Genomic DNA, 71729 nt, shown 5'->3' with positions numbered 1-71729 from the left:
GGGTATCCGGTGCAAGTACGGCGCGGCCGACTTCTGCTGCAAGTACGGCGCTGAGGGCCTCTGCCCACTCCTAGCAAGGAATGGGGGTACTGACGGGACATGTACCCAGCCGTGACGCCGTGTCGACAGCAGTCAAGCACCGATGGATCCGCTCTTGCTGTGCAGCGCGCCGTGCCTCTCGCTCTGCGGCGCTCCAACGGTCTTGTCGTGCGGCGAGCCGCAGCCTATCGGTGAGGCCGCGCCTAGCTTGCTCTGCGGCATGCCATCGATCATGTTGTGCAGCGAGCTGCAGCCTGTCGGCGCTGACATGCCTATCTTGATCCGCGGTGCTCAAACGCCATGCGCCAAAAGTCTGCTCAACCCTGGCGATGACGCGCATCACGGCGTCGCCCATCGCGTTGCCGGGGAGCGCCTCGGCCTTGACGGGCCGTGGCGCCTGCTCGTTTTCCTCTCGACGAGGTTGATGGCAGAGGCGGTGCTTTGGTGGGTTGGCATGCTTGGAAAAGGTGGATGTGCTACAGGCTGCGCTTGTCGCCTCCGTGCGTCGCGCGCCCCCTATGCGCAATATAGCAGGGTGGCGGGAAACAGGTGAGGAAATGGCGGGAAACGGTGGCGTGTTCATAAAACGCCATCAATTAATGGAAACTTAGCATAGAAGGAACATCGAGCTAGCACAAGAAGTAGATGATGATCAGATGAACACGGACCACACTAGGGAACCCGTCGGTGATGAATTTTCATCAATCCCAAACGGTTGAATACTAGCAAGCGTTTGCCCACAACACACACGGCCTATTCCATCCCAAACAGGTCGGATGGATCAACTTTATGCCACGTATCGCACATTGTCAAAAAGTAATGCGGTAGACCTTGTTTAACATGTGTTAAAAAATAAAAAAATAAAACAAGGACCTCGAGGTTAAATTAGTTGAGGGAATGGGTCATTTTGGTCTATTTAGTTAGTTTTTCAAATGACCGAAATGACCCATCCTATCAGTTAATTTAACATCAACATAACTTCCCATCCAGTCAACCATCTGATGGCTGCTCTAGCCTGAGCACACTTAACTTGATAGTTTTCTTACATGAGCTACTGGTGGAACAGCTAGTCCTTGCTGATAGGAATGCCTCTGTGCATCCTTATGGCGTATCCGGATGACCGCCCGTCCCACAATGGCCAATAGATGTTGTGTAGACAGAGCATATCACATACGTCTTATTAGAAGCAGTCGTCTGTGTTATTATCGGTCTTCGCACACATTTCTGATTACAGACCTGTTTGCCGCGTATCACACACATCTTGTTATATTCAACCATTTCTGTTCTCTTGCCTAATCACAGACAGTTCATCCGAGTGAACCGTATGTTGTACATCGCACACAACTTGATCAGTCTGACCATTTCTTCTGTGTTGCCTAATCACAAACAGTTCATCCAAGTGAACCGTATGTTGTACATCGCACACACCTTCATCTGGCTGCCCGTTTCTTTTGTTCCTCCTCATCGCAAACGGTTAATTGAGCTGAACCGTATGCCCTGCATCGCACACGCAACTAAAATCTGAACCATGTTTGATGCATCCTCCATCGCAAACGTTTTGCACCTTTTTGACAGTTATTTTACACCACCGTTTTTGATTATTGCATTGCACATAGTTTCGTTGAAAGGTCTCTGATCGTAGTGTCGCATTAGCAGCATCCTGCAGTAGTGAATATGTCATATTTGCAATCTCATCGTAGTGACTATGCATATGCCATTAAAATTAATCCAATTTGCACGTATGGCATAGATGACAAGCCCATGGTTATTGGCATTTGTTTTTTTGTGATGATAGTGAATAGGCGATTTTTACAAATTCGTCGCTAAGGAATTTCAGGGTGAGGAAATTCCTAAGTCACGAACAACTAGCAGCAGAATAAGTACTCAGAAGTAAGCATAACAAAGCAGTAGCACAGTCAACATGATGAAATTAAAACAAGCAATGAGTACAGGAAGCATAAACACAGGATAAGCAGGCTGAAGACAAACTGACATAGGAAATTGAACTGAGGAAATTGAGAAAGTCTTCAGTCAAAGTCTTCAAACAGTAACGATCAGGTACACCAACACAGAATGAGGAAATGAAGGGGTTGAGGAAATAGAACCAGTTAGCTCGGTGAAGACAGTGATTTGGTAGCCCAGTTCCAACTGTTGTGATAGTCGTACGTCTGGTTGGAGTGGCTAGGTATTTAAACATGAGGACACACAGTCCCAGACACACAGTCCTCACCGTATTCTCCTTGAGCTAAGGTCACACAGACCTCGCCCAATCACTCGTAGTAAGTCTTCAGGTGACATCCAAACCTTCACAAACTCGGTCACTCGGTGATCCACAATTTCCTCTTGGATGCTCTAGACCATGACGCGTAACCGTTTGGAAGATGCACATTCTTCAAAGGTAACAAGCGTCACTTCCACACAGGAACAATCTCTTCAGTGATGCTCAATCACTTTGGGTTTGTAGGTGTTTGGGTTTGGGTTTTCCTCACTTGATGATTTTCGCTCAAAGTCCTCGGAGGATGGGATGCTCTCAATGACAAGTGTCAGTTTCTCTCGGAGCAGCCAACCAGCTAGTGGTTGTAGGGGGCGGCTATTTATAGCCTAGGGAGCAGTCCGACATGATAAGACATAAATGACCTTCAATGATATGACCGTTAGGTGGAAGATATTTTGGGACAGCTGGCGCATAGCACAGCAACGGTCGGAAATTTGAGGTTCAAATTCCTCAGGGCTATCATGTTCCTCACTAGTAGGCAATCCGCACTAGCGATTCCTAACTCCTCAGTCAGAACAAATTCCTCAGAGACCAGAAGATCTTTGTCTCTGTCACTTAAGAAATTGACTGAACTGTATGAGATTTCCAATGGCTTCACTCGAAGGGATTGGTAGGTGTAGGATTTTGAGATGAGCATCACTTGGAAACTTTTCCTTAGTTTTACCTCGACCCCCTTTACAGTACGGTGTTTCCTATGACTCAAGAAAGAGAAAAGGAAACTACGAAAACAAAAGTCTTCACGCTTCATGTTCCTTGCACGAATATCAAGTCTTCAAGGTCACACCAATTTCTTCACTTTCAAAGTCTTCAGAAAACCAAAGTCTTTAGGTGAAGACATTCATTTTTAGGGGTCAACTTCCACTATAAATATCAAACTCCTCATAGACTTATAGACCTGTGTACACTCACAAACGCATTAGTCCCTTAACCTATAAGTCTTCAATACACCAAAATCACTAAGGGGCACTAGATGCACTTACAATCTCCCCCTTTTTGGTGATTGATGACAATATAGGTTAAGTTTTCAACGGGGATAAACATATAAAGTGTAAATGCTGATATTGGGGAATTTGATTGCAAGATATAGAAGAACTCCCCTTGAAGATGTGCATATATGAGGAATTTTGCTTTTGAGAAGCAATGCACATTGAAGAGTAGAATCATGGAGATCACCCCCTATATCTTGTAATTCAAACACACATTTAACATATGATACGAAGAATTTGAAATGCATGATATAATATGGTGACTGATGTAATTCAGCATGCGTGCATTACCATATATGAGGAAATAGCATGCAGAAGAACTTAGCAGAAGTATCATACCACCATCGGGTTTAAGTTTACAACTCGATCCAACAAAGACTTCAGAAGAACGAGAGTTGTAACTTAGCAAAAACTGCCCATATATAGACCCGCTTGAAGACTAACTCAAATTTCTCCCCCTTTGTCATCGAATGACCAAAAGGGACGAAAAATGAGGATTAATGCCCCTAAAGAATATCACGAAGTCGATGTAGGAGCACCAGCGTTGTTGGGGTCGGTTGTTGAAGTAGGGCCTGCCGCAGTGTCGTCCAAGTCTTCATTTTCATCAGTCTCGCGCGATGAAGAATAAGAGCTGGCCACCAAGTGAGGAACTTTGACCTTCTTGAATTTCTTCGAAGGTGGCTGAGACTAGTCAAAGTCCTGCTTGAAGCCTATCTGCTTAAGATCTTCTTCACCGTAGAAGTGAGATAGTATAGCCCAGGTACGATCAAAGACTTCATGCAGATAGTAATGGTTCTTCTTCACTGAGTTTTGCGTGATTGTCATGTTCTGAAGAATTGAACCAAACTGTCTTTTGACCCATTTGTGGTTGCGATCGACCTTTTGGTGAAGACTGTGGAGAAGCTCACGATCAGTCAGCACCCTTGGAGCAGTATCTTGAGGATTTGGCTTTGAAGCATTAGCGGCAGAGTCATGAGTGGCATAGTCAACATTGGTGGAGTAGGATGCCGCTTTGCGAAACTGTCCATCCAATGGACGTGTGCCTTCATCAATAACAGTGGCCTTACCCTTCTCATCAGCTGAGGAAATGTTCCGTTTGAGGACTTCAATTGGGGGCAAGTAGCTGCCATGGTTAAGAGTATCAGCCTTGTAGTTGATTGAAGACCTTGATCTGATAAATCGCATGATCCAGGGAGCGTAAGGCTTCAATTCAAACGGTGAAAGAACGACATTTTCCATAGTTCTCATGAAGAAATCACGGTAGTTGATTGGAACTCCATGGAGATGTTGAATAGCAGATTCTTCATGATGCCAACGACCTATTCTTCATTAGAGTCGTGGCCCTTGATTGGACTAAGGGTCTTGGTCAATATTCTATATATGGTCCTTGGCACATAAAGCAATCCCTTCACGAGGAATTTGGTTCTTGGGGCTTGTCCAGGCTTCAGAGGCTTCATCAACACTTGCATGAAATGATCAGATAGCTCAGGTTCATGGTAGATGAGTCTTGCACCTTCAAGGGGAGGACTGACTGGGAGGGCATGAAGTAATTCAGAGGCCGGAGCTTTGAAGTGAGTGTTTTCAGTCATCCAGTCCAACACCCATGAATTCACATCTTCACCGTTGCTTGTGATGTGCTACGTAGCGTAGAACTGAAGAATTAGCTCTTCATTCCAGTCATAGATGTCGGTGCAGAAGTTGAGCAGCCCAGTGTCATGAAGAACACTGAGGACTGGGGTGAAGCAGGGCAGCGGCCATATCCACATGAGGAATATACTCATGGTCAAAGATCTTGTCTTTATCGAATAGCAGTGAAGAGTAGAACTTCATCTGACTTGTTGTCCGGAACCGCTTGCGTCGAAGACGAGCAGAATCATAGGGATTGTATTCCATGAAGAACACGTATTCATGGAAGAAATCATCAGCTTTGAACTTTTGTTTCTTTGAGAAGGGATTCTTGGGCTTGGGTTGAGGAGTGTCAGTCAAAGTCTTCATAGCCTCTTGAATCACAGTCTCTGGAGCCGCAGGCTGAGGAATTTCAGGTGCAATGTCATCAGTAGCAGCCTGAGTCTCCATTTCTTCAGCAGCATTTACATCAGCACTAGTGGCTGGAACTTCTTCAGGGATGGTAAGAAGAGAAGCTTGAGGTTCTTCAGAGCCCGTATGAATTTCTTCATTTTGGACCGGGGACTGAGGAATCTGTTGCAGAGGGGTGAACATTGGTGAATTGGGGTGATGACTTTCCCAATCGTCACCATTCAGAATTGGAGTGGTGCAGCCAATGTCCACGTCTTCATCTTCTTCATCAATTTCCTCAACGCCTGCCTCTTCAGCCGTGAACTGAGGCATGGGCGATGATACCAGAGGGGTTGAAGGGATGTTATCCACTTCAATTTCTTCATCCAACTGCTCTGTCAAAGCAGCAGAAGGATCTTCTTCATCTGATTCATTGGGAATTTCATAATCTTCACCAAAGGGTATAATCTCCTTTGATGGCATGCTTGAAATAGGAATAGCATCTATAGGATTGCCATAAGAGCTCGTCAAAGTCTTCATTTTCTTTGGTACTGAAGACTCTGAGGCGGCAGATGCTTTCCTTTTCTTCACAGCTGCTCGCTCCGCAGCTTTGTTTTTCTTCGCTTCTGGTGCAGAAGGAAGAATAGGACTTGGTGTTGGTGCAGGAGGAGCAAAGGTAATTGGTGCAGTTTCCTCAGGAGCAGCTGATGCAGTTGCCCTGGCTTGTTTAGTGTCCTCAGGCGCAGCAGCGGATGCTTCCGCTGGCCTGGCTTGATCTTCAGGCGCAACACTAGTGGTTGCCCTGGCATTTTCTTCAGTGGCTGGAACAGCTTCATCAGCCTGGTGCTCTCATTTTCTTCAGCAGCCTGATCTTCATCAGCGGTGCTCGCATGTTCTTCAGTAGGCTGTGCAGATGCTTCAGCCTGAGGAGATTCACGTTGCGTTGGGGCTGCAACGTTGGAGGTGAATCCCTTCGCCATCTTGACAAATCTGACTTTGGCTCCTAGCCAATCTACACGGTAAGCGTCAAATTCATCACTGAGTCCTTTGATCTCAGCTTGCATGGAAATAAGTTCATCAGTTGTCATTTTGACAACATGCTTCTTCAGAAAACGTTCCTTCTTGTACTGAGCTTTCTTCAGCTGCCTGGACTTCTCAAATTTCCATTTTTCTTCGCCTATGAAGGCGGTTAACATGTGACTTTGGCCAGGTGTGAGGTTGAAGTCAGGCATAGGCGTGTTGGGGTCCTTGTGCCAGAGATCAATGAAGTCCAGGATCAGCTTGGGATCCAACAGAAGAGGCACATCTGTGCCTTTGGCTCTAGCGGCCCGATGTTGTCTGTCTCTGATGATATCAGCAAGTTCATCATCATCAGCCTCGTCTTCACTTGCCGGCACGTGGAAGGCTACCTGCTTCTTGTGAGGACTTGGTCTAGTGCCTCGTCCAGCAGTGGCCTTTGTCTTCAGCAAAGTTGGGCCAGTTGAGGACTGTGGAGGAGCTGAAGAACTTGCAAATGCTCTTGAAGCAATAGAGATGCCTGTGGTCCATTGGTAAGAGGTGAGATGCACAGGTGCTCGGGACTTTGCAGGAGCAGGTGAAGATTTTGCAGCAGGAGGAACTGGAGCAGCTTGAGAAATTTGCTTTGATGGCACAGAAGAGCTTGGCCGTGAGGGCATTGCTGAGGAACTTGGCGGGTTGTGAGCTGGCTTCTTATGCATAGCCTTCTTGGGCTTGCTAACAGAGGCCTCAGCAGTGGCAGCAACAGAGTCTTCGTTCAATTTCCTCACTGCTTCCTTAGCCACTTTGGCTAGTTTTGCTTGCCGCTTGGCCCATTCATCAGGATAGCCCTCACCACGCTTGAGGCTAGTGGGATCAGCGTCTTGGCCAGGTGCCAGTGGAGGTCTTGGGCAAGGAGGGTGCAACGCGAATTTCTTCATGTACTGAGGAGTGACATATCGGTACTCCCTCCATTCCTGTGCCCATCTCCTCTCAATCCTCTGAATTCGCACCTTGCGCTCATTCTTCGTTTCCTTTCCATGAATTGCTTCATCAGGAGTGCAATACCATGCATAGATGTCATCAGGGATTTCAAAGGCAGTGTTCACTTCTAGTTTCTTGCCTCCCTTCTGAGGTTTCTTGCCATCTGCCATTTTCTTCAGCTGAGGATTTTGAACGATTGAGTTCTCTGAAGAGGTATGCAATTTTTCTTCGAGGAATGCTGCAAATGAGTTAAGTTGATGAGAACCTAGTGATTCAGCAGCGGACATGTGTACCTGTGAACAGAGTATAGGTGCGAAGAATTTGGAGAGGTCATATGCGTTCTTAGAAGTTTTTGCAAAATGAACAAGTTTGAGGAATTTGACCAGAGGTGTCTTGAGGAATTTCACTAAGCGTTCTTTGATTTAGGTTCCAAAGTTGTATAGATTGACAAATCCACACAATTGAGGAATCTTGAAGAAAAATGTTGCTTAGAGAAACAAATCAAGAACAAATGCTTATGAGAGGTGTTTAAAGTGTGGAAGTTGAAGAATAAACACCTTTTGAAGATTTTGTGGAAATCATCAGAATCAACAAGGGCAGTAAAAGTAACGTTTAATTACCCTTGACGAAGAACACGACGAACTGGGAGTTGTAGATTGGAAGTTCGTCAGTCCAGATCTTCCACGCCCTAACTTGGAAGAGGAAGATAGCTACGGCGGCGGCGGAGTGAAGATATCTACGGCCGCCGCGAGTACGACGGCGACGAGGTCGAGGCAGTGAAGCTCTTCCTCACCGGCAATGACGGAAGTAGCGGCGGCGCTAGGTCTTGAGAGCTTGAGCGAGGGGAGTGAGGTCGAGCGGGGTGAATGCAGTCTGAGGAGGGTGAGGGGTATATATAGCCGAGGTGAAAAACCGCTCGCCCGAGGAAAATGGACGAACATGCCCCTGACTCTTCTCATCCTAGCGACGTGCGTCACCCACGTACAGAGTGGTGGCGATCGCGTGAGATCGTGGGTGAATAGATAAATCCTATCGTGGGATGTGGAACGGCTTGAGCGCCAAAAGCCGAAAATTCAGATAAGAATATTTTAACGTTTCGTTTGCAAATTCTTCAGCTGACAAGGACACAGTGAAGATTTTGAACGGGTTTCAAATAGAACGCGCATGAAGAATTTGTGAACAGACTGGGTTGAGTTTAGCATAGAGGGGAAAGGGTCCGATCACATTCACTTAGCAGAAAAGGCAACTTGAAGAATTAGCAATAAGTGAATGTTGTAGAGGACTAAAAACTCAAATATATATAGTCAATGAAGAACAACGACGGAAAGAGTGAAGACATTGCAAAGTTGAAGAATTTGAACAACTGAGGAAATTTAGAACTAAAAAAACTCAAATTGAAGATTTTCAACTTTTGTTGGTGGCGTGTCCCACCGTATAAGAATGATGATTTCAGACGCCGCGTACAATTGTTGTAGGGCTCTGAGAATCAAACTCTTCGTTAATTTCTTCACACTTAGAGGGTTAGTCTTCATTGATTGAAGAAAAACGTTACTTCATGTGTTGCAAATCTAAGTCATCAACTTTGCATAAGTGTTAGGATTTGTGTCCTTTTCAAAGGACATTCAAAGATTCTAGGATATTTAGCTCACACCGCAACTTGCTAAATCTCTTCTCATCCAAGGGCTTTGTGAAGATATCGGCTAGCTGTTCTTCAGTCTTCACGTGCTCGATAGAGATGTCGCCCTTCGACACATGATCATGAAGAAAATGATGACGAATCTGAATGTGCTTTGTCTTCGAGCGTTGAACTGGGTTATGAGCAATCTTGATGGCACTCTCATTGTCACAGTAGAGAGGCACATTCTTCACGTTGATGTCGTAGTCCTTGAGGGTTTGCTTCATCCATAGCAATTGAGCACAACACGAACCAGCAGCAATGTACTCAGCTTCAGCAGTAGAGAGTGATACGCAGTTCTGTTTCTTCGAGGACCAACATACCAAGGATCGTCCAAGGAAATGGCATGTGCCTGATGTTGACTTGCGGTCCACACGATCACCAGCATAGTCAGAGTCTAAATATCCAATGAGATCAAAAGCCGAGCCCTTGGGATACCACAATCCAAGTGTTGGAGTGTGAGCTAGATATCGAAGAATATGCTTCACAGCCTTATGGTGTGATTCCTTAGGTGTAGCTTGAAAACGGGCATGCATGCAGACACTAAGCATAATATCTGGCCTAGATGCACATAGATACAATAAAGAACCAATCATGGAGCGGTATACCTTTTGATCGAAGTCAATACCATGTTCATCAGTGCATAGATGGCCATTCGTGGGCATAGGGATTTTAACACCTTTGTAGTCTTGCATGCCGAATTTCCTCAATACATCCTTGAGGTATTTCTCCTGAGATATGAAGATGTCATTGCGTCGTTGACGTATTTGAAGACATAAGAAGAATTTCAATTCTCCCATCATAGACATTTGATATTCTTCACTCATCATATAGGCAAATTCATCACTGTAACGTTGGTCAGGACAGCCAAAGATGATATCATCAACATATATTTGGCACATGAATAGTTCGTCATCATAGGTTTTGGTGAAAAGAGTTGGGTCAAGTGAACCGGGTTTGAAGCCTTTCTTCATGAGAAATTCCTTCAAAGTATCATACCACGCCCGAGGGGCCTGCTTGAGGCCATAGAGGGCCTTATTGAGTCTGAAGACTTTGTCAGGAAGCTTTGGATCTTCAAAACCTGGGGGTTGAGCAACATATACTTCTACCTCAAGCTTACCATTGAGGAATGCACTTTTCACATCCATTTGATATAAGATGATATTATGATGGTTAGCATAAGCAAGTAATATGCGAATAGCCTCAAGTCTAGCAACAGGTGCAAAAGTTTCGTCGAAATCAATTCCTTCAACCTGTGTGTAGCCTTGAGCTACAAGTCGTGCCTTATTCCTCACCACAAGGCCATTTTCATCTTGCTTGTTGCAGTAGATCCATTTGGTGCCGATGATATTGTGCTTGCGTGGGTCTGGTCGCTTGACAAGTTCCCACACATTGTTGAGCTCGAACTGATGTAATTCCTCTTACATAGCTTGAATCCCCTCAGGCTCCAGAAATGCCTCATCTACTTTGGTGGGCTCTGTGATAGAGACAAAAGCAAAGTGCCCACAAAAGTTAGACAAATGTGAAGCCTTTGAGCGTGTGAGAGGACCTGGTGCGTTGATGGCTCTGATGATTTTCCTGATCTGCACTTCATTAGCAACGCGAGCATGAGCGAGTTGGCGACGTTGAGTTGGCTCAGTATTTTCTTCAGAGCCATTTTCTTCAGGTGCGCCAGCTTGCTATTCTTCATGTTCTGGAATGACTTCTTTAGCAGATTCTTCAGTAGGAATGACATCCTCAGTAGCCTTGAACTTGATGGTTTCCTCAGGTGACTTTTCATCTAGCACAGGAGGTAGGTGGTCTCTTTGCGAGCCATTAGTTTCATCGAACCGCACATCGATCTACAGTTTCAACAACCTTATGGTGAACGGTGTTGAAGACTCTGCAGGTGTGCGAGTCCTTTCCGTAACCAAGCATAAAACCTTCATGTGCTTTCGGTGCAAATTTGGAATTGTGGTGAGGATCTCTAATCCAACATTTAGCACCGAAGACTTTGAAATAACTCACATTGGGTTTCTTGTCAGTGAGGATTTCATATGAGGTCTTTTTGAAGAATTTGTGAAGATATACCCTTTTGATGATGTGGCACGCAGTATCAATTGCCTCGGGACAGAAATGATGAGGCGTCTTGTATTCGTCAAGCGTAGTGCGAGCCATCTCAACAAGAGTCCTGTTCTTGCGCTCCACAATGCCATTTTGCTGAGGAGATAAGGAGCAGACTCGTGAGTAATACCAAGTTCATCAAGATAGTTATCAAGACCAGTATTCTTAAACTCGGTCCCATTGTCACTTCTGATGTGCTTGATCTTCACACCAAAGTTGGTTGAAGCCCTCGAGGAAAATCGTTTGAAGACTTCCTGCACTTCATATTTGTAAGTGACGATATGCACCCATGTGTAATGAGAATGGTCATCAACAATAACAAAGCCATATAATGATGCAGCATTGGTGAATGAGGCATAGTGAGTAGGGCCAAAGAGATCCATGTGAAGCAATTCAAATGGACGAGTGGTAGTCATGATGGTCTTTGAGGGATGCTTGTCCTTGGTCATCTTTCCAGCTTCACAAGCTCCACACAGGTGATCCTTGAGGAATTTGACATCCTCGATGCGAATGACATGCTTCTTCTTCGCGAGAGTGTGCGAGTTCCTCATGCCAGCATGACCAAGTCGTCGATGCCATAACCAGCCTTCTGAAGCTTTTGCAAGTAGACATGTAGCAGGTTGTGGTCCTATAGAGAAATCAACAATATACAAGTCTCCTCTCCTAAAGCCTTCGAAGACTTTTGAGTTGTCAGCTTCCATGATCACAACACAACGATACTTGCCAAAGACAACAACCATATCAAGATCACAAAGCATTGAGACAGACATGAGGTTGAATCCTAAGGACTCGACAAGCATGACTTTGTCCATGTGTCGATCCTTTGAGATCGCTACCTTACCTAGGCCCAATACCTTGCTTTTTCCTTTGTCAGCGTAAGTGATATGCTTCAGATGCGATGGAGATAAAGCAGTGCCCATCAATAGGTTCCGATCACCAGTCATGTGATTTGTACATCCACTGTCAAGGACCCACTCAGTGGCTTTGGGTTGATCATCCTGCAGATGAATTAGTACATCTTACGAACTCATATACTTCATCAGTGAAGAATATGACATCAGATTCATCAGACCAATTTCATCAAGCAATAGAACAGATAAAACAATATGAGGACGTGACAAATGAAAATTCATTTCTTCATGATTAGCTTGCGTCCTATCAAGCATATTCAAGTCTCCAGCAAATTCTTCAGACGTTTAAGTTCTTTTGGAGACCTGACCCTGCATAAGAGATTAGTTCTTTTTCTTCACCACCAACATTTGGAGGGGTGGCAAAGAGTTCATCATTCTGTGAGCTCCATAAGAGAAAGGTGTCATAGACGCCAATCCACTTCGTTTCACATAAGAGGGGTTAGAGTAAGCATATGAATGAGCAGAGAAATTCTTCGAGGACTTATGAACATAAGGGTTTGAAGAATAATGCACATATTCATAGCCCTTAGTCTTTCCCTGCGAAACAGAAGTGTTAGCACGATGATGTTCATATGAGGACTTTGATCCATATGAGGACTTTGATCCACGTGAGGAATGTGGTCCATATGCGGACTTGGATCCATATGAAGACTTTGGTCCATATGAAGAATTTGATCTGGGGTTCCTATTCTTCACAGGTGGTGTCATGATGATATTCACCGACTTTCAAGGCACCTTTTGGGAACCCAGATTTTCTTCATAGGGGGACCATTCCTGCAGTTAGTGCCAACATATCTAGCAAATACCTCACCATTCTATTTTTGAACAGTTTATAGTTGGAGTCAAATGACTCATCAGAAGAATATGAAGATTCACATGTAAAGCTAGATAAAGTGGATGGATCTACTGGAGGTCCTTTTGCAGCAACCCATGAGGTTTTGGGACACTACTCAGGTTTCCAGTAGGTCCCATCAGCATTGAGTTTCCTCTCAAAGGCAATACCCTCTTTCCTAGGGTTCCTGTTGAGGATCTGCCTTTTAAGCACATCACAAAGAGCCTGATGCCCTTTGAGGCTTTTGTACATGCCTGTCACATACAATTCCTTCAGCCCTGCATTGTTAGTGATACTAGTAGCATCCTCAGATGAGGAATTTGTGATAGCAGAGACAGTTGAAGAAATTGCAGCAATAAAAGCATTTGAACTTTCAGGTGAAGAATTAGCAGATTCACGTTCAATGCATTTCAAACATGGTGGAATGAATTCTTCCTGAGCGGCACTGATCTGTTGAGCAAGCAATGAATCACGCTCCTTCTGAAGATCTTCATAACTCACCCTTAGCTTCTCAAGATCTTGCTTTCTTTGAAGAAATTCATAAGAAAGCTTCTCATGATCAGATAAGAGAGTGTTATGGTGACTCTGAAGGTTATCAAACTTGGACTGAAGTCTCTGAAGATTTTCAGTCAAAGTTTTAGTGTGATCCATTTCATCACCCAACATATCATCGCTGAAAGTGCTAGTTATCGACTTGAGGGGGGTGAATAGGCGATTTTTATGAAAGTCTTCAAAACATGGGATTTTCAAAGACAGACAATTAGAAATGAACCTATTGATATGCAGCGGAAGGTAGACTACACTAGGCAAGCCATAGTCAAGTAAGCAATGAAGTGAAAGCACGAAGACTATTAGGAGCTAGGTAGAATGGATCAGGATGGAAGATAATATGAAGCCAAACAACAACAATCTTCACACAGTGAAGTCAATCAGATCATGCAAGCATGCAATGACTTCATGAAGATAAACTGTAAGTAAAGAGAGGAAAGTGATAGAACCAGTTGCTTGGAGAGGACAAGGATTTGTTGCACCAGTTCCAGTTGCTGTGACAGCTGTACGTCTGGTTAGGGAGGCTGAGATTCAACTCAGAAGACCGCGTCTTCACCTTATTCCCCTTGAGCTGAGAACACTTAGTCCTCGCCCAATCACTCAGGTAAGTCTTCAAGGTAGACTTCCAAACCTTCACAGACTTTGTTCACCGGCAATCCACAATGACTCTTGGATGCTTAGAACGCGACGCCTAACCGGCTGGAGGATTCACAGTCCTCAAGTGTGATAAGTCTTCAGATCACGCGGACAGAAAGACTTCGGTGATGCCTAACACTCTTTGGCTTTGGGTGTTTTGGGCTTTGTCCTCGCAAGGATCTTTCTCTCAAATGCTTCGGAGGTGGGTTGCTCTCAAACGACAAAAGCTGTGCACTAACTCTGAGCAGCCACCAATTTATGGTGTAGGGATGGGCTATTTATAGCCAGGAGGCAACCTGACCTGATTTGTCCGAAATGACCCTGGGTCACTAAGGAACTGACACGTGTCCAACGGTCAGATGTCAAACACACGCGGCAGCTTGACTTGGGCTACAAGTAAAGCTGACTCATCCAGCTCTGGATAAGATTTGCTCTCATTGTCTTCACTCGAAGACATAGGATTTGGTTGAGCATCACTTCAGTCACTCTGACTTTGTTCACTTGGACCCCACTTAACAGTGCAGTGGTTCCTATGACTCAACAAAGAAGAAAAGGAAACTACGAAAACAACTATGTCTTCGTACTCCATAGTCTTCACGTGAATGTCTTCTCGAGTCATAATCTTCGTTGTGAATATCTTCACATACCACCATTGTCTTCAATGTCTTCACACATTTTTAGGGGTCATCTCCGGTAGGTAAACCGAATCAATGAGGGACTACTACCTGTGTTATCCTGCAATTCTCACAAACACATTAGTCCTTCAACCAAGTTTGTCGTCAATACTCCAAAACCAACTAGGGGTGGCACTAGATGCACTTACAATCTCCCCCTTTTTGGTGATTGATGACAAACTGGTTGAAGTTTTCAACGGGGATAAAAGTAAGTGAAATTGTAAGGGTTGAGGCATTGTCTTCATAAGTAGCAAAAGGCTCCCCCTCAAGATGTGCATATAAGTAGTTTGCTCTTGAATGCAAATGCACATGGCAGGTTTTACTTGTGGAGATCCTCTTCAACCTATGAAGACAATTCATCATGCATATAGAGATATAACAAAGATAATGACATGCATAATGAAAAATGGACGTCTGCGGAATAACTTCGTCCAGAATTTATCATCGCATCACAGAGTAGCAGAAAACGTAGCAGACGACCATCCAGTTTAAGTGTTACAACCCAAAGAACCAAATGTATCAAAAACAAGAGTTGTAACCACTTAGAAAAAAAATAGCAACCACCCATATGGACCCGCTTGAAGACTATCAACTCATATGCTTCTCCCCCTTTTGTCAGTAAGGACCAAAAAGGTTTGAAGACATAGAGCATCTACTCGTTCCCATCAGGAGTAGATGAAGGTGTAGGGTCGACGTTGGAGTCCGGTGGCGCAGAGGGGCCTGGTGCAGTGTCAAGACGCGGCGAGGTCATGGTCGGTGAGGTGGCATCGTCTTCTTCATCGACGACTCTCGCAACAACAGTTGCAGCCGAAGATGAATACTCCGTGTCTTCTAAGGAAGGAGTTCGACGCAAGACGGCATTGCGAGGAGGCATGGAATCAAATTTGTAGCGCTCTGTGAAGCCATCTTCGCGAAGATCGTCTTTGGAGCTTAGCAATGTCAGACTCTTCCAGGACCTCCGACAGGCTTCATGTGATACGAATGCGTTCTTGGTGGCAAGATTGCGAATGCGATTAACATCCACCAAGAGGCTCCGCATCTGACGCTTTAGCCAGTCATGGTGCTTATCATGTTTCTGATGCAAGGCCACAAGAAGCTCTCGGTCATTGAGTACACGAGATCGCTTCTGAGGCCTTTGAGCTATGGTGCTTTCAGTGGCTTCAGTAGTTGCACAATGAGGTGCACGTGTATTTCCAGCCAGAGGATAAACACGAGTTGCAGCAAGAACTCCCTCAATTGGTTGCGAGAAGCTTTGGCGATCAACATTATGAAGATAAATTGGCTCCTTGGCAGGCTCAGGGTAGATGGCTTCGACAGACATATCAACCTCAGGCAAGAAGATAAGATGGTTGCGCGCAGAGGGCTGATAGTTGATAGAAGAGTGAAGCTTGATCAAGTGCATCACCCATGGAGCATAAAACTTCAGGCCAAATAGATCAACACCAGATGCTGCAAGTTGCCTGATGAAGAAATCTTGAGCATTGAAGCTGATGCCATTGAGAATATAGAACACCAATGTCTTCATCGTGCCTTCAAGCTTGGCTACAGGAGAATGTCCTTTGACGGGCCAGAGAGTTCGCCTTACAATGTGATAAATGGTACGGGGCAGATACTCGAGGTCTTCGACAAAGAATTCCTTAGGATATTCAGCATCTTGTGGCAGTGGCTTCATCATGTTGAGCATCTGACTCATGTTGGGCTCAGGCTTCTAAAATATGCTCTCCAATGCATTCCTGTGTAGCTGACAACCAGGTTCAAAGAGCTCACCTGGAGTGGGCAGGGAAGTAAGCTCAATGATATCTTGAGCTTTGGCTTCATGGTGCACATCACCTGTCATCCACTCAAGGACCCAAGTCTTCGGATCCCTGTTGTAGCCACGAATGTGAAGAGTGGCATAGAATTGCAGCAGGAGCTCTTCATTCCAATGCTCTTTGTCAGTGACGAACTGCAGAAGGCCAGCATCTCTGAAGCAGTCTAGAGCTTCTTCTAAGCAGGGCAGACCAGCAATGGCTTCACAATCCAGACGCATGTGAGAAAAGATGCGCCCTTGATTGTATAATACACAGGAGTAATAACTGCGCTGCTGATAGCTCCAGAAGCGATCCGATGAGATTCTTGGCTTCCAGTACGGGTTCTTGGCACTGTCAAAGAATGTGTTGTGTGCCCTGCAGCTATTGACATTGAACGATCCTGGTGATGTTGCAGCACCGGGAAATCTTGACAGTCTGGGCTTTGGCTTCTGGACCTGAGGCCTATGCTCCACATGGTATTCAAATTGTGGTCCGGGAGCAGGAGGAGGAACCAGAACAGGCCATCGGATAGTGACAAGTTGGCCACGATCATATGCCTGTTCAATAGTGTGAGGCCTTGGGGTGGTACAGCAGCTTCGACATTGACTGTGACTTCAGGTTGCACACTTGCTTCAGGCGCAACATTAGCTTCGGGCGCCACATTGTATTCAGCCATGACAATGTCATTGGCTTCAGTAGTGTTGTTTGTGGCCGCCTCAATGTTTTCAACCTCCGCTACAGTGGCAGGAGGGTCGGGGTAGACACGTTCTCATCGAGAACAACTTCTTGAGTGACAGGGGGTGTGGCAACTCTTTCTTCTTCTTCGCAAGGTTCTTGATGGTCATCGGCTGATGCAGCCGGAATGTCTTCAACAGCTTTTGCTTCGGACTCGGAGACATTTGCAGTGGGAGTGGCTTCAGGAAACACTTGGCGTGCTACTGAGCTTTGTTGCACTTCTCCCTCTGGAATGCTTGACATGGCGACCTATGGCCTAGGGCCTTTGCGAAGCCTGCGGAAAGCGGGCGATGCCTTTGGAGATGGAGTGGTATGCACCATATAATTGTCATCGTCAAGCACCGGAGTGGTGACTTGAGGTGGGGGAGTACTGGGTGTGTCATCTTGACTTAGTATTTCTTGTTGGGAGTGATCAGCCCACGATGCATCCTAAGCAATTGGCGTCAAGGGACGACCAATGCTGATGAGTTTGCTGGTCGTGAGAAACAGGCGACGATACCGGTTGGTGCTCGATCTGAGGAAGGACTTCATCATCTTCTACATTGTCATCATGACCAATGTCTTCAGCTGTGATGGGATCGCCAGCTAGAACTTCTTCATCTTCAGGAGCCTTTGTGGAAGCAGGCTCATGAACTACAAGTTGACGCTCTTGGTTTGTGGAGGCAGGACGAGCAACTGAGATGGGCTCGACAACAAGTGGCTCTGTGGCAGCAGCACGATCTTTTCGCGAAGACTTTGTCTTCGGCTTCTTCGTTGAGGGAGCACCATCAGAGGCATTCCTGTGCTTGCGCTTTCTGGCTTCGGCCTCTGCTGCCCTTGTCTTCTTTAGTTTTGAAGTTGTTGTGGGGACCTTAGGCTTTGAGCCTGTCATGCTAGCAGGGAAGACAATGCGAGGTGCTTCCTGCCCTGATGCTTCAGCTTGGGCCACAGCAGGCTTCTTCTTCTATTTGGCAGCCATCTTGGGGTCGATGCCTGGATGCCCAAGAGCCTTGCGCTTTTCTGCCTCATTATGTGCTTGAACACATTTTCCTGCGAAGTATTTCATCCACTCTCGTGAACCTTTTGCTTCATCACGCTTCTGGTGAAACTCTTCCTTGAGGTCATGCAGCATCAGCTTGACGCTTTGAACATCAGCCACACTGAGCTTGGCCATGTTCCTCTTGAATTGAGCTTTCTCATAGTCAGTCTTGTTTTTCAGCTCAACAATCTTCTGAGCCAGAGCCAGCTCATTGGCAATGGCTCTATGGAAGGTGACGCTTATGTCCACTGGGAGCTATAGATCATCAATACTGAGACTTGGGTTGTCAAACCACTCGTCGATGAAGTTATTCAAAATATCCACGTCAAAGAGGGGCAGATCGTTGAAGATATCCGCCTCTTTCTTGCTCTTGATCAGTAACTCAAGTGCATCATCACCAAGATCTTCATCACTCGACAAATCAATGGTGGCATCCTCATTGCGCGGAACGGCAGCTGGTGTCAGTTCTTGTGCAGAACTCTTGATGAGCTTTTTCTTCTTCTTGGCCTTCTCAGTCTTCTTGGAGATACGAGAAAGATCTTCAGATTGCACACTGGCTTCAGGCGGTGCAGTGGCCAATGGCTTCACACGCGAAGCACTCGGTGCGGCGGAGGGTTTTGAAGCCTTAGATTTCTTTTGCTTTTGAGGCTTCGGAGGAGCTAGCGCTTCATCAGAATTTGCGTCATCAGCTGAGTGATCCACGGCGGCCCCCTGTACTGCTATGTGAGTGATGAGGCCTTCGAGGTTATAGAAGGGACCGATGACATTTGGTTCGGCATCACGAGTGCCATCAGCCCTTGGAGCAGATGGACCAGGGTTGAAGTCGAGTCCAAATGCTTTCTTGTCCTTCACAGCAGAATCTTTTGCAAACTTATAGTTGCGCTTGAACAGATTTTCGTTGCGACACCATAACAGAGAAGATGGGTTTGCATTCTCTGGCTGTGGTCCTCGGACCATGCAAGGATAGAAGCCTTGAGCAATGGCTTCGGTCTTGGACTTCGGCTGAATATTTCGATAGAGAATATCTCCCCATGGTCGCTTGATTGCGTTCTTCTCAGCATACTTTGGGGTCACGAAGTTATACTTGAACCATTGTTCTGCTCAATATCGTCGAATCCATTGGATTCGAGTCTTGCGCTGGCCATAGCTTTCTTCAGGATCTGTCTTGTACAGTTCATACAGATCGGGAGGCAAATCCTTGGATGTATCCCCACGGCGCTGCCTGCCGCCCTTTCTAGCTGACTTCTCTGTTGCCATTATTTTCAAGCTGAGAGGCTTCAAAACTGTGAATGGCTTCTGTCTGCTGGTCAGACAGGAACTGGCTTCAGGAGAATTGATGTGACGCTGTAAGAATTTTGCAAATGAATGCAGACTATGAGAACCTAGGGATTCTCCCATGGACATGTACCTGTGACAGCATTAGAGGTGCGAGGGAAGGGAAGAGGTCATATGCATTCTCAGAAGATTTGAAGATAAATCAGTTTGAAGACATTGACCTCATAGCGCGAAGACATTCACTTATTTGATGAGAGTTGGTTCCAGATTTGTACGAATCCAAGAATAAGTACAAGTGAGGAATCTAACTAGTTGTGAAGCATAAGTGAATATACTTGGCAAGATATGAGATGCAGAAGAAGACAGATCCAGTTTTGGAAGTTAAGAAACCACTTTTGGTTAAAGTGGATGGATTTGATGGATCAAAAAGGCAGTAAAAGTAAGATTTAATTACCACACGAAGAACTGCTAGACGAAGTTGAGAGGGAGGCCGAGCAGTTTAATCTCCCGCGCCCTAACTTGGCGGCAGAAGACACCTACGGCGGCGGCGGAGAGGACGAGGTCCGCAGCCGGCGTGAGGACGGAGTCGAAGAGGTCGCGGCAGCTAAGCGCTTCGTCTGACGCAAGCTAGCGGAGGCGCTAGGGTTTGTGCGAGGTGGCGAGGTGGAAGAGGAGATAATGACCGCGGTGAGTTGAGTATTTATAAGGAAAGGGACAGCACAGCGTAATTACACAGGTGCCCCTGGAGGTTCACATCTGAAGGACACATGGCAAGCATGCAACACATTGGGAGTTGTTCCATGTTCCGACGCACGCCTGGACTGTCGGGTGGTCGTTCCGGCTTCTCCGGGTTTCAGGCAATAAGGATATAGCATTAAAACAGATTCAACTTTTGTCTCTGTATCTTCTGCTGACAAGAACGCAGAGAAGACATTCGACAGTTTCAGTAGAATGCATATGATTTAGATAGATAGAATCTGAGGTAGAAGCATAGAAGGGGTTAGGGTCCGATCACGTTCACTTAGATCATCAGATTCAAACAAGAAAGCATAGCTATAAGTGAATGATGTAGAGGACAGAACACAAATATATGTATTTATCAGTATTAGACCAAATCAACATTGTGAAGATAAATGCGAAAACAAATCAATGTCGAAGACAAACCAAATGCGAAGAATCTGTAAATGTGACGCCAAATGAAACACTTCAAACAAAAGTTTGGTGGTGGCGTTACCCACCGTATAGGAAGTATTAGACCCAGACACGGCGCACAATTATCATGGCGCTCCAAGGTCATATTCCGTATTAATGTATTCACACTTAGAGTGTATGTCTTCATTGATTGAAGATATACTTTACTTCGTGTGTTGCACATCTAAGTCATCAACATGCATAAGCGTTAGGATGTGTGTCCAATTACAGGACATTCGAGGATTCTAAGATATTTAGCTCACACCGCAACTTGCAAAACCTTTTCTCATCCAAGGGCTTTGTGAAGATATCTACCAATTGCTCTTCAGTGTTGACGTGAATGATATCAATATCTTCCTTCATGACATGGTCTCTGAGAAAGTGATGACGAATTTCAATGTGCTTTGTCTTCGAGTGCTGAACTGGGTTGTTGGCAATCTTGATGGCGCTTTCATTGTTGCAGTAGAGTGGCACTTGCTTCAGATGGATGTCATAGTCCTTGAGAGTTTGCTTCATCCATAGAAGCTGAGCGCAGCAAGATCCAGTAGCAATGTATTCAGATTCAGCAGTGGAGAGACACACACAGTTCTGCTTCTTTGAAGACCAATAGACAAGAGATTGTCCAAGAAAGTGACATGTGCCTGATGTGGACCTGCGATCAACCTTGTCACCAGCATAATCAGCATCTGAGAATCCAACTAGATCAAACTCTGAGCCCTTTGGATACCATAATCCTAGTGTTGGGGTGTAAGCCAAATATCGAAGAATTCGCTTCACATCTAAGTGATGCGACTCCTTTGGTGCCGCTTGGAATCGGGCACACATGCAAACGCTAAGCATTATATCTGGCCTAGATGCACATAAATAGAGTAAAGAACCAATCATGGAGCGGTATACCTTTTGATCAAACTCTTTACCATTGTCGTCGGACCCAGATGACTTTTGGTTGGCATTGGCGTTGAGTAACCTTTGCAGTCTTGCATTCCAAACTTCTTCAGGCAATCTTTGAGGTACTTCTCTTGAGATATGAAGATGTCGTTGCTCTGCTGACGAATTTGAAGACCAAGGAAGAACTTCAGCTCACCCATCATGGACATCTGATATTGCTCTTGCATCATGTGCCCAAACACATCACTTTATCTTTTGTCAGTGCAGCCAAAGATAATGTCATCCACATAGATCTGGCACACAAACAGTTCACCATCGTATGTCTTCGTGAAGAGAGTGGGATCCAGGGAACCAGGTTTGAAGCCTTTGCTCTTCAGGAAGTCTTTGAGTGTGTCATACCAAGCTCGTGAGACTTGTTTGAGGCCATACAGTGCCTTGTTGAGCTTGTATACCATATCAGGATGTTTTGGATCTTCAAAGCCAGGTGGCTGTGCAACATACACTTCTTCAATCTTGCCATTGAGAAAGGCACTCTTCACATCCATTTGATACAGAAGGATGTTGTGATGGTTGGCATAGGCTACCAGTATGCGAATGGCTTCAAGCCTAGCCACCGGAGCAAATGTTTCATCGAAGTCAATCCCTTCAACTTGAGTGTATCCTTGAGCAACTAGACGAACCTTGTTTCTGACTACTTGACCATGCTCATCTTGTTTGTTGCGATAGATCCATTTGGTGGCTATGATATTGTGCTTGCGAGGATCGGGACGCTTGACTAATTCCCACACATTGTTCAGCTCGAACTGTTGAAGCTCTTCTTGCATAGCTTGAATCCATTCAGGTTCCATGAAGTCTTCAGCAACTTTCTTGGGTTCAGATATAGAGACAAATGCAAAGTGCCCACAGAAATTTGCTAGACGTGTTGCTCTTGAACGAGTGAGTGGATCAGGTGCATTGATGCTATCAATTATCTTCTCAATCTGGACTTCATTTGCAACACGAGGATGAACTGGACGAAGATTTTGCTCTTGTTGACCATTTTCTTCTTCTTCAGCATTGGCTTCAGGCTGGGCAGTGTCTTCAGGTTGGTTTGACGCAGAAATGATAAGTTCTTCTTCAGCCTGTGCCTCTGAAGGTATGATTTCTCCAGTTCCCATAAGCTTAATCGATTCACTAGGAGGGACTTCATCTAGCACATTTGGCAGGTGCTCTCTTTGCGAGCCGTTAGTCTCATCGAACCGCACATCCACAGTTTCAACCACTTTATAGTGAAAGAGGTTGAAAACTCTGTAGGAATGCGAATCCTTTCCGTAACCAAGCATAAAACCTTCATGTGCTTTCGGTGCAAATTTTGAAGTGTGATGTGGATCCTTGATCCAGCACCTTGCACCAAATACCCTGAAGTAACTGACGTTTGGCTTCTTACCAGTTAGAAGCTCATAAGATGTCTTCTTTAGTAGCTTGTGAAGATAGACACGGTTGATGACATGGCATGCAGTATCAATGGCTTCAGGCCAGAACTTCCTTGGAGTCTTGTACTCATCAAGCATTGTCCGAGCCATCTCAATGAGTGTCCTGTTCTTGCGCTCCACGATGCCATTATGCTGAGGTGTGTATGGAGCAGAGAACTCATGAGTGATGCCCAATGTATCAAGATAAGTGTCGAGGCCTGTGTTCTTGAACTATGTGCCGTTGTCACTTCTAATGTGCTTGATCTTGATGCCATAGTTCGTCATGGCATGATTGGTGAAGCGCCTGAAGACATCCTGCACTTCATTCTTGTAGAGGATTATAATCACCCATGTATATCTTGAATAATCATCAACAATGATGAAGCCATAGAGACAGGCAGTGGTAGTAAGAGTAGAGTAATGAGTAGGGCCAAATAAGTCCATGTGAAGCAGCTCGAAGGGTTGAGATGTCGTCATGATTGTCTTTGAGGGATGCTTGGCCCTAGTCATCTTTCCAGCTTCGCAGGCACCACACAGATGATCCTTCTTGAACTTTACGCCCTCAATGCCTACGACATGTTTCTTCTTCACGAGAGTGTACAAGTTCCTCATGCCAGCATGCCCTAGCCTCCGATGCCAGAGCCAGCACTCTGAAGCTTTTGCTAGAAGACATACGGCCATCTGTGGTCCTGCTGAGAAATCTACCATGTACAAGTCGTCTTTTCGATACCCTTCAAAGACTAGAGATTTGTCAGACTCCATAAGCACAAGGCAACGATATTTTCCAAATATCACAATCATGTTCAAATCACAAAGCATTGAGACAGACATTAAGTTGAAACCAAGGGATTCAACAAGCATCACTTTATCCATGTGCTGATCCTTTGAGATTCCAACTCTACCTAGACCCAATACCTTGCTTTTACCAGTGTCAGCAAATGTGATGTGACTCTTGTCAGATGGACGTAAGGTTGAGTCCATGAGAAGACTTCGATCACCAGTCATGTGATTAGTGCATCCACTGTCCATAATCCATTCTGAAGCATGTGGTGTCATACCCTACAGTGCAGTTAGGGGGATAGGCTTCACCAAGGGTATTGTGAAGCATAAACATTTGACGAACAAGCGGATTATCAAAGCTCAGATCCAGGTTAGGACTGATAGGATGATAGGCAAGTGAGTCAGGAACAAAATACATAGTAAGACCATTTGGGCATTTTATCTTGCGCCCCACAAGATGTTTTAGGTCCCCAGCAATAGCATCAGACGCCTTTGATTTCCGGCTGGAGACCTTTCCCTGCAAAAGAGAGTTACGTTTTCTTAACCACCCACATTTTCAGGGGTGGCTTCGAAGCAATGAGTCTAAGTGCAGCATCTGAGAACTTCGGCTTTGGAGCCCTAGCAAATAGCCTTGCAGGAGGTGAATAATACTCATATGAATAAGCAGAATAGTTCTTGGTCTTATGAACATAGCGGTTTGAGGAAACATGCTCATATTCATAAGTCTGAGTATGATTTCCCTGCAAAACATTGGCGTTAGGGTAACTATGGTGAGTCCTCTGTCTGTATGAAGCCTTTGGTCTGGGGTTTGTCTTCTTCCCAGGTGGTGTCATGATGACATTCACAGGAAGATTCTCAAGACAACTTTTGGGTACCCAGATCTTCTTCATAGGTGGCCCATTCCCGCAGTTAGTACCAATATACCTGGCAAACACTTCACCATTCTGATTCTTAAACAGTTTATAGTTTGCATCAAGGGATTCATCAATGATAATCGGGTTAGCACAAGTGAAGCCAAATAAGGTGGATGGATCCACTGAAGGTCCCTTTGCAACAACCCATGTGGTTTTGGGGTACTGCTCAGGCTTCTAGTAGGAACCATCAACATTCATTTTCCTCTCGAACCCAACACCCTCTTTCCTAGGGTTTCGGTTCAGAATATGCTTTTTGAGGACATCACATAGTGTTTGATGCCCTTTGAGACTTTTGTACATCCCTGTGTCAAGCAATGTCTTTAGCCTGGCATTTTCATCAGCAATAGAAGTGGCATCCTCAGCAGAGGGGTTAGTTAACACATCAGCAGTTGAAGATATTGCAACAGTAGCAGTAGTGGAACATTCAGGAACAGAAGTAGCGTTATCACGCTCAAGGCATTTTAGACATGGTGGTTCAAATCCTTCCTGAGCGGAACTGATCTGTTGAGCGCGGAGTGACTCATTCTCTTTTTGAAGATCTTCATGAGCCATTCTCAAGTTCTTGCTTCCTTTGAAGATAATCATAGGAAAGCTTTTCATGAGTTGTTGAGAGCGTTTCATGACAACTTTCAAGTTCCTCGTACTTAACATGAAGATTTTTAATGTCTTCAATTAAGGAATGAGATCGGGTCATTTCCGCGTCCAATAGGTCATCGCTTTTGTCTAGCAATTTTTGAATATGTTCCATGGCATTCAGTTGTTCAGTTGCAATTTTAGCAAGTGTTTTGTAGCTAGGTTTAGATTCACATTCAGAGTTATCTTCACTTGATGTTTGAAAGTAAGCATCGCGTGAGTTTACCTTGGCACCGCGTGCTATGAAGCAGTAGGTGAGAGCAGAATCATCCTTGTCATTGGCATCAGCGTTGGTGACGGAGCCATTGTCTTCAGTGTTGAAGATGGACTTGGCAACGTAGGTTGTAGCTAGAGCCAGACTTGCAACGCCAGAGTCGGACTGCTCCTCAGACTCCACCTCTGCCTCCTCAGAAGCAGACTCCTCTGAGTTCATCTCCTTGCCAACAAAAGCACGAGCCTTGCCAGATGAGCTCTTCTTGCATGATGAAGACTTGGATGAAGACTTGGAAGAAGACTTTGAGGATTTCTTCTTCTTCTTGTCATCAGAATCATATTCCTTGTTTTTCTTCTTCTTCTTGGTCTCATTGTCCCACTGTGGACACTCAGAGATGTAGTGACCAGGTTTCTTGCACTTGTGGCATGTTCTCTTCTTGTGATCACGAGTGGAAGCTTCATCATTTCTTGAGCTGGATCTTGAAGACTTTCTGAAGCCTTTCTTCTTGGTGAACTTCTGGAACTTCTTCACAAGCATAGCAAGCTCCTTTCCAATGTCTTTAGGTTCCTCAAAACAGCTGTCAGATTCTTCTTCAGAAGAGGAAACAACCTTTGCCTTCAAAGCGCAAGTTTGGCCATAGTTGGGACCATAGATATCTCTTTTCTCAGATTGCTGGAACTCATGTGTGTTGAGCCTCTCAAGTATGTTAGACGGATCGAGAGTCTTGAAGTCAGGGCGTTCTTGAATCATCAGGGCCAGGGTGTCGAATGAGCTGTCAAGCGATCTCAGAAGGGTTTTGACAATTTCATGCTTGGTGATCTCAGTGGAGCCGAGTGCGCGAAGCTCATTTGTGATGTCAGTGAGGCGATCAAATGTGAACTGGACATTATCATTGTTATTTCTCTTGAAGCGGTTGAAGAGGTTGCGAAGAACACTGATCCTTGAGCCTCTCTGGGTTGACACGCCTTCGTTGACCTTGGAGAGCCAGTCCCAGACAAGCTTCGAAGTTTCCAGAGCACTCACACGGCCATACTGTCCTTTGGTCAAATGACCACAGATGATGTTCTTGGCAGTAGAATCCAGTTGAATGAACTTCTTGACATCAGCAGGGGTGACACCTTCACCGGTCTTGGGAACGCCATTCTTGACGACATACCAGAGGTCGACATCAATGGCTTCAAGATGCATGCGCATCTTATTCTTCCAGTAGGGGTAATCAGTGCCATCGAAGACAGGGCAAGCAGCGGAGACTTTGATTATCCCTGCAGTCGACATAGCTAAAACTCCAGGTGGTTAAACCGAATCACACAGAACAAGGGAGCACCTTGCTCTGATACGAATTGAAAGTGCTAGTTATCGACTAGAGGGGGGTGAATAGGCGATTTTTATGGAAGTCTTCAAAACATGGGAGTTTCGAAGACAGACAATTAGAAATGAACCTATTGATATGCAGAGGAAGGTAGACTACACTAGGCAAGCCATAGTCAAGTAAGCAATGAAGTGAAAGCACAAAGACTATTAGCGGCTAGGTAGAATGGATCAGGATGGAAGATAATATGAAGCCAAACAACAACAATCTTCACACAGTGAAGTCAATCAGATCATGCAAGCAGGCAATGACTTCATGAAGATAAACTGTAAGTAAAGAGAGGAAAGTGATAGAACCAGTTGCTTGGAGAGGACAAGGATTTGTTGGACCAGTTCCAGTTGCTGTGACAGCTGTACGTCTGGTTAGGGAGGCTGAGATTCAACTCAGAAGACCGCGTCTTCACCTTATTCCCCTTGAGCTGAGAACACTTAGTCCTCGCCCAATCACTCAGGTAAGTCTTCAAGGTAGACTTCCAAACCTTCACAGACTTTGTTCACCGGCAATCCACAATGACTCTTGGATGCTTAGAACGCGACACCTAACCGGCTGGAGGATTCACAGTCCTCAAGTGTAATAAGTCTTTAGATCACGCGGACAGAAAGACTTCGGTGATGCCTAACACTCTTTGGCTTTGGGTGTTTTGGGCTTTGTCCTCGCAAGGATCTTTCTCTCAAATGCTTCGGAGGTGGGTTGCTCTCAAACAACAAAAGCTGTGCACTAACTTTGAGCAGCCACCAATTTATGGTGTAGGGATGGGCTATTTATAGCCAGGAGGCAACCTGACCTGATTTGTCCGAAATGACCCTGGGTCACTAAGGAACTGACACGTGTCCAACGGTCAGATTTCAAACACACGCGGCAGCTTGACTTGGGCTACAAGTAAAGCTGACTCATCCAGCTCTGGATAAGATTTGCTCTCATTGTCTTCACTCGAAGACATAGGATTTGGTTGAGCATCACTTCAGTCACTCTGACTTGTTCACTTGGACCCCACTTAACAGTGTGGTGGTTCCTATGACTCAACAAAGAAGAAAAGGAAACTATTAAACAACTATGTCTTCGTACTCCATAGTCTTCACGTGAATGTCTTCTCGAGTCATAATCTTGGTGGTGAATATCTTCACATACCACCATTGTCTTCAATGTCTTCACACATTTTTAGGGGTCATCTCCGGTAGGTAAACCAAATCAATGAGGGACTACTACCTGTGTTATCCTGCAATTCTCACAAACACATTAGTCCCTCAACCAAGTTTGTCGTCAATAATCCAAAACCAACTAGGGGTGGCACTAGATGCACTTACAACCGCTTTTGTCTAGCATATTTTGAACCTTTTCAAAAGCCTTTTGTTGTTTCACAGCAATCTTAGCAAGTTTAGAGTAGCTAGGCTTGAGGTTTTCATTAGATTCATCCTCATTTGATTCAGCGGAGGGATATTTGAGTACCTTCGCACCCTTTGCCATGAAACAATAGGTGGGAGCGTAGTCATCATCACCGTCGTCAGCCGTGTTGGGGAAGTCATTCTCCTCAGAGTTGAAGATGGACTTGTTGACGAAAGCAGTAGCGAGGGCCAGGCTCGCCACACCAGATTCTGACTCCTCAGATGCCTCCTCTTCCTCATTTTCCTCAGATTCAGCTTTAGAGTCCATTTCCTTGCCAATGAATGCCCGAGCCTTCTTAGAGCTTCTCTTCTTGTGAGGTGAAGACTTCGAGGATTTTGATGATGAAGACTTTGAGGATTTCTTCTTCTTCTTTGAGTCATCAGAACTGTAATCCTTGTATTTTTTTCTTCTTTGATTCCTTTTCCCACAGAGGACAATCTTGAATGTAATGACCCGGTTTCTTGCATTTGTGGCAAGTTCTCCTCTTGTAGTCACGGGATGAGGAATCTGATCTTGTGTCATCATTTCTTGAGGATTTACCAAAGCGACCTCGTCTTGAGAACTTCTGGAATTTCCTCACGAGCATGGCTAGCTCCTGGCCCAGTTCTTCAGGATCACCAAGGATGCTACCAGAATCCTCACCTTCAGATTCAGAAACTGCCTTGGCCTTCAAAACGCGAGTTCTGCCATAGCTTGATCCATAGAGATCTCTCTTCTCATCAAGTTGGAACTCATGAGTGTTTAGCCTCTCGAGGATATCAGCAGGATCAAGGGCCTTGTAGTCTCCACGTTCTTGTATCATCAGTGCAAGAGTGTCAAGTGAGGAATCAAGCGATCTCAGCAATTTCTTCACCACCTCATGGTCGGTGATGTCAGTGGCACCAAGTGCTTGAAGCTCATTTGAGATGTCAGTGAGGCGATCGAAGGTTTGCTGAACATTTTCATTGTCGAGTCTTTTGAAGCGGTTGAAGAGATTGCGAAGAACGTCAACTCGAGAGTCGCGCTGTGTTGAGACTCCTTCGTTGACCTTGGACAGCCTATGATAAGCTTAGCTGTCTCCAAAGCACTCACTCTGCCATACTGCCCTTTGCCCAGATGGCCACATATGATGTTCTTCGCTTGAGAGTCGAGTTGCTTGAATCTCTTCACGTCAGCAGCGTTGATGGTAGGAGTGACAGAGGGAACACCATTTTCCACAACATACCAGAGATCGTTGTCAATTGCCTCAAGATGCATTCGCATCTTATACTTCTAGTAGGGGTAGTTCGTCCCATCGAAGGTAGGCCACCCAGCAGAGACCTTGATCATACCTGCGGTCGACATAACTTAAACTACAGGCGGTTAAACCAAAATCACATAGAACAAGGGAGCACCTCGCTCTGATACCAATTGAAAGTGCGTTATATCGACTAGAGGGGGGTGAATAGGCGATTTTTACAAATTCATCACTGAGGAATTTCAGGGTGAGGAAATTCCCAAGTCACAAACAACTAGCAACAGAATAAGTACTCATAAGTAAGCATAACAAAGCAGTAGCACAGTCAACATGATGAAATGAAAACAAGCAATGAGTACAGGAAGCATAAACACATGATAAGCAGGCTGAAGACAAATTGACTGAAGAAATTGAACTGACGAAATTGAGAAAGTCTTCAGTCAAAGTCTTCAAACAGTACAATCAGGTACAATAACACTGAATGAGGAAATGAAGGGGTTGAGGAAATAGAACCAGTTAGCTCGGTGAAGACAGTGATTTGGTAGACCAGTTCCAACTGTTGTGACTGTCGTACGTTTGGTTGGAGCGGCTAGGTATTTAAACCTGAGGACACACAATCCTCACCGTATTCTCCTTGAGCTAAGGTCACACAGACCTCGCCCAATCACTCGTGGTAAGTCTTCAAGTGACTTACAAACCTTCACAAACTCGATCACTCGGCGATCCACAATTTCCTCTTGGATGCTCTAGACCATGACGCCTAACCGTCTGGAAGATGCACAGTCTTCAAAGGTAACAAGCTTCGGTTCCACACAGGAACAATCTCTTCAGTGATGCTCAATCACTTTGGGTTTGTAGGTGTTTGGGTTTGGGTTTTCCTCACTTGATGATTTTCGCTCAAAGTCCTCAGAGGATGGGATGCTCTCAATGACAAGTGTCAGTTTCTCTCGGAGCAGCCAACCAGCTAGTGGTTGTAGGGGGCGGCTATTTGTAGCCTAGGGAGCAGCCTGACATGATAAGACATAAATGCCCTTCAATGATATGACCGTTAGGTGGAAGATATTTTGGGATAGCTGGTGCATAGCACAGCAACGGTCGGAAATTTGAGGTTCAAATTCCTCAGGGCTATCATGTTCCTCACTAGTAGGCAATCCGCACTGGCGAATTCCTAACTCCTCAGTCAGAACAAATTCTCAGAGACCAGAAGATCTTCATCTCTGTCACTGAAGAAATTGACTGAACTGTATGAGATTTCCAATGGCTTCACTCGAAGGGATTGGTAGGTGTAGGATTTTGAGATGAGCATCACTTGGAAATTTTTCCTTAGTTTTACCTTGACCCCCTTTAACAGTACGGTGTTTCCAATGACTCAAGAAAGAGAAAATGAAACTACGAAAACAAAAGTCTTCATGCTTCATGTTCCTCACATGAATATCAAGTCTTCAAGGTCACGCCAATTCCTTCACTTTCAAAGTATTTAGAAAGCCAAAGTCTTCAGGTGAAGACATTCATTTTTAGGGGTCGACTTCCACTACAAATATCAAACTCCTCATAGACTTATAGACCCGTGTACACTCACAAACGCATTAGTCCCTTAACCTATAAGTCTTCAATACACCAAAATCACTAAGGGGCACTAGATGCACTTACGGCTCCCTTTGCATCATTTATCTCATATGCCATGCCATGAACACCTAGCTTCGAATATGCATTGTTTCGGATGTTATCCATTTTCTCCATATGATGTTTCCGCTATTGCTCATGAGGAGACCCCCATAGTTTCCTCATCCATATTAGGAGATTTTGATCCATCCCATCCATTTCATGATTCCCATGATTGTGTGCACCATATACATTCCATGAATAACGATGCTCTAAATATTTCTCATGATGCATTACACAATTTGAGTCCCCATTATGCTATACATAACAACAAACCCACCATGATGGATGACATGTTTCTTTATCATGCATCTCATCTATTTGAGCATTGGATATTTTGTGCTAACCAACACATGCACGTATGCATCATAATGGATGATGTGTACATATACCGCGCGCACACAATTTTTCCTTTTTGTTTTGTGTAGGTACTCATGAATACTTGTCAAATTCATAATCCCATGAGTTGACAAAACAAGCTCTTGAGAGCAATGATGATTTGGGATCCCATGGAGTTTCATTCCCACCACTCCCTTCGCACAATGACTTTGCGCATTTCTTCTACATGGCCCTCATATGGTTATGGGTTATTGTCCATTACATATTTTACGCCCATCTTGCCATGTTCACTTTGCATGACATGCTTATTCGGATGCCTTTACCATGCATTTGTGACCCATGCTTTGCATTACACATGATGATTGATTCTACTACTTGTATGTGTATTTGCAAGCTTGGTGGAGATATTGCTTGTTCTTGCCATGTTTCCTTTGTGATCCATTCCTATGATGATACATTGATCTTGCTTTGTAATTGTGCTTGTGATATGTCATGTGCATTACCTATGCCTATTATTTTCTCACATGATATGATTGCCATGATTTCCTGTAGTATATTGCATCTTTGCACTACTAGCTTGAATGACTTGATTGCCTCGCGCATGTTGCAAAATTGCTATCTCATTTGTGTTGAGTGCCTCACTATCTTCACCACACCATATGCACATTATGCTTGGATTGTCTTGCACTTGCCCCACGTGTTTAGACATTTCATTTCATTTGGTGTTGTGAATGACTCTTATGCCTACGATATACCATTCATTGAGAGTCTTATGCATGCTTGCTATGACATTGAGGTAGATGCTTATTCTCTTGACACACATATTTACATCGCTACCTCACATTTACATGCTTATTCCCATGATGTCCTTGATTTTGCTCAATTTATGTGCTTACATGACATGTCACAATCCCTTGTCACACCATATGCTATGCTTGATGACGACACTTGTTTGGTGAATCACCTCTTGAATGCTTGGTTTTGCACTAATGCTAACCACATTTGTTTTTCCAAGTGTTTGTTGTACTTGCTCCTTTTGAAGGAATCACAAGACGGTGTGACATTGGAGAGTGCCCATTTCGAGACTCAGCATGATAAGTGCTTGGTGATCGTCCACTTCTACACGGCGACGCCCTCTCTTTCCCATGGTGATGAAGGTCACGATCCGTGGACGGATCTCTCCCAAGGGGGGAGATGATGCGGAGCATCCCTCGACCATCCCCATGGATGCCACACCACCACCGCATGCACGGAGAGGACCTATGACGAGGGCTCGCGCACGTGCCATCGAAACCGAGGTTAACTCTTTCCTCTTCGAACTTCATTCGGATTCTCATGAGAGTGGGATTCTACCTCAAATAGATACATCATGCATTCTTAGGTACCAAGGACATGACCGCGAAGAAGCTATGAGGGAGGCCCAAACATCCACGGAGGAGGAGGACGAGGAGGAGAAAAGACCCGCAAGAGCGAAGCTACGAAGGCCTCGGACCCTCCCGGGTGCCCGGCCACCATGCCCCCGGGTGCCCGGGCCTTTGGCCACCCCTGGGCGAGGCTCCTAGATGCCCCCGGTGCCCGGCCACTTGGCCCCGGGTGCCTGGCCTCCCGCCTGGGCTCGGCCCCTGCCCCCCCCCCCCCCCCGGTGCCCGGGTCCTCAACCCCGGGTGCCCGGCCTTCTCCTGGCCGCTGGCCCGGCCGGCACCGGGTGCCCGGCCCCACCAGCCACATGGCCACGGCCTCTCTGACCAGACCGGGTGCCCGGTCCTCCGCACCCCGGGTGCCCGGCCCCCCTGGCACGTCTCCCTCCGGGTGCCCGGACACGTCCGGTTTGTGCCTGCGTGCACTAAGGGAATATGACCCATGTATCCTTGTTTTACCCCCAATTCGCCCCTAGCCTATATAAACTCTTCCCCTAGCTCATTAGAGAGGATAGATAAGGATATCACATGATTTAGTGAGCTTTGCTCCTTGTACCTCCTCTTGAGAGAGAGAGAGAGACCTCTCCCATGGAGATCAAGACCTCCTATGGAGAAGATCCCTAGTGGATTAAAGACCCCATCTAGGGAAGGATCCCCATCATAGGATCATCAAGACCTCTCTCCTCGTAGGATTGGGATGAACTAGTTACCTCTTGTATCTTCTTGTGTTGGATTTGGACCTTTGTATCTCTCTTTGTGTGATTGGATCTAGCACATGTGTGATTGGATCAAGTCAATTTGAGTGTTCCTCTTGTTTTCCCCCTTTGTGTTCTTGTTCTTGGGGATTTCCCCTCCAATTCATGAAAGATCCCCATTTAGGGTTCCACGCTACAACACAAAGTGTTTGTCAAAAAGTATGGACACTTACTAGATAAGGAGTTTCTCGCTAAAGAAGTAAGTGGGAGGATAGTACAGCTTGACGAGATTACAGTATCTCTGGTAGATGTAAACATAATTAATTAAACGGAATTAGTTCCAAAAATCTTTTGTGCAACTGAACTAGAAAAGTTACTACACCAACAGTAGAAACACTAAGTTGAGACTATAGCTAAAACTGCATAGGTCAGAAAGAGTTCATATTAGAGGAAGATAAATATGCGCACTACAGGGAAGCAATGGTGGCGCCCAACTCATAAAGGATGACTTAAAGCTATATATTCGAAAGGAATTCCATCAAGTTTAGAACTTGGTTGATCCTCTAGAAAACAGACTGATGGTCATTCTACTATCTATAAAACAAGGATAGTTGCAAGAAATTTTTGCGGGCTGTGAGAATCGATTATGAATCTCTCCCACCAGAAGCAATAATAAAGTCTGAATGGATTATGATGGCAAACTATCGGTAAAATATTGCAGGCTTCAAAGAAACAAATATGTGGTTTGAACTTTGAAGCAAGCATCAAAGGAGCTGGAATCAATATTTTGATGAAATAGTTAAATAGTTTAACTTCATTAGAATGATGAGACTTGTGTATTCAACAAGGTTAATGGGAGCTATATGACATTTCTAAAATCTAATATTTGGATGACATATTGCTGGAAATAACATAAAGTTTCTTAGCACAATAAAAGGGTTCATCAAAAAGAATATTTTGGTGAAAGACTCGGGTAAAATAGCTTGTTGGACATCAAGTTCTATTGAGACAGATCAAGATATCCAATTGTGCTAAAACTAAAGTATGTACATTGACAAGGTTTCAAAGAGGTTTGAAATGGAGAATGATGAAAGGTTTTCTCCCGATCGTCACATGATGTAACACTTAGCAAAATCAATGTCCTAGGACAGTTGAGGAGCATGTGTAGATGATTGGAGTTCAAAATACCTTAACAATTGAACCCATCATGAGAACCATGATTTACAAACATGAATGTTTCTTATGTACTAAGTAGTAGTAGCAGTGATCCTAGAATGGCTCACCGGGTAGCTAATAAAATTATCAAGTACCTTAGAAGGATAAAAGGATATGTTTTTGTCTATGAAGGATATGAAGAGATGGTTGTACGAACAACATCTTCATGACTGTTTTAGATGAATATTGGGCTATGCTAGAATAATAGTTTTAATGGAGTTTCAATGGTTTCAAACATGAATAATATTGTGGATTCTATAACAAAATAAAATTATATGTTGAAGCTTAAAATGCTTCAAAGAAGAATGTCTGAATCAAGAAGTGTCTTGATAGAGATAAGATAAGAATGTGTGAATCAAGAAGTTTCTTGATAGAGATAGGATATATAAATCAAGAAGTGTCTTGATATAGATTTGATGATCCTAAGTCAATGAAACTAATGACACTATATTATGAATAATAGGGTCATTGTTCAAATCAAAAGGGAGTTTAAAGCCCACATAAAACAGACATAACAAGAGCAAGTTTCACAAAGGATCTGAGTGTGACAGACCCGTTGACGAAGACTACACCACAAGCAAAGCATGAGACAACACCACATAGCCATGGCTGTTAAAGATAATATGCAACTAGATTATTTACTCTAGTGCAAGTGGGAATCTCTTTGAGGTATGCCCAAGAGTCAGTAATATTGTATTATTATATTTTCGTGTTCATGATTAAGAGTTTATATTCTATGTTATGTCGGCTATGATCCTGGAAATGCGATACAGTGGAAAACTCATATGCACGTGTAGAACGATAAATGGTAAAATAAGATTCCTAGTCTCGCCTCCAAGACTAGCTCAAGTGTTATTCGTGATGATGTTTTCTGGATCTTGAGATATTGTTAAAAGTAACGATAGTCTCAAAACAACATTGAGAGTATGACGTTAGAAGAACGATCATATTGAATCGACCCAAACTTGTTTCTTATACTTGAGATAATATCGTCATAAGTCAATTGTTATAACACGGTGCGTTAACGTGTGTTTTAGTTCCTTATACCATGAGATTACCGTAGTCACTTATTACCGTACGATGAGCTTTGGGATTTCTCAAACGTCACCTGTAACACGGTGATCATAACGACAACTTACAGGTTCATTGGAAAGTTTGATAAGGGACACGATAGCTCGAGAGTGGAATTTGCTCCCCCAATGATGGAGAGATATTCTTAGGGCCCTCTCGGTGTGACGGCATCCATCATCATGCGGTCAGACACAGGTGACAATGTCATGGGGATGCCGGAACATGTCAACGACAAAGAAGAACAAAACCGGTAACGAGGAGACCAGTATATTGAGCATGTGTATGACTCAAGAGGATACCCGATATATCTCTCCTCGGGTTTTGTGAAGTATCACGAAGCAAATGGAACATCACATGATAACCAAAGATTCACTTGAATGTTATTCGTGTAACCATAGGGATCGATATGGACGTCCACGGTTCCGCTATCGGTCATTGAATGAAGGGGTTTCGTTCATGTCTATGGTTTACCAAACCTACAGGGTCACAAGATTAAGGTAATAATGATCTGCTGAGTGTTAGTAGGACGATAGTATCGAGGATTTATTTGTGTAATAGTTTCGTTAACATTTGAAATAGTTCCGAGAGGAACCAGAAGCGTTTCGAGGTTACCCAAAGGGTTTCAGAGTTTATTGGGCAATACCGGGTATTCCCGATAAATAATATATAGGTGGAAAATGTTTCCGGTGATGTTAAATTAATAATAAAAGGCTCTAGTAATTGTTAGGAGGCTTTTATATTTAATTGAATATCAATGGGCCTTAAAAGGCCGAGTGGTGGAAGGCGTATTGGGCCACCATGGCCCAATAATGGAAGGCGCCCCTCCCCCCTTTCCTTGGAGGGGAGGCTGAATTGGAGGTGGGGAGGTTTCCCCTCCCCCTATGTCTAGCACACCAAGGAGGGATTCCTTCTCTCCTTGGTGGTAGCCCTCTTCCCCTCCAACCTATATATACTTGAGCTATTGGCACCTTTTGGACACACAAGTTTTGGAGCCTCCTCTAGTTCTCTAGTCTACTTCTAATTGAGATAATCAGAGCTAGTTCTAATTCCTCTAATCCTCATAATTAGAAGCCCTGTGTGGCTCTAATCTCCTCCTCTAATTATCCGGTGGCGATTAGTTCTAGACAATGAAGTGTTGCCGGATCATGAACCGTACGCTTGCAAAACTGTAGAGAGGTTGTGCTTTCGGTCTTCAGTTTGAGGGACCATTCGTGGGCGGTTCACGGGATCGTTCATCTATGGTTCAAGGGACTTCAAGTACGATCTACACCGACTCATCTACTTCCTCTGCTACTCGGAGTCGGTAACGATCATGATCCGAACCTCTTCTACATCTTCATATTGTTCCTAGGTGATTGTAGGGAAATTTTTTTGTTTTCTACTACATTTCCCAACATTGATACCCACTGTGCATGAGTGAGGACCATGTACACAGGAAAGTCTAGTGTTGGTCTATGGGGCCAGTCTAGATCCCAAATGCACGCCAGGAACTTGTGGGTGAATCAATGGGTTTGGCTAGGGCGTTACGCCGCCCTTCACTTATATAAAGTGCATACCCCTATGTGTTCCTATAATGTATGCATGCACTCATACAAAAGCGAGAAGGGGTTGCATGGAAATCACTAATGCGATACAGCTAATAACTACTCAAACATAGAGTTAAAGGTGCAATTAATGAGGACCCTAAATCTTAAAGTTATAATTTGTCGATACCTTAACAATTTCCAATTGCTAGGTGGGTTTCCCTTTGGGAGTTCAATCATATGTACATGACAGTCAATGGTTTTGAAAAAAAGTAAGCTTAGGATCCACCGTAGTATAAACACGAGCTTCACTTATGGAGGAAAACACAAATTCCACCTTAGATAATGCCTTGTCTACCCCCGCTGTGAGACTACCTTAAGAGAACCTTCGAGGGAAATCACATAGGAAAACTATTAAGATGCATGTTTTGTGTTCCTTTTAGACTTTGCGCACAGTCTATAATACGCACAACCACTTTGTCATGAAATATTCAATTGTCGCCTAAATTTAATTGGCTTTCTTGCATGAGAACAACTTACACATATAAAATTAACTCTTAGTAAAGTACTACCTCTGTTCACTAATATAAGACATTTTGGCAGTTCAAATTGAAGTGCCAAAACGTCTTATATTTAGGAACATAGGGTGTAGATATTAAAAGTGCATAGAATGTTTTGTAACTGACATACATCACTTGAGAGGATAAGTTGCCTACCTTTCTCCTTAAGGGTTCGACACTCACTACTTCCACATCCATAATTGGAAAGTATTACAATTATCCCTTGCATTTTGGAATAATCAATCAACCATTACTCAACTCATGGCCTCACAATGACCATATCTTGAAGCTTGCCTTAAATTCTTCTCTATAATTCATTCTATCAAGGTCTTGATCCTTCACTGCTCCACCATAAACCCAATCATGACTATCATGAGTTCCTCTAATTAAGTCCATCTTGGCCATTATTTGCACTTCATATGAACTTAATCTTGGTCATATTTGGTTTACTCATTGATCCCATTCTTCATGCCTCAAAGTTCTCTTCACTTGCTTCTTCTATATCATAAGTATTCTTGATCATAATAGCCAAATCTTGTATGCCTAGACTACCTAGATTTATGGGAGTACATAACATCCCCCGTTTAGCCAGTCGAGTGCCTACTTTATAGCATAATCAAGGTAGTCTAGGCATACAATATATGGATGCTCAAAATATATGTCTGATTAGAAAATAGTTGTTTAATTATATACAAAGGACAATTTATGGACAGTCATTTCTCCAAATTATTACTTGGAAAGAAAACCAATTTCGTTCGTAAAAGCCCTTCCTTTATGTGAAGGATCTAATGCGAGTACAGGAATCTTTCTTCTAGCTTGGCTTATTTTGGAACCAAAGATGGTGAAGCCGTGAGACTCTAGGGTACAAGCGACTAGTGGACATACAGTTGTGCAATATGTAGGCTATTTGACATCATCTGAGAGAAACACATTGTGGTTGCTTCCATCACCTATGTGGCCTCGCTTATTTGTTGTGTCATGGCCACTGGGTGAATAAGTACTTGTGTTCGCCTATTTTGGTTAGGGCTACAACGATTTTTGCTCCATTTGGTTACATTAGAATGGTATGGTTTTTGGTGGACACAAAAGATCCAATCATGCGTGCAGGTGTTGTTCTCATGTACCACTTGGTTCTGGTTATGGTCTTATGGACTTTATTACGGCCATCCCAACACAAGGATTGGAAGGTTGACATAGCTTGGTGCAAGAGTCTCGAATTGCTTGTGAGGGAATTTATATTTCAGTTTGGTTAGTGTGCATAATAGGCATGGCTTGTCCCATTTTTTGTAAGGTTACTGATTTATTGATTTGTAGTGAGGTATTCAATAATATCTAGTATACCTCATCGATGCAGGGGCGGCTGGTGGTAATGGAAGCTTTCCTTTTAATCAAAATCAGTTTCCATCCCTCAGACATCAGGATGCTCAAGTTTCGTCCCGGAGACTGCTTGCACCACATCTGTGCATGTATTAAGTAAGATGGAGAAGTCCTTGCAACACGAATATAGCCCCAGAGAATAGAGGAGATTAAACACATGCAAATGAGGATACCACCCCCTGCATAATGGGTGTAGTGTGGAAGGTCCTTGGCACATTTCCATATATTTTTATGTAAGTGCATCATATCTGGTATGTCAACTTAGTCCACTTCCTCCTAATCTTCAAAGACGTTTTGTTCTACTGTAAGTGCATCTCCAACACATGATGTAAAATAGGGCACTCAAAAATAGTTTTAGGACATAAAATAAATTTTTGTTGTAGTAGATGATGTAAAATAGGGCAACCCAACTTTTTCCCCGCAATTACATACATATTCAAACAAACAAAAAAACAAACTCATCTCAAATGAATCCAAAACCATTATAACACAAGTAGTACTTAATTATTACATAGTCCATCAATCCACAACATTAAATTCAACACAAATTGTTCATCAAACATAACACAAATTGTTCATCATCACACATACATGAAACATGGATATGAAACTAGTGGGCTTGTTGCCCATGCCATACCCACCACTTCTCCATGAAACCTTTTTGAAGATATTTGTGCTTATCGGAATCTCGGATATTATGTTACACTCAGTGTCGGATTCGGTCTTCCCTTCTACACGGCCACATCAGTTATCCCATGAGTCTATAGGAGGTGCAATCCAAATCTTTCCCACCCTCATTCTCAATGATCATGTTGTGCAAGATCACGCTGGCTGTGATGATGTACCAAAGGATCTCTGATCCCAAAACCTACCTAGCCAGTCCTCCCACAATTGCAAATTGGAATTGCAAAATCCCAAAAGGCCCCGTTCGCATCTTTTCTAGCAACCGCTTGAGCATTATGGAAGTAAAGTTCTTTCTTACCTTGGGGCTTGAAATTGGCTTCCAAAGGTAGCCCACTTCAGATATATCTCATCCGCAAGATGGTAGCCCATGTTGTATGTGCGGCCATTTGCTTGAAACTCCACCAATGGTGATTCATCATTGGCTAATTTTGCAAAGAGTGGTGACCGCCAGAGCACATTGATGTCATTGCAAGATTCGGGGGATGCAGTTCTTCAACCTCCAGTGCATGCAATCAATTGATCCAAGCTTGGAAACCCACGTGTTTTGTTCATCTCCAAAATTCTCCGAGTGTCCTGAGCATTCGATGCTCTCAAATACTCTGCTCAAACACTTCAACCACCGCCTTTGCAAATTTCTTGACGCACAAGATTGAAGTGCTCTTTCCCATTGTCAAGTTATTATCAATGAAATCGGCCAAAACACCATATGCCATCATGCGCAATGTGGCATTCACCTTCTCGATAGTGTTATGGCCAAGATCTCCGATGCAATTCCTCCCCTGCTCAAAGAACTGATCATATTGCTTCACACAATTAGCATTGTGAAGGAACAAATCCCAAGACAACATGTGCTTGCGTCGGAAGTATCGCTCTGGATACACCACATTTGGAACAAAATTGTTGAGCATCAATCTATTGTGCCCATCTTGCCTAATCCTACGAATCACCTCAGAGCCGAAAATGAAACCACCATGCTTCAGCCTCTTACTTTCTTGTGCATCATCAAAACTAAAGCAATGTCCTCCTCTTCGTTCATGTCATATTCCTCTTCGGACGAGTAATATCCCACAGAGGGGGTACAAATGAACTAATCTATAATACAACAATTTCCATTACAATATACTCCTTTGTGCATAAGAAGTGGAAAATGTTACCTTCTAGGCAATTCCTTGAATACCTGGGTGTGTTTGGTTGCTCGTGGCGCACCTGCATAGCATTATGGATGCAATTTTCAGCTTGTTTGGTAAACCGCATGGCCATCTGGGCATGGCCCAACTGATGCAAAAAGTACCCTCTCAGCCAGGCTGAGAGCTACGCCAGATTCGATCGTTCCTTGGATGCATGCACGAGCTGCGCAAAAAGCCTGCACCCACCTCTGCATCACGCGTGCAGCTTCACGCGAGGGGTCGCGATGCCCATAGCCATAACTCCTGCATTTGCTTTCGCCCATCGCTCCTCCTCCCATCTCCTCCGCTTGGCCTCAGATTCGCCGCCGCTGCCTCCTCCTCGCGGCCGCCGCCTCCTGCTCCTCCTTGCCGCCGCCGTCCCCTTTTGTTGGCTGCCCTCGACGGGAGATAACACACGGGAAGGAGCAGAGCTCGATCCGGCGGAGGATTATGAATCCTTGCCCGGGTCACCGGACCAGCGCGGTTGAGGCCGAGCTGGGCACGCTCGAGGTCGAGCGCCGGCGAGTTGATCCGCAACGACCGGAGGCTCGTCGCGTCTTGATCCCGAGACGGTGGGGAACACTGGTCTGACGGGGAGAAGCGCCCTACATCTGGATCTCGTGGCGGCGGTGGTAGCAAGATCAAGGATTTCCGATCTGTTGTTTCCATTGTAGTTACATTGGAGTCACACGCAGGCCTTGAGCATGTCCTGATGGAGCAGACACTGAAGAGAAGAGGAGACAAAGAAAAAAGAAAGCATCTCAATGATTAATTTGCAGACGAGACAAGAGAGAATCGCAAGATTATGTCCTGTACTCTGATGGATAGAGTGTGGTTGCTAGTTCTCTTGTTTTATGTACATTAATCTCTCCTAATCAAATCACTTGATATATGAACGAATTAAGTGCAACCTACCTGCCTGCATGAGAATCAATCTAGTGTGAATTTTGAGTTCAAGAAGGATCTGCCTGCCTTGCGAGGATTTATATATATGTAACACAGAAACATAGTTCTGCCAGCTGTTCTTCTGAAACTGTTATTTTTCTGAAGTTCTGAAATTGTTCTGAAGATGTTTTGACATGCTTCTCTTCTTTGATGCAAACAGTATAACCAGTTTACCAAACAATATCTCACTCAGCCCATAACACCTCATACAACCTACCAAACACATATCTCAGCTTGGCCAGTCCCACAACACACAAGCAACCAAACACACATCTCAGTTTACCATTGCATGAGCCCAGCCAGGCCATAGTCAGCCAGCATGCTAGATGCGATGCAGCCAAATGTGACCCGGGCAACCAAATACGCCCCAGTGTACAAGGAGGAGTAATCCGGCTGGCAGCTCATGGGAGTTGAGGTGATCGCCGTGCCGGGTAGAAATGGCTTGGGAGGATTATTTCACACCACGGAGGTCGGGATTGCGCCAAAAATGGTGATGTGCCATTGACGCCATCCGAAGTAGCGGCGACTCGGCTTTGTCATCCACAAAGGGGCGGCGACGGCTGGCCGAAATAGCCTCGAATCAACGCCGAAGGCGTACTGCGAACTGACAACGGTGGCATTGGCGGAAAAGATCAAGCCAGCAGCGGTCGAGGGGATAGGCAGGGCACTACGAGATGAAGTTTCATCATGTCAGTTGGCACCGGCTGGGAAATTGTTTTACGGCAACAGCCCGACTGCTACAAATTTGCAGCACTTGGGGGCAAAATTTAGGGCTGCCCAAAAAAATTGCAGTACAAGATAAAGATAGCGCAGGAGCTTCATATTTTGGTCCAAGTGCCCTAAAAACAGTTTTTTCTTTTGGCAGCTGCCCTATTATGAATCATCTGTTCAAGATGATCTAAGTCGGAAACAGCCTCCTCATCTGAGCATTTGAAGATAGAACTGCAGTGTAAATTTACCAGGCTAATTCTTTCTTATTGCTTGCTAGTTTACTCAACCTGAACAAAATGAAGGTCTGACACCCCCAAGGCACCTAGGACTGTACTAAGCCTACGATGTGTGTCCTAGCTACCACAACTTATTTGCATAAAAAATGTCACCTTCCCGTAGTCAACGAACATTCACAAAACAGTCACTTCCGTGGCAATGCTACTGATTGTCTTCCCAGGTAGGATTTTCATTTATATTAACCTGCATCACGATGAAGCCCCATGACCATAATGGTTAACAGCAACGGTTGCACTTGACCTGTCCCTGCATGGAAAGCTTCTAGTTCACTGCATCTCCTTGTAGTAGAGATAATCCGCAGCTCTGTTCCACTGGGAGAGGCGGTACGGGTTCCTGTTCTTCGGCTGACCCGTGTCTATTTACACTAGGTGATCTGCAGCCTTTTTAGCCCTGCCTGCCTTCCTCTTCGTCTGCGTTACAGTACGTGTTAATGGTAAGCTTGTTAGATCAACGTTGATGCAGAATATTATCCAGTAACTATAGAGCGGAGACTTACCTCGGCGTGATGATTTCCAACAAGGCTTGAAATAGGCCTGGAGAGGTCTTACAGGAACTGGAATGAATTTCCCTAGATAAGCCAAAGGCCAGCTGGAACATCAGAGAGAAAAGGGAGGTCAAAACTTCACAAAATGTCCATGATGAGATTACAGTCGAAAAGTCCATGATAAATAAAAACAAAAAACAGATGTTAGAACACCCTGGGAATATCTAGAGTGCAAGTTAATATGAACCTTAACCTAGTCACACAGAAAATGGGGGACAAACGGCATCTGGATTCGTAAAATAACTGTATGACACATTGATTACATAACCTTAAAACGATGGATAGTATACTAATTGCAAACCTTGCATAAATGATAAATTTTGATGTGTGTACCTTACGACGCCAATGGCAACTGAAACTAACCATAGACTCCAGTTAAGTCTCACAATTTTAAAGAACTTTCCCAGGAATTCAACTATTAGTATCTGGCAAAGGAGAGAGCAACTTTATCAGCACTTCATGGACAAGAATGATAGGACATTCAGTGCAACAACCATGCATGTCCTGCTACCTGAAACACGGTAGTTACACAAACTATTCCCATGAAGAGGTGATTCTTTGTTACTCCTTTGAAGACATTCCTTTCCTCAGGCTTACGCGCATTGAACTCGTTGAAGATCTGGTATAAAACGCAAATGAAGTTTAAGAGATCTTTGTTCAGAGCTACATAAAGCTAATATTAGTAAGTACAGTGTGAGGCAATTTCTTGATTGTTTTTTTTTTGGTAATGATAAGTTTACATAGATCATAATACACTTGGGTGGTTTACCTCAAACTGGGACCACCACTGCATTTGACAAGATCGCACTTGTTGATTCCCAAACTGGGACCAAGCTAATAATAGTGTCTAAGTAGTATGTATGGCCAAGGACTGCTTATAGGCTGAGTCCCAATCAACTATCAGGACTGACAAACTAACGATACATTTGCGGCCTACACAATGTTTCATAGGACACTAGCACTTTTTGATAATTAATCAATGATATTTCAGCATTTACCCGAGCAATGTTCTGGGCATCCTGCTTTCTCCGGTTTCAGGAGAGAAACATACATAACTAGGCAACTACCGGTGGTACTTAACTAGGGCTAACTTAAATTGTACATGTACTGAAACCTTAAGACCAAGCAACTGAAGTGGCTGGTTTAAGAAAAAACACACGGTAATTGACAATAAGGACATATGCCCCTTTTCACATCATGAAGACTTTTTGAACAACTGGAGGAATTTTATTTCATAAGACCTCGGACCCTTGACACAAGCCCTAGAATAGCATACGCTCTCGCAGTCACAACTCAGAGTTACACCATGGAGCATAAGTAGCAATGCTTTTGTTACCATGTTAGGTCAGATACAGGCTAGCCAGTCACTATTCATGGTGTCAGTTCCACAGCAAGTCTAATATTTACAGAATGCAATTTACACTGATATATCCTATTATAAGGAGTAACTTAAGTTTACATGGTAGGTCAGTTTATTTAAGATGACAACCACTGCCACTATGCTACCCTTAACATGAACATTTATTAGATAAATCAAATACCAATATTAGTCTATCTAAAGAGCACCATAGAATTTAAGTAACACCCTGTTACAGTTGTAGAATCAGAAAATATCCAACCAACCTGGCAAAATACAAATGTATTGAAGATAAATGTGTTCTTCATTTTCTCGGCGTTATCTGGACTTTCATTCTGCAGCCGTAGAATCTTTTTTCCAGAGAAATTAAAGATAAGAAGGATTGCTATTTGGTAAATGGCCTGCAAAAATTCCATGTAAATCAGAACAACAGAAGAATATGAAACAACAATTGTATGCTATAAGAATACAAATGAGTCACGCAAATTCAACCTGGACAAACAAGTTTCTCCACATAATATTGGTCACAAGTGGCTCCCTGAAGTAGAAAACAGGGAGAAATATTGTAAATTATGTAGAAAACAGTTCAACTCATTTCATGAAACATATAATGCGATACTCTAGACAGGTAGGGTGATATTACATGCCTTCGACCAACAGGCTGTCTCTTCATAAGGTTGTCTGTTGGTGGTTCAGTTGCTAAAGCAAGAGCTCCCAGTGTATCCATGATAAGGTTCACCCAGAGAAGCTGCAAATTAGGAACATTGTGCATGAGAGCCAACCTTGGCATACAAGTGTTTGTACTTGCAATTAAGATTTCGGCACATCTTTCATGCACAACATAAGTGGCAATGGCAGTAATGAAAATATTAAAGATTGAAAAATAGTTGGAAGAGAAAAGGAGAGGTCCCAACCTCAACAGCATTTAGAGGCACGTCACCAGATGACACAGCTGCAATAACATTAATCACAAGTGCGGCAACGTTAACAGTAAGCTGGAACTGGATGAATTTCTGAATATTTGCATAGACAGAGCGTCCCCAGCGAACAACCTAAAAAAGAAAGAGAGATAAGAGGTGTAAGTGCACAAAATCACAAGAAGGTTGAGCGACCAGAATTTGTGCCTAAGCACAATCTACAAAGGATTTTGCATATACACTATGTTAAAGTCTTAACATGCCATAGCTATTCAGCAGCATAAGGCAGCATATCAGAACATGTACGGGCTTATATGTGCTTCTCCATGAACTGTACTCTCTACACACTATCAACCAATAGCATTTTTTTCTCTTTTGGCAATGAAGCTGATAGCAATTAGCACAAAACATGATATCACTCACAGGTTACTTTGATGGTATATTGCCGTCAAAGCACCATGCAAGTTTGTTACAGAAGAAAAAGTCCATCATGATGTCCCTTCGGGGACATCCCACAAAAAAACTCCATCATGATTGCTGAGAACAGTTATCCTTCATAACAAAGATCTCTTCCAAAAAAAACGTAGAAAACACTAACCTTCACAACAGATGTGAAGTCATCATCCAAGATTATAATGTCAGAGCTTTCTTTAGCAACTTCTGTCCCTGACATGCCCATTGCAAGACCTATATCAGCCTATACAACAGATCAAGCATTAGATATAAGAATAAATCAGAAGCTTCTGCAATATCAAGATAAATGGCCACTAATAGCTTATCATGAGTTACACATGACACCTCATGCAATGCAGGGGCATCATTTGTGCCATCACCAGTGACAGCCACAACATGGCCTTTCCTTTTCAAAGCTTGGACAAGCAAAAGTTTGTCATTTGGAGATGATCTTCCCATGACCTGAAATTCAAAGTTAATTAGTTGTAGAACAATCAGAAGAATGTCAGAAACTTCAAAGAAAATGACTTCCTGGGAAGGATAGAAAAACTAGAAGTTATACAAAAGAATTCACGACTTCAAATGACTTCAAGTAAGTCATAAGCATCATTGTGTTTAGTACAGATAAAGTTTATTACTTCAACACAGTATAACATATATACACAAGGGACTTAAGAATGGAGAGAGTTACAGTTATCTTGTCAGCAATCTCTCCTCTTGCAATTTCAGACATCTCGCGGAACGCTTTTCCCTCTATTACAAATGGCTCTGAAATAACACCATTTGCATCTAGTATTCCGCACTCCAACGCTATTGCCTTGGCTGTTTCAATATTATCTCCTGTGACCATGCGCACCTACATGTACAAATGTAACAAATATTAAAAGCCAACAAAAGAAGCAGTGACATTCAAAATTGGGAAATGACGAAAAAAAACCATTTTAAGGAAAACAAAAACTTTAAGAAACTAACATGTTTACAATTGAGAAACTAACCAACAAGGTCAAAGTTTACAAAGAGTCATGTTTTATGAACAGGACACAAACAATTGAACGCCCCAAAATACAAAATAAATTATATGAATAGCATCATGGCATAGGAAGTAAAGAAACTGAAAATGGCTAGAAACCTTGCCCAGCTACAAACATGACGAGCCAATCCTGTGAGAAGTAAAAGACTAGACCTAATTGAGAACATGAGAAATACCATGGAGGATTTAGCCTCACAGTTCATTCCGTCGATGACTAATGTAGATTAGAGGTGAAACATTTCCAATGAGAACAAGAAAAATAAGAACACAAGTAGGATATACCTTTACACCAGCATTTTTGCATAATTGTACAGCACTCCTCACTCCTGGGCGACATGGATCCTACAGGCGAAGAAACTCTTTATAGCAGTAGTAATAGATGGATGTTGTCATCAACTAATGCAGTATGACTAACCAGAAAAAATTATGCTTGCAAATTATGATGCCTCATATAAATACAAAAGGGATGAATCATTTAGAGATAAGTATGATGCATACTGGTATATTTCATGTTTTAGCAAAAGCCAGAAAGCATGGATAGGTTGTGAAAATCAGAAGACGATGAATCAGATCAGCCATATACTATCCGTCTATCTGAGCACACATATAGCTGCAAGCTGATGCATCAGTGAAACATATGTTCCCAGCACAGGCACTATAGAGCATGGAATAGGACACTATACACAGGGCTATCCTTTGGGTATCGGAAGCAACCCTAGTTATTTGTGTCAAACTCAAAATTAAGAGATACAATCAATCTGAAAGTGAATCTACCGAACAATAAGGACCAACCTTTATGCCCACAATACCAAGAAGAGTCAGATCCTCCTCAGGTAACTTCCAATCAGCTATGTCTTCCTTCGGAATTTTTTCAATATCACATTGACAATATGCAAAAGCAACACATCGTAGTGAACTCTTTGCCATGTCTTCAATTGATTTCTTGTACTCATTACGCTGCAAACATTTCAACATTGTAAGAGTGTATAAGAAATTGAGCAGGTGGCAAATTATGCATGGCAGTTACCTTCTGTGCACCCATTGGCTGAACTGAACCATCCAGAGAAAGCCAACTTTTGCAAGATGATAGCACTAACTCAGCTGCACCTTTCCAATGGATGTGGACCCCGGTATCTGACTGCAATCAGTAACCAAACATCCTTGAGGTAACATGAACAAAAACTGGGATACGAAACAATAGAAAACAGGAGTTTTATCAAAACAACGTACACACTGCGTAATTCATATCATAGATCTGTGCATACTAAAAGACATAAGGTCCAAGGAACACTCTCCTGATGCTATAATCAGAACAAATGCTCAATGGCATCCAATGCTCATATCCAGATCTACTTGCCAATAACAGTCATCTGTGCCCTCAAAGTAACTGGCCATCACGGAAGGGAACTCTCAAAACCCTTCTGGTTCGTATAATATTAAACTTAAACAAGATTGAGAAACTGTTTGCCACTGGTAGATAACCCTATTTGAGCACTTCAAGTGAGAAATTTGGCTGGTCCTTTAAGCAAAGCCCGCGAGATATCCAGCAGGAAAACAATATCAGCCTACCAGGAACCAAATAGTCCTGAAGCTGTTAAAATTGATAGCGTCAACTCTCACAACTCACAAGCACTGATAACCAAAACATCTATTACCAACTACATGTGGTAAATTAGAAGGGATTGGGATAATGAAGCACCCAAATATAAATAAGCCTGAAAAGTGGTTTAATTCTTCATGGATACACTCATCTAATTCACAAATTTAGATACACCAATGGTTCTAGATACATATGTGCCTTACTACCTGCACTGCAACACCACCTCGCTTCTTCTCTGAATTAAATGGAAATACATGAAGAACTGAAGACTTTGACCGAACATCATTGAAATCCATCCCTATCTGTGCAAGGTGCAACTGTGTTAGGCCAAGTCAACAAAAGGAGCTTAAAGGAGACACTCTGTATGAAGCAAAATTAGTCGTACCTTAAGGCCCCAAGAAAGAATGGCTTTTTCAGTTGGTGAACCTGTAACATCAGCTGCTCCCCCATCCTATAAATTGAAAAAAAAACAGATGAAATTTTGTGGAAGCAACTGATATATGTAGATGACAGTTAGCATAGCATTCTCCCTAGACTGCCTCCAAGCATCTGCCCAGTTCTGATTTCTGTCTGGTTATTGGCAGGAAATAATAAAATTGGGGTAATTTTATGAGATCATATCTTAAACTTAGACAGTGCCTTTACAGGTAACCAGCTTGTTACCACCCAGTTTCCACACTGCTAAGAGCCTCAAGTGAGCATAATTTTCATGGATTTGGTGGAGCTGACAAAGTGTTGACAGCTGATACATTATTCTGGACTCCACTAGATCTCATTTGAAATGTGATTCAATCTCCGGTTGCTACTTTCAGAAAGTAGTTCGTTATCTCCTGCCTGATGCTTTCCTAGTTTATCAACATGCACAAGAAAGTGAATAGGAGTACTGCAGAGAAACCAGAGAACGTGCATGTTTCTAGCTGTAAGTGGAGGCTAGTTGCTTAGTGTCCACTGTTGACCACTTATATCTCGAACATAGCAGGACCAGTGCAGTTCACTTACTCCCAGGCGATTAGTACAGAAGAGAACACTAAGCTGAACTCCTATAATAAAAGTAAAAAATCCTGAAAAAACAATAAAAATAAAGATCGGATGGTGAAAACTGGGCTATTACCGTCTCCAATGTTCCTCAAATAGCATTATGGACCACCATGTTTTACATAAAAGTAAAATAACAAATCTTTACAAAGTGGCTGTAACCAGTCATAACTTAATCATTGTTTATAAAGCATCCCGCTTCAGACGCTTAAGCGACAAGGCGCCCTGGCAGCACCTTAGATATTTGCCCGCTTTAGGCGCTTAAGCGTTAGAGCGGGTGGTGCTCGCTTTAGGTCGCTCTACCGCCTTATAAACCATGAACTTAATCAAAATTACTGATCTTTTCAATTAAATCTAGGCTAGCTGGATTATACATTACAGATTGGCGACCTGTATGTTATTGCTTTTCTGGACAATGGATAATGCATGTACCTCTAATAAATAGATAATTCAGGTACCTCTAATATTATTAAAGAAGGAAGAAATAAAGTTGATATACCTCTGGCAAAAATACAGTTCCTGTAGTGTTTTGTGCAATTCCTTCAATAAGCAGTGCCGCTGAACTACTTGAGATTGCCCTAACATCATCACAAGGATCCAACCTTGTCCCGATAAAGTGTGCCTCCACAACTGTCATCTACATAATCAATAATATAAGGATTACAAAACAAACCACGATGACCCAAAGATCCTGGCATCAAATTGGTGCTGTTTTTTGTGTTAATTTTGGTTGTGCCATGCTGACAGGTATGTTCCAAGACTTAAAGTAAATCAAAAGAATTATCCTCTTGTCAGGGCAGCGTATCGGGACTTGGAATAGCATCATGACAGATCTTCAAATGGTGTTTAATGGCACAAGCACCGGATTGATTTTACAAACCTTATTCAAGGTGAGAGTTCCTGTCTTATCACTACATATAGTAGTCGCTGATCCCATTGTTTCACAAGATGAGAGCCGCCTCACCTAAATAAAGAAAATAAGGATAATAAAGTTTCCTATCATGTGAATGTTTTATACAGAAATAGGATTTTTTTTTACCAGCGCCTTGTCTAGCATCATCTTTCGCATTGAATACGCAAGTCTGAAACCGCAAAATATAGATAGTCATGTGACTGAAATTTACAAGTAATTTGCACAATAAGGAGATCCATACGTCAATGTTACGGCCAGTGGAAGTCCCTCAGGCACAGCAACAACTACGATGGTTACCTATGGATAGTATTACACAAAATCAGGTTACCAAAAGATGAAAATGATTCAAGATATTAGCTGTATACTTGTATTTAAAATACATACGGCGATTGTTAAAATTCTGATTGCACCCATAAATCCTTGTTTGAGACCAGTAGTTCCAGCCCGAAATTGAACAGTCCCATCCGGATTCTTGGTATGTCCAGTAAAATATCTGTAGTTCAGTAAGTGGTTATAAAGAGTATATTTATTCGTGCTGCATTATCATGCAAAATACCTTATCGCAAGCACGCCAAGTACAACACCAGCTACTGACAGACCCACCATGCCAATAAAAGTAGCAACACCATTCAAACGCACCTACTCCATGGTTGAAAGAGTCTCATCAGTATTCATTCATGCAAGAATATAGATGAGCCTGAACAGAAATTAACCTGCAATGGGGTTTCTTCACCATTATCTTCAGAAAGGTTAGCCATCAACTGGCCCCATTCAGTGTTGATACCCACACCTGTTACCTTTGTATTTGATAGGCAAAGTGGATAAATATTATGATATTTAAAGTCTAACCATTAAGAATCGAAATATAGAAAAAGCACAAATGGGAGAGAAAAATGCTATGTGTTGTCACACCGAAAACAGTAAGTTAACCTAACATGTTGCTTAAACACTTAAGATAGTGGTGCTCACCAACATAGAACCATAGCCATCTGCAACCTTGCAACCAGACATCAAGAACGGAGCCTTTTGATCCTTGTGAACCTAAAAAATAATATCACATCATGAAAATCCGAAGAGGTGTGTTTGAGTCTCGGCGCAAAAAAAAGCATGTTTGAATCGCCTCAAGAAAGAAGTTATGCACCGGAACTCACAGTTTTTGATTCCCCAGTCATACTTGATTCGTCAATTGCAAGAGAATGGCCAGATATCAGGATACCATCAGCAGGAACCTAAAATGTGAAGTAATGAATGTAAGCAAATTATTCTAGGGTGAAAAAATAAACAGAGTTGACAAATAATATACCATCTTACTTGGTCACCAATATTCAGGGGAACCACATCACCCACAACAAGGTCAAATATTGAAGTTCGAAATCTTTTACCACCTCTAAGAACCTAATTAAAAGATATGGTAAATCAGGAATGTAAGCAATGAGTGGGAATTCATATCTGGAACTGCACCAAAATATAGTAACACATGATCATACTCACCTCCACTTGTATGTTCTGTTTCTCCTCATTCAGATGTTGAAACTGAAGTGATTGCCTGTAATCACTGGTTGCTAGATAGATGAAAAAGAAACAATTAGATCGCAGCAAGCTAAAGGTGAAGGCAAAAACAAAACAAATATAGTAGGAAATGCGCAAACTCGATCAATTACCGGTGACAAGTATCACAAGAAAAACAGCTAAAAAAATACTCCCCCCCTCATACCATCCTTCCTTGACACCCTAGATAAGAGAAAATAACAAATGCAGTTATAGTAAAGCATGACAATTATTCAAGTTCAAAACTACCATGGCTAAGGAAGATGATATAATGAAAGGATAATTCTAAGGAAACAATTAGTAAAGAGGTAGAAAATACCTCTGTGGCCATGCCCAACGTAAGAGATATGGCAGCAGCTACCATTAGAATGATGAGAGTTAAATCTTTGCATGCATCAAATACAAAACGCTGCAATACCAAAATTTAGTATGGTTAAAATTTGATACCAAATATGTTGAAGCATTGAAATTGATTTGATGTTGTACTGAAAGAAAGACTCATAGGACTATTTCGTAATCAATTTTTCTAATATAGTAATATGCAACATAGAACTCCGCCTATGCTGTCTCAACATAGCCGGTCCCAAGCCTGGGTAAAGGAGGAGGGTTGTGATAGGCTTGGCGAGCCAACGTAAAAACTCAGCCACTTATGGAGACGAAACCCAAAAGATTTTCGTTGGAGCGTAACCCTCTCAGCGACGCACCACATCGGAACCCAGGTGTGGTGTCAAATGGGCAAGGGCCGGGCCGTCACCCCCCTGGTGGCGCGCTACATCGGCGCCCGGATGTAGTGGAAAATGAGCAAGGGTCTTTGCATTTGACTCGACGAGTGCGAAGGGTAAGGAAGCTAGCCAAGCCTAGGAGGATCCGCTTAGGTAGCTGGAACATAGAGTCTCTGACAAGGAAGCTTCGGGAGCTAGTTGATGCAGTGGTGAGGAGAGGTGTTGATATCCTTTGCGTCCAAGAAACCAAATGGAGGGGGCAGGAGGCGAAGGAGGTGGAGGATACCGGCTTCAAGCTGTGGTACACGGGGACGGCTGCAAACAGAAATGGCATAGGCATCTTGATCAATAAGAGCCTTAAGTATGGAGTGGTAGACGTCAAGAGACGTGGGGACCGGATTATCCTGGCCAACCTGGTAGTTCGGGACTTAGTTCTCAATGTTATCAGCGCGTATGCCCCGCAAGTAGGCCACGGCTAGAACACCAAGAGGGAGTTCTGGGAAGGCCTGGAAGACATGGTTAGGAGTGTACCGATTGGCGAGAAGCTCTTCATAGGAGGAGACCTCAATGGCCACGTGGGTACATCTAACACAGGTTTTGAAGCGGTGCATGGGGGCTTTGGCTATGGCATCAGGAATCAAGAAGGAGAGATGTCTTAAGCTTTGCTCTAGCCTACAACATGATTGTAGCTAACACCCTCTTTAGAAAGAGAGAATCACATCTGGTGACTTCTAGTAGTGGCCAACACTCTAGCCTAGATTGTAAGGTGATACCTGGAGAGAGTGTTGTAGCTCAGCATAAGCTGGTGATTGCTGACTTCCGCTTTCGGATTCGTGTCCAGCGGGAAAAGCGTGCCAAAGTCGCTAGAACAAAGTGGTGGAAGCTCAAGGGGGAGGTAGCTCAGGCGTTCAAGGAGAGGGTCATTAAGGAGGGCCCTTGGGAGGAAGGAGGGGGATGCGGCCAATTTGTGGATGAAGATGGCGACTTGCATTCGTAAGGTGGCCTCGGAGGAGTTTGGAGTGTCCAGGGGAAGGAGAAGCGAGGATAAGGATACCTGGTGGTGGAATGATGATGTCCAGAAGGCGATTAAAGAGAAGAAAGATTGTTTCAGACGCCTATACCTGGATAGGAGTGCAGACAACATAGAGAAGTACAAGATGGCAAAGAAGGCCGCAAAGCAAGTTGTCAATGAAGCAAGGGGTCAGGCGTATGAGGACATCTACCAACGGTTAGGCACGAAGGAAGGCGAAAGGGACATCTATAAGATGGCCAAGATCCGAGAGAGGAAGACGAGGGATATTGGCCAAGTCAAATGCATCAAGGACGGAGCAGACCAACTCCTGATGAAGGATGAGGAGATTAAGCATAGATGGCGGGAGTACTTCGACAAGTTGTTCAATGGGGAGAATGAGAGTTCTACCATTGAACTGGACGACTCCTTTGATGAGACCAGCATGCGTTTTGTGCGACGAATCCAGGAGTCTGAGGTCAAGGAGGCTTTAAAAAGGATGAAAGGAGGCAAGGCGATGGGCCCTGATTGTATCCCCAATGAGGTGTGGAAGGGCCTCGGGGACATAGCGATAGTATGGCTAACCAAGCTTTTCAACCTCATTTTTTGGGCAAACAAGATGCTAGAAGAATGGAGACGGAGTATATTAGTACCAATCTTCAAGACCAAGGGGGATGTTCATAGTTGTACTAATTACCGTGGAATTAAGCTGATGAGCCATACAATGAAGCTATGGGAGCGAGTCATTGAGCACCGCTTAAGAAGAATGACAAGCGTGACCAAAAATAAGTTTGGTTTCATGCCTGGGAGGTCGACCATGGAAGCCATTTTCTTGCTACTACAACTTATGGAGAGATACAGGGAGCTAAAGAAGGACTTGTATATGGTGTTCATTGACTTGGAGAAACACAAAGTCCCAGCAAAGTACATCACCCTCATCAAGGACATGTACGATAATGTTGTGACAAGTGTTCGAACAAGTGATGTCAACACTGATGACTTCCCGATTAAGATAGGACTGCATCAAGGGTTAGCTTTGAGCCCTTATCTTTTTGCCTTGGTGATGGATGAGGTCACAAGGGATATACAAGGAGATATCCCATGGTGTATGCTCTTTGCGGATGATGTGGTGCTAGTTGACGATAGTCAGACGGAGGTAAATAGGAAGTTAGATGGAGACAAACCTTCGAATTGGAAGGGTTTAGGCTTAGTAGAACTAAAACCGAGTACATGATGTGTGGTTTTAGTACTACTAGGTGTGAGGAGGAGGAGGTTCGCCTTGATGGGCAGGTGGTGCCTCAGAAGGACACCTTTCGATATTTGGGGTCAGTGCTGCAGGAGGATGGGGGTATTGATGAAGATGTGAACCATCGAATCAAAGCCGGATGGATGAAGTGGTGCCAAGCTTCTGGCATTCTCTGTGACAAGAGAGTGCCACAAAAGCTAAAAGGCAAGTTCTACATGACGGCGGTTCGACCCGCAATGTTGTATGGTGCTGAGTGTTGGCCGACTAAAAGGCGACATGTTCAACAGTTAGGTGTGGCGGAGATGTGTATGTTGAGATGGATGTGTGGCCACACGAGGAAGGCTCGAGTTTGGAATGATGATATACGAGATAGAGTTGGGTAGCACCAATTGAAGAGAAGCTTGTCCAACATCATCTGAGATGGTTTGGGCATATTCAGCGCAGGCCTCCGAAAGCTCCAGTGCATAGCTAACGGCTAAAGCGTGCGGAGAATGTCAAGAGAGGTCGGGGTAGACCAAATTTGACATGGGAGGAGTCCGTTAAGAGAGATATGAAGGATTCGAGTACCACCAAAGAACTAGCTATGGACAGGGGTGCGTGGAAGTTTGCTATCCATGTGCCAAAGCCATGAGTTGGTCGCGAGATCTTATGGGTTTCACCTCTAGCCTACCCCAACGCAACATAGATGCACTTTAAATTTTGCAATAGTAACCTTAGAATTTCGTAAGGAACTTATGCCAAATTACAAATTTTATGTAATTGGAAAGCTTAACCCTGCTCAGACACACAAAAAGCATACACTAAAGAAGGAACGATGAAGAGATATGTAGATAATTAAGAGAACAGATGTCCCATAAGGAAACTGAAATTGCAAGTGGCTAGAAACTTGCAAGATTGACCTTGTGCAATTTACTTACAGAAATAACATACAAAAGCTATACCAGTATGCTTTTTCTTTTCTTGCGTGGATATGTATTTGCTCCGAAAACATCCCTCCTTTGTAACAATTCATCCTCAGTTGGATTAATTCCCCTGTCTAAATTACTCTTTAATAAATCTGACAGCCCCTTAACCTGGAAAGAAGAGTGTCATTACACATAAACGAATAGCAACAGGTGACGAGGTTAAAAAAATATTCTAGCTCAGTGTTAACTTACTCCTCTAATTTCCTGAAGAAGAACACTGTCATGATCTCTGTTTAAAGTTTTAAGCTTTTCCATTTCAATTGGAAAACCTCGAGAGGCCGTTGTAAATTTTATACCAGTATAAGCTTCTGCTCAGATGAGGAATATTGAAAATAGCACAAGAATATAAATTACAATGTATGCAAAATAATCACAGATACAAGATAGACCAATTGCAAGTATAAACTGAAAAGACAGCCCTTCAGAAAAATACAACTGAAAAGGCAACAATAAGACAAGCAAAATGATCAGGGAAAATGTGGAGAATAGGCTGGTAAGATAAATAAAGATAGTGGCAGCATTGTACGAAATAAATGAGCGGGAAATTTTGCTGTAATATTGCACATTTAGAAGTAGTGATCAGTTTACAGAAGGCAAATCAGAGATGAATGACTACAGCTACCAATGAAGTTTGGGAACTATTTTGTTTCATAATGTTTGCATATAACCCCACCATTTGGTACATTGTGGCTAAGAAGCACAGATGCAATCTAAGGATGGAAATGTAGAAAACCAAAGATATTCTACCATTTGGGTCATTGCCATCCATAAACATGGCATAAAAGAAGCACTTTAATGACAACAAACACTAAATAGAGGTTAATGGTATGAATGAGTACCTCTGGGATCATTTTCTCCGGCTTCTTTGAAAAGAAATACTGCCTGGAGAATTCAAAATTAGAATGAACAAAAGAAGACGGACGGAAGAGATATAGGGTGCATAAGCTGCAAAACGACACATTACCCGTATCACTTGTGCATGTGATCGGATTGTTCTTCTAATTATCTCTTTCTCTTCCTCCTTTTTAAGGTCTAGAGTATATCTAAACCGACGTGAAGCATTCAGCACAAGAGCAGCTTGCTGAAAGGAGAGAATAACCATATTTATCAGAACTAAATAATAAGTAAGGCTTATATTTGTCTACCCCGAAGGGTCCTTCACCTGTAGCCACAGCAAACTGTAATGAACCCAACTCACAACTATTATGCAAAACAAGTGCCTGGTTAGCTGTAGTATAAGTGTGATTTTGTAGCTCTAGTACAAGTGTTACTGCTTGCTTCTTTTTGTAATGTCCCCCAATACATGAAGGTACATGAACTACCCAAACCTGTGAATACCACAAAAACCAGTATTGTTTGGATGAATGACAGACCTCTGGTTTCAGTACTTTGCTTGTGTTTTAAGTTTTATTATGAGAAGTTGTCTGCCGCTCTGTGCATGTGCACAGCGGTAAAAAAGGTAGTGTCGCCAAACAGACTCCAATGCCTTGACTTAAGAGGAAACGCGGACAAAAAATGAACGTAATATGTAAATCATCGGGTCAATGACATGTCAGTAAACCTCAGTGCAGTGTATCCACTAGACCAAAAACATTAGTGTTTTGACTATTCCTCTTCTACCCCCTCTTCTTCCTGCACAGAATTAGCACGTCCCGAATCCAGCCAGGACGGAACTAGCCAGAATGGCGATATTTTGGGCATTCTGCGAACCAGCAGAGCCCGGCCTAGATCACAGTCTGACGGGAAAGGACGAGGGGAGGAAGGATCCCGTACCCTCCATCGGAGCAAGCTGTCGTGGGATGCGTTCTTATGGGGTATATCGAAGGCGTCACCGAACTCCTCCTCCTCCTCCTCGCCCTCCGCGCCCGCCGCATCCTCCGGCCTGTCCCGCTCCGGCGAGCGGATCTCCGGCGGCGCCGGCGAGCTCCCGACCGCCATGCCCGACAATCAGACACCAGCCAGCCGCCGCGTCCGCGGCAGCGCTCGCAGGAGAGATAACACCGACGACGACGACGACGACCAGAAACCCTGCAGATACACACACACAGGAGCACTCAGACAACCAAATCACCACGGGATCGATCGAACACCTCAGGGATCACTCGCCTCACCTCCCGCGCCAGCCGTCAAGGCTCTAGAAGGTTCCACGGGCGAGGCCGGCGCAAGTACGTTGCGGCTTCGCCACTGTGGTGCTGGTGCGGAGCTTGGTGATTTGTTTTGTTTTTTCTGTCTCTGCGGCCCGGATTTCGGTCGCGAATGGGGACTCGTTCTCGAGGAGATTGTTCGGGGGAAGCTTCCACGAAGCTGCGGCCGCCCCGCGAGGTCTCTCTCTCGCTGCCACGTGGGCCCGGCCGAAGCCTCAGAGCGGCCGAGCTCGTACCGGCCGGGCGGGGTAACGTGGTGGGAGCCCGGCTGTCAGTGAGAGCCGCGGCTCGGCGCGGGAGGCTCGGATCGGAGGGGGAAGGCGGGGTTTGGCGCGGGCGCGGCGGGGCGTGGGCTGGCCGGTTTGAAATGAGAAGGGGAGGGGTCATTGGGAGCCGTCGGATCGAGCCGATAGACGGCCGGGATGCAGCGTTCCTTCGTGCGTGTCAACAACTTGCTTGACACGTGAGAGTGCGAGAAAGATGTGATGATTTCATGCCTTGCGGTGTGTTCAGTCCGAGGGAAAAGTTAGAGATGATTGTTGCCTCTTGTATCTCCGAGTGGCACAAATTAAGAAACATAATCATTTTTGTATGATTTCGAATCGCCTCTTGATATTTTTGTATCGCTTCTTGAGATGGTTCTGAGTTCAAAACAGATATGAAATCAAAGAGACGACATAATGACTTTCCAATGTAGGAGTAGGTGGCATGTTCTTCCTTTTCTTTCTTTTTTATAAGGGTTCTTCTTCCTTATTCCTTAAGCTCCATGCATAGTCGCCACACTACTAGTTGGCCACTAGGCGCTCACAAACGAAACATGCCGCGGGATACGATGGATCTGTGGTCAAGTGGCCGGCGTGGGTCACGGGCAGCTTGTCACCTTCCAACAGGAGAGTTGGCCGGCGGGAATGTGGAATTTGTTACCCTTTCCCCGATAGATTCGTTGCCAGTCAACAATAGAGACCGGGGCCACCGGGGCCTGGCAAGTACAGAGGGTCGGACACTGACGCGACGGCCGTACTGTATGTGTATTTTCCTCAGAAAAGAATTCATACGCCCAAGTCCACATCGCTCGTTTTCTGTTGCATACGACGCAGTCCACGTCGCTTTGTTACCCACTACGCTCCCAAAATCTCGGGCCTACGCTAAGAAAACACTCTTTGGTACCTCAGAATCCCTGACGATGAGCCGGCCAGTGTTACTAGCTCGTAGCGTCAGCGGCCGTCGATCTTGCACGTCGACGACTGCGGATATTACCGTGGATTCAACGACCCTGCAGAAGCCAGTAGCTCCCTCGCGCATGTCCAGAGAGCTGAACTGCCTGCACATGGTTTTACAGATCAGGCCAGAGCGTACAGACTGGAACGGTGCGGAGTTCCAGGAAACACAACTTGAGCAGTTTTGACCAATCAGGGTTCCATCTACCAACCGTTTTTTCCTGTATATAAATTACAGATTGCATACACGGTGAGGAATATCTGGTCTGGAGTTCTGGATACGGCAGCAGAGACCTCTACTCTCTCTCTCTCTAGATGGTGGAAATTTTGAAAAGCTAAAAAATTCTGTTGGAAATACACACTCCACAACCGTGCTTTCAGTGCGCCAGTTGCTTTGATTTCATGTGGTTCAGTTTTAGAAGCACCATTGAGTAGTATAACATAGCTCACGGGACGGGGCACCGCATCAGTGTTCCTCCGCCACGGTCAAACTAATGGAGATGAGCAAGGTCCCGTTGCGGTGGTGGTATCGTCCACGGCTTCGAAGATTAAAAGGCCGTACAGCACACGACTACAGGCTCCGGTAGTCCAAAACTGTCACTTCATCTCCAGGAGCGTCCAGATCTTGATAGCTGCAGGTGAATGACGGTAAAAGGTGAATGACTGAAATGAAAGATAATGAGGCAATGGGCAGGCAAAAGGGATTTCTAACTCAGAACTAGTACTAGGAACATGGTTTACAATGTTTCAAACTGCAGATGCTTAATTTAATGTAACCCTTGGTGACCTTCGCCATAATTCTTAAGGTATGCAAAGTTACAAACTCTGAACTGATCCGAAGTTAGATAAACGTGTGAACTTTGTTGATCAGCTCGAATGTGCTAAAAAATCACAATAATTCCATACTGAACTTCAGAGAACAAGATAACAGAACATGCACATCAAGACAATGAAACATAATGACGTGAAAGAGAAGTCCAGAGATAAATAGCAGTGACCATTACTGTTTAAAATATATCATAATTCTTTTTCATTTCCACGCACATATGTAAATCTAATATTTAAAAAATTATGCAGTACAAATTCCTACTGTTTCTCACCAAGATCATTGAATATTATTTAACAACAAGCAATTTTTCTGTCGACAGCGTTTCAGAACGTCGAAAATAAACTGCTACATTCCATAGCGAGAACCATTAGGGAACAAAAACACAACGAGATTGAGATTCAAAACTTTACCTTCGTATTTTACGGGGATCTTGCATGCGTGGATCTTGCATACGTGGATCATGCATTATAGGAAGTGGAGCATTAAGGATTGGTGATGGACCACCCATTGGGGGACCACCAGCCCTTCCTGCTTTCCTAGGACGTGGACCAGCATTCGGCTCGAAAGGTGGTGGCCCACCCTGCTCCCTCAACATACGCATTGCAACTTCCGGTGGTGCAGGAATAAACGGCCCAAGTGGGCTGCAATAACAAATGGAACAACAATAAGAACAACATTGTGCAAAATAAACAGAAATTGCAGACTTACCCAGCACCAGGCACAGGCATCAGCATTGGAGGAGCTGGAACATCTGGAGGAAAGGCACCATGTACAGCCGGATCACCATAAGAATCATACATTGGATCATCAGGGTTTTCACTGGATCCATCAGGGTTTGATGAATCAATATTTCTGTCAAATCTACGGCCACGTTCATCTCTCAGCCGACTCTCAATCGGTGGCCGCTGTCTGCCCTTTTCCCTCTGTAAAATTGACCAATACAAACAAAAAGACATGAACTTAATTGCTGGCTTGCTGCCGATTTGCAAGTTAATATAAACCAGGCAATGAGGCTTACTGGAGCAGATTGTTGCATGATCGGTGTTCCCCCAGGCGCCTTGGGATCACTGCATCCAAGATAAAACACGCCATAATCTAATTGCAATGTGAAACATTATTTTGCTAAAAATGAACCAAGATGCAGAAAACATACTTCATGTAGTTCTCAAAATAAATATCCTCTCTCACTTTTGAAGTCAGCTCCACCACAAAATCAGTATGCTTGAGTTTGAGATGCTTCGTGACGAACTCAGAAGCATGGAAAAGCTTTGTGCACCCCTTAGCTCCACAGCCATATTTCCATCCATACTTCTCATCCCTTATTTTCCTGACATGTGGATCCAACACTTCACTAGCAGCTGCATCAATCTTGTCCTTTGCTTTCAATATTTCTAATGGATCCTGACCTTGAATCCTGTCTTGCCAGAATGAATCAAGTTTCTCCTCCCATTCAGCTGTATTTGAGCTAGGCCCATCATATGTCCTTGAGTCTGCTTTCACATGCCTTAGACCTTTTGGCTCATTTGTCTCAGACATGCCATAATAATCCACACCATGGATACGCCACAAATAAGTGACAAGAGTGTCCAGCAACTCAACACCTTCAAGACCCTTCACAGTAGATGCACCCCGTATTATTACAATTGGGCCCATTGAACCATGTGATCCGCTGCCTGCTTTGTCATCATCACTACTAGATAGAACATTATTCTCAATACCCTTCTCAGAATCAAGTTTACAGATGAGAGCTTGAGCTTGTTCAATGTCAATGCTAATTCGCCGAGGCTCAGAACTGACTGGATGAGCCTTGGGAGCAGAATAATATAAATCATCAGGGTCCTTTCCAAGTTTCCCCTTTTTTCCATTTACATTCACATCATTATTTCCAGATTTGTTCGCTGCCGAACTCGTTAATCCTGGACCGCTGGACGATGGGAAAAAAAGAAGGTAAAACACATACTCACTTTCAAAGGGAGGAGGGCATGGGGGTGGGGGGTCTTACGTGTCAAAATTTCCGCTCTGCAAATCTTGGAAGAATTCATTTGCAGTAGCTCTCGCAAGTTCGTTCCGTCTGCTTGTGCAAAGAAAGATAATAGCTATCACCTAAATGGACTCCCAATAAATAGTAACAAAGGAGATAGTTCACTACATAATTGTGGAAGTATATTAAGAAACTAGCTAACCTTTTCATAACAGATTCAAGGTTAGTAGGATGGTACTTGTTTCTCAACCTACAACAGAATGAAGAAATGGGCCAGTAAAATGTCTGAAAAAAATGGTCACTAGAGGACACATCAAAAGGATGCAATGGAAAAAAAAAGTAATACCAATCGTCATTCTTATGAAGGTCAAAGTAAGCTTTCTTCTGAGTTGTGATGTACTCTGACTTGTACTCCTCATATCTAGTAAAATGAACAGAATTATGTCACATAAACCATACTGAAAGTACACTGCACAACAAAATTGAAGTTCTATCACTATAAAGGAGATAGACTAGTTGTAGTTGAACTATAAGTCTGCCACCACGAAGAGCGGTTCAGCATAGCAGACCTGCTTTGAGCTTCAACAGGCGAAACGTCATCTTCAAGCTCCTGCATGAACTGCTTGTAAGACATCAGACCTTCCCTGTGGAGCATCAATGTTGGTCATGTCAATACAAAGAAAAGGAAACACAAGTACGGCCAAATATATCTAAGGAAAAATGTAATCATCCCTGTAGTTTACCAATGGGCTCGTTTCGCCCCTCTGCTTTATAATGTTCAAGTTGGTTCCTATAATTTCAAAACTGCTCACAGTTGGTACTCTTTAAAGAAAGATGGATGCGGACAAATTAAGCACAACATAGTGCTGCTTATACTTGAAAGGAGAAGATGGTGTCAAGAATTACGAGTCGAGGAGTCAACGAGTCGAGCCGAGGTTGAGACTCATAGACTAATCGTGACTAGTCTAGACTACTGCTGGACTAGTTGACATGGTACTGTAGTACTCAACTTACAGTAATCAATTACTTATACCTAGTAAGTAATTAAAAAACAGTATAACTAAGCGACCTACAAGCCTCCACAGCGATTTAACCTTCTTGGCCGTTCGATCACAATAATGGACGTTCCAAGATCTATCCACCGTACCATGAATAGCCTCTGCCCGTTTTTCACCTCGTCACCCGCGAGGCCCGCCTGGATTCGGGCCGCTACTCCGCAGGCCGACCTGGGGATCCTCTTATCCATGATAGCCGTATACAGGCCCATGGTTTCTGGCCCGTACTGTGCATCCCCTGCCTCTCTTGCGTCGGTCATGGGTTCCTCACCGCCGCCGCCGCGGCGTGCAATCTGGCAGTCCTACTTCCGCTTCCACGCTTCCCCACTGCTTAGTTTCATCCCTTCGGTAGGGGCACGCGCCGTCAACGTCGTCAGGCCTCCATGTCGTTCCCTCTCCTGCCCCTTGCTTGCTTGAAGGCCATAATGAACGACCTGAAACTGCCGTCATCGCCGTAATCATGGTGGGGTCAACCATCACCCTCTTGCAACAATTGTGATTAATTTCGCCATCACAGTGTTACTTCCTCGTCCCTCGTCCCATTGCTCACATGTATTATGTTGCACACAATCATCTTCCTATCTATCTTTCGTCTCATCTCCGATATCCAGTTCATCAGCCATGTTTCCTGCTTAGTTTCGTGGCGAGTATGAGGGTAAGGATTAAGAGACCGCTTGATTTGTTCAATTCGATTAGGTTACCAAAAAGAACAAGTATGTCAACAGTCGTCTGTGTGTGGACCACTGCTGGTTCGTGTTAAGCATGATTGTTTCGATTAATGAACCACTTATGTGATGACAAATAGTTTCGTGTTAAGCATGATTGCTCATTGTCTTATATACTTGTTGTTTGTTCCCTTGGTGGCCCCTGCTGTGTGCTGTCATACAAAATACGAGATGAATTCTGTACTCTGTCGTTTAGGAGCTGGGAGTGCCTTGGTGATGAAACAAAGAGCAGCAAAGCGGTGAGCGACATGTACACTTGACTTTCCTCCCTTATTTTATTTTCTTATGTTGGTTCTTCCCTGTTGCTTCACTGCCCATTGAGCTTTTCTTGTATTATCTCAGTCGCCTCTTGGATCTTCAAATGTGCCTTTTTGCAGGTTTCAGGAGACGCTTAATAATATACTCCCTCTGTTCCTAAATATAAGTTGTTTTAGAGATTCCACTACAAACTACATACGGATGCATATGGACATATTTTAGAGTGTAGATTCACTCATTTTGCTCCCATGTAGTCCATACTGGAATCTCTAAAAAGACTTATATTTAGGAACGGAGGGAGTAATTTTCTCTGCAAAGATGGTATGTTGTTTACATTGTTTATTTTATTCTACAGATTCTTACTTACAAGATTGGATAATGAAACTAGGAAGGGAATCGAAAGTTTGTTCTCCTGTTTCCTGAATCAGTTGGAATTCTGAATGAAAAAAGCCATTCAAGGGACATAATCATGGAAACTTACTGTTTCGCAGAGGAATGAACGGCAAGCTACGTATGCATTTCCCATATCTGTACTAGCTCTATTTAAACTAGAACCAGATGACAAGTTATACAATTAAGTAAGACTGTAATTACATTTGTATATCTTTGAAATATATGAATGGTTCCGTCATTTTTTCTGACTTTGATTAATTTAGAATTTATTATTTTTGTCATTATTCACCCAATCACTTTGTTTCCATACAAGAAAAATCATATACCATCAAGCAATTACAGAAGAACATTTATAAACTATAGCAAATACCTTTTATTGCCACAGTAAATTGTTTTCTCTCTTTCTGAATTGGAATGTTCATTTATTACTTAAATAATGAAAATTCATGCTGCAATTTCAGAGTTTAGGTGGGATGTAAGTTGATCATGCGGCGAGGATTTGGGAATCTTGGGTGCATTCCAGCCTGTAGTGTAAGCTCTTTGTGCTCGTCACTTAATATATCACGTTGCTAATAAACTGCAAGTTACAAGAAGTATAACTGCTTGGACTATTGACCATTTGAGGATTATGCCGGTGAAGAGGGATCTGGTACCTATTTACTAGATTGAGATAAAAAAAAAGGTACAACGACTGCCTCTTGAAGTGCTAACTTTATGTAAGAAGTCTGCTGGACGCATGGAACATGTCCAAGGGTCCTGATTTCGAGTACTGTTTGTGCTCTGCTGCAGTATGCCCATTTTATTTGAGAAGATAACCAATTCTATGGAGATATTCCACCATCGAACTCCTCTGGGAGAGTTGAATTATGTGCAAAGATCAGACAAGGCTAGCCTCCGGAAGATAAAATGTTGTACAATTTTTTGTTATGTGTATTTCTCGATCATCTCTTCGGATGAACGTGATATAGGGAATATGTGAACACAAAAGGATTTTTGTGATTAGTGGATTGATTCTAATTAACAGTTGACAGTTATGCTGCACCACTTATATTAAAAGATTGTAATTTGAATCGTTCAATCTTTAATCAAATGTATTTACTATCCAACTTTTCTTAATATTTCTATATATTTTGTTTAGGATGGGCGGGTGTGGCAACGCGCGAGTATATACTATATATTATACAATAAAAATTGAGTTGATCCAGAGGAGGATCACATCAGAATAGGAGAGCATCAAGGGGAGGAGCTCAACAGCATAGGGGTGGATCCAGGGGAAGAGCAGAACCAACGAAGGGAGAGCATCGTAATGCTCCTGGCCGCCGCCGCCGGCGGCAGTGGTGGGTAGTAGCGGCAGTGGCGGGCAATGGGTAGTGGCGGCAGCCTGGCCCGAGGTGAGGCATGTGGAGCGAGCCTGGAAAGCTAGGGTTGCAATTTTTTCCATACCGCGGACTGAGCTCTGCTCACTTATCCCTCCCAAATTGAGTCGATGGACTCAAACAACCAGACTAGTTGATGACTAGTCGCTCCAGCGCTCGACTCAAGGAGCTAGTCTACACGAAGAAGCTAGTCGACAATCAGACTGAGACTACTAGACTAGTCACAGTCGTTAGACTCATAATCATTGGATGGTGTGCACTCGTTTTCTATCTCTTATCAACTTGTGGAAGCATTTATTATATGCTAATCAAGCAAAGTAACCATATCCTTTTACATATTGTACATAATTGCCCAAGAGATCCAGGATGATTGCGTCATTTTCAATTATTTAATCTTCACATTGATTTAAGAAAAAAAACATAAGTGTCCCGTATAGTACAGTGATCTTTTCAGTTATAATGCTTGCACAAGGAAACAACAAGTACTTGGAAATACGACCAGCTTGAATGCTCTCAAGTTTGTAAATGGACCCCCCCCCCCCCCACCCCCAAAAAAAACTCAACATGTTCTGAAATTTGTATAATACAGAATGCAAAGCATGTACTCATAATCATTTCATTTAGCAGGTATAATTAGTCACTGATTTCATCTTAGCAGGTATAATTAGTGACTTAATAACGTCCAACGTGCATCACCAAAATGAATGGAGGTTGTTCGGAATTACGCCCTCCATTGCAGAATGTAAGGCATATTATGTGACACAAAAGTTCTATCATTAGAAAATACATTCAAATACAAAGGCAATGATATGTTTTTCTGTTACAATGAACCACATTTTATTGACCAAATCGTTGGTCGAACTTGAATCTTGGGAATCTTGGGATGTTCGGGCACGTTACATTTTTCGACGGAGGGAGAACATGCGTACCTACGGGAGTTCCCTGATCCTTCATTCCATCCACCACGTCCAGAATCATGCCAATCTATAGAATATGTTGGACGCAAACCAAAATGCACGCCATTAACAAACAATTACATCCATAAGATACTAAAGTAGACAAGAAATAATTTATGTGCCCATATGCCATTCATTTTTAAATGACTTCTCTTCATATTCTGCTACTCCCTCTGTCTGGTTTTATTAGGCCGTCGACCGGATTGGCAGGACCAAGGGACCCACGCGCTTTACAGATATCAGCAAGCGCTTTGGAAGGAAAGTAATTTAATGGCGTTAATTTACCCCAAAACTATTAGGCTAGCTAATGCCACCCAGGCCCACGCCTCGTGCACTCGGACGCTGCATGAACAATCGGAAGGGAGGGTGAACGCATGCACTGGCTGGCAGTTTCCATATCATGCACACCTCTGTCTTAATCTTTGTGCATGCTAACAGTTACCTAATTAATAGCATCGAAAACTAAACGAAGAGAGATGATCGAGACAACAGCGGCCGAATAGCGAGCCATTTCCTCGAGCGGCCTTAGAATGAAGGACGTCGCTGCGTTGCCCTCCAGCCTAATAAACCCGGACAGAGGGAGTAGATCCTAATAAAGTTTAAAAAAAGTATGCCCTGTGTTTGCTTTGGTTCATGGTCCAGTATGATGACTACATTAAGTATGGCTCGCTCATAAGTCTTGACGTAACTCACGAGGCAAATGAACTCAAGCCAGACTTTCAATCTATCTGGAACTTAAAACTACTAGTTTTAAATCCAATAGCGAACATACCATATGAATAATTATTGAATACTGCATGACCCTCCTCCAACGTACCATATGAATAATTATTGAGTACTGCATGACCCTCCTCCACTAATGCATACCTGGTGCACGATTGTTGTGTCGACCTTGGCCACCATGATCATTCCCAAACCTAGGAAATAGAAGCACAGAAATTTTAGAATCTGCAGCAGCGCTCAACAAAACTTGTAAGCACAAAAACCAGACACTGGTAGACACCCAAACAATCAGATAAATGCATCCTTTACGTTCGTTATTTTAACAAATAGCAACTCCGGGATCAAAACAAAGTGCAGCACCTAAAGCCACTTAATAAGCTCAGTCAGTGCATGAGTAGCTCAGGATTTTTATGGTGTTACTGGGATTCAGGAACTAAGAAGCAATTGCGAGACCATAACCAACCTCAACGTCTTCACTCACTTGGAAAACCACAGTTAGAAGAAATACAGCAGCATGCCTTGGACAGGCTTGTTGCACACTGCAAATCCAGAACGCTACAACTAAATAGTTCTAACCAATACGGCGACACCAATCTAAGAGATCTCTAATCAGCAACGAACGATCTCGAGTGACAGCAACAAGCAAGGATCCAAGCAAGCTCTGATTTGTTTGGTCCGGCTACCAAGCTCGCTGAACTCCCTCCATCCCTGCCCCAACCCCGCACCAAACTTTCGAAAGGCTCTCACCTCCTGTCGTCCTGCCCGCCACCAAGACGGCGCCGGTCGAACCCACCTCCTTCTGTCCGGTGCCGCTTGTTTTGCGCCGCCGGCGGAGGGGGGCCGGGGGGAGGCGGCGGGAGCACGGGCGAGGAGCGGCCACGCTTGCGGTCGCCGCTGCCGCCGGCGGAGGAGGGGGGAGGGGGTGGGGAGGAGGAGGCCCCAGGCGCCGCGCGGCGGGGCGCATCGGCGACCTCGGCCATGGGTGGTGGGTGGGTGGCAGCGTGGCCCTAGGCTAGGCGGCTTGATCTGGAGGATCTCCCGGTTCGGGTCGTGTCGGGTCGGGAAGGGGAAGGTGCGCGAGGAGGGAGGAGAGAGGGTTGGGTGAAAAGAGGAAACGTCAAGGGAAACGAAGAAAATGTGTGATGTGTGGGACCGGTTTGACCTGTCATGCGGATGCATGTTTTTTTATATAGAAAAAAGCCATGAAAAATACTGTGATTGTATAAGAGTGATGAAGTACTCACAAAGGGTTTGTACTTCTACCAAATATTGATCGCATACCATATATATTTTCTCTAGAGATCACTTCTTCTTTATGAAAAATGGTGTTTCCAGAACAGGAGACATCTGGGGAATGCCATCACACTCGCCTCCCCTCTCTGTCGCGCCGCCGAACCACCGCCCCCACCTACTGCCATTACTGCCGCCTCCGGATCGGGATCTTCCATCCCGCCGCTACGCTTTGTGCCCACTCCTCGCCTTGGCGTTGAGAGAAAAAGGAAGCATGCGTGCGAAGCAGAGGAGGACTCCAGATCCAGTTCAAGCGCGAGCCCGGAGATGGGATCTTGGCGGTGGTGGAGGCGCATCGGAGAGCTGTCTCCACCGCCGCCATCGGGTGCATCCATATTGGTGTCGCACCCGTTGGCCCTGTGGGCGGGGACCACGGCGGAACGTGTGGAAGAGATCATGGCGAGAAGACGATGGGCGGCACCTTAGTGCTCGATGGGGAACTCACGCTCCACAATTGCACGTATGGACATGCTACGGGAATCAAATCCGATGGCTGCCTTTCGGGAGAGATTCAAGTGGCACCAAATTGCTGCAGACATGGCTGAGCTCAAGGCAATCAAGACAGAGCGAGACTTGCTCGCGATAAAAGATCAGATCCTTCAAAGCACCTGTGCGAAGTCGAGGCAACCGAAAGATAAGCACAATCCCTCTCGCCAGTGAGAGGTCAAATTCCCGGTTGTTAGTGACAGAGGTTTGTCCGCTCTAGCCCGTGAAGTCTGTTCAGATTCATCCCGTGATCCCTTTGGATTTTTCTACTCCTGCTCTAGATGTTTGGCCACCTACCGATGTTGCGGAGACTCACTCCACTGCATGAGTGTGCGTGTGCAGTTCCATCCAGACTCCCCCTACGAGCCATCCTCCTCGCATGAGCCTGGGGCGCACGAAGATCGCGTACTACAAGCTTTTGACGTCGGAGCGTCGTGCCCAGAGGTCGCACCGTGGAGGCCAGGCCCATGCCCCGCATTACGACTGACCTTCCTCTGACCTCAGAAGAGGAGGGGGAGCCACACGCTCAAAGGAGGCAATCTTGGCGGTTGATCCAACCGGCTTTGGGTTGGAGATGGCGGGTGCCGCCGTCGATGGGGTCGACGTCATCCCCCACCCCTCGGTGGAGGAGGCACCGAAGTAGTTCTGCATATTGATGGAGGAGGATCACCTCACGATGAAGGTACATCTTGAAGCGAAGCGCGTAGACGTTATCACCCTTGCCGCCCCGGACCTCATTGCTGAAAATCATGCCATCCTCGAGTCCATAGAGGATGAGCGGGTGGTGAAGGAAATATGCCCTAGAGGCAATAATAATGTTGTCATTTTATATTTCCTTATTCATGATAAATGTTTATTATTAATGCTAGAATTGTATTGATCGGAAACCTAAATACATGTGTGAATACATAGACAGAGATTGTGTCCCTAGTGAGCCTCTACTTGACTAGCTCGTTGATCAAAGATGGTTAAGGTTTCCTAACCATGGACATGAGTTGTCATTTGATAACGGGATCACATCATTAGGAGAATGATGTGATGGACAAGACCCATCTGTTAGCTTAGCATATTGATTGTTCAGTTTTATTGCTATTGCTTTCTTCATGCCAAATACATATTCCTTCGACTATGAGAGTATGCAACTCCCGGATACCGGAGGAATGCCTTGTGTGCTATCAAATGTCACAACGTAACCGGGTGATTATAAAGATGCTCTACAGGTATCTCCAAAGGTGTTTGTTGAGTTGGCATAGATTGAGATTAGGATTTGTCACTCCGAGTTTCGGAGAGGTATCTCTGGGCCCTCTCGGCAATACACATCATAAGGAGCCTTGCAAGCAAAGTGACTAATGAGTTAGTTACAGGATGATGTATTACAGAACGAGTAAAGAGACTTGCCGGTAATGAGATTGAACTAGGTATGAAGATACCGACGATCGAATTGAAGGAAATGTTTATTTCCTTATTGAAGGAAATATTTATTTCCTTATTTCATGATAAATGTTTATTATTCGTGCTAGAATTGTATTAACCAGAAACATAATACATGTGTGAATACATAGACAAATAGAGTGTCACTAGTATGCCTCTACTTGACTAGCTCGTTGATCAAGGATGGTTAAGTTTCCTAACCATAGACATGAGTTGTCATTTGATAAACGGGTTCACATCATTAGGAGAATGATGTGATTGACTTGACCCATTCCGTTAGCTTAGCACTTGATCGTTTTAGTTTACTGCTATTGCTTTCTCCATGACTTA

General features: G+C 44.0%; 2 protein-coding genes and 1 long non-coding RNA gene across 9 annotated transcripts; all 3 read right to left on the bottom strand.

Annotated features, from left to right (window-relative positions):
• Positions 1 to 41065: 41065 nt before the first annotated feature.
• LOC141026350 (uncharacterized) lies at positions 41066 to 41967 on the bottom strand. Its single transcript, XR_012188317.1, has 2 exons — positions 41451 to 41967; positions 41066 to 41283 (listed from the first exon to the last, which is right to left on the bottom strand). It is a non-coding gene; the product is annotated as an uncharacterized lncRNA (long non-coding RNA).
• A 1175-nt stretch (positions 41968 to 43142) lies between these two features.
• LOC109742500 (calcium-transporting ATPase 5, plasma membrane-type) lies at positions 43143 to 58879 on the bottom strand. Of its 6 annotated transcripts, none has more exons than XM_020301592.4 (35): positions 58647 to 58879; positions 58309 to 58563; positions 57500 to 57616; positions 57375 to 57413; positions 56728 to 56843; positions 56512 to 56643; positions 52913 to 53002; positions 52707 to 52776; positions 52537 to 52607; positions 52357 to 52440; positions 52197 to 52274; positions 52015 to 52086; positions 51759 to 51842; positions 51602 to 51684; positions 51430 to 51538; positions 51287 to 51342; positions 51172 to 51214; positions 51013 to 51096; positions 50632 to 50769; positions 49483 to 49548; positions 49304 to 49399; positions 48525 to 48635; positions 48290 to 48454; positions 47780 to 47839; positions 47159 to 47323; positions 46813 to 46929; positions 46613 to 46711; positions 46012 to 46149; positions 45745 to 45845; positions 45590 to 45635; positions 45364 to 45498; positions 44252 to 44359; positions 44074 to 44165; positions 43693 to 43784; positions 43143 to 43606 (listed from the first exon to the last, which is right to left on the bottom strand). In XM_020301592.4, the coding sequence occupies exons 5-35, from the start codon at positions 56788 to 56790 to the stop codon at positions 43581 to 43583; spliced, it is 2874 nt and encodes a 957-aa protein (XP_020157181.1). In that variant the 5' UTR covers positions 56791 to 56843; positions 57375 to 57413; positions 57500 to 57616; positions 58309 to 58563; positions 58647 to 58879; the 3' UTR covers positions 43143 to 43580. The 6 variants fall into 6 exon arrangements, with proteins under 6 accessions (XP_020157181.1, XP_073358847.1, XP_020157179.1 ...); XM_073502746.1 differs by having other exon boundaries at positions 45590 to 45631; positions 45741 to 45845; positions 57375 to 57417; positions 58647 to 58866; XM_020301590.4 differs by having other exon boundaries at positions 57375 to 57417; positions 58647 to 58866.
• Positions 58880 to 60078: 1199 nt separating this feature from the next.
• Positions 60079 to 69320, bottom strand: LOC120961801 (serrate RNA effector molecule). 2 transcript variants are annotated; one of them, XM_020301593.4, is made up of 12 exons: positions 68940 to 69320; positions 68337 to 68386; positions 67443 to 67497; positions 63276 to 63350; positions 63053 to 63127; positions 62909 to 62956; positions 62728 to 62796; positions 61879 to 62649; positions 61744 to 61792; positions 61434 to 61648; positions 61136 to 61366; positions 60079 to 60528 (listed from the first exon to the last, which is right to left on the bottom strand). In XM_020301593.4, the coding sequence occupies exons 1-12, from the start codon at positions 69170 to 69172 to the stop codon at positions 60468 to 60470; spliced, it is 1932 nt and encodes a 643-aa protein (XP_020157182.1). In that variant the 5' UTR covers positions 69173 to 69320; the 3' UTR covers positions 60079 to 60467. The 2 variants fall into 2 exon arrangements, with proteins under 2 accessions (XP_020157182.1, XP_073358850.1); XM_073502749.1 differs by having other exon boundaries at positions 68287 to 68386; positions 68940 to 69220.
• Positions 69321 to 71729: the final 2409 nt, after the last annotated feature.

This window comes from Aegilops tauschii, chromosome 7 (genome assembly GCF_002575655.3).
Source record: "Aegilops tauschii subsp. strangulata cultivar AL8/78 chromosome 7, Aet v6.0, whole genome shotgun sequence".
NCBI lineage: Eukaryota > Viridiplantae > Streptophyta > Magnoliopsida > Poales > Poaceae > Aegilops > Aegilops tauschii.
This window is presented reverse-complemented; position numbering and strand designations above follow the sequence as displayed.

Bases quoted from the DNA above. Each gene is read 5' to 3' on its own strand.
- LOC109742500 (XM_073502746.1), bottom strand. From the start codon at position 58,473: ATGGCGGTCGGGAGCTCGCCGGCGCCGCCGGAGATCCGCTCGCCGGAG. The intron at 52,608-52,706 runs GTAATTGATCGA...TCATCTATCTAG, and splicing joins TCTTGTGATACTTGTCACCG to CAACCAGTGATTACAGGCAA. The intron at 51,097-51,171 runs GTAAAAAAAAAT...TTCTTTATTTAG, and splicing joins TGATGCTAGACAAGGCGCTG to GTGAGGCGGCTCTCATCTTG.
- LOC120961801 (XM_020301593.4), bottom strand. From the start codon at position 69,172: ATGGCCGAGGTCGCCGATGCGCCCCGCCGCGCGGCGCCTGGGGCCTCC. The intron at 67,498-68,336 runs GTATGCATTAGT...CATATTCTATAG, and splicing joins ACACAACAATCGTGCACCAG to ATTGGCATGATTCTGGACGT. The intron at 62,957-63,052 runs GTATTACTTTTT...ATTCTGTTGTAG, and splicing joins CTTCATAAGAATGACGATTG to GTTGAGAAACAAGTACCATC.